At 44.7% G+C, this 71,872-nt stretch overlaps 1 protein-coding gene across 2 annotated transcripts; it reads left to right on the forward strand.

Annotated features, from left to right (window-relative positions):
* Positions 1-4,552: 4,552 nt before the first annotated feature.
* On the forward strand, positions 4,553-40,358 carry Ankrd50 (ankyrin repeat domain 50). Of its 2 annotated transcripts, XM_085835943.1 has the most exons (6): positions 4,553-4,699; positions 5,390-5,443; positions 5,811-6,687; positions 26,431-26,660; positions 32,337-35,881; positions 37,385-40,358. In XM_085835943.1, the coding sequence occupies exons 3-5, from the start codon at positions 6,173-6,175 to the stop codon at positions 35,876-35,878; spliced, it is 4,287 nt and encodes a 1,428-aa protein (XP_085692069.1). In that variant the 5' UTR covers positions 4,553-4,699; positions 5,390-5,443; positions 5,811-6,172; the 3' UTR covers positions 35,879-35,881; positions 37,385-40,358. The 2 variants fall into 2 exon arrangements, with proteins under 2 accessions (XP_085692069.1, XP_021014136.1); XM_021158477.3 differs by lacking the exon at positions 5,390-5,443.
* Positions 40,359-71,872: the final 31,514 nt, after the last annotated feature.

A 71,872-nucleotide genomic window follows, 5' to 3' on the forward strand; every position in this document is an offset into this window, starting at 1 on the left:
TCTTCCATCAAAGCCACTGCTGACAGGACAGTTTTACAGCCTTGTTGGTCAGGCTCTGCTCTTTAACAAACTCCTTGCTCACTTGGAATTTCAATTTTTGCCAGAAGGATTCTTCACAGCAGGATAAGCTTAGGCGACATTCAATGAAAGTGAAAGGAAATTTTAACATCCACCTAATCAAAAATATAGGCTCCTACCTATGTTGACTTAAGAAAATTATGAATTACATCTTGGTGGCTAGCAAACAGCCAGCCTAACTTTAAACAAACAGGAACACACCACCCAGACACTGCAGCAAGGGCAGGCCTCCTGTGGTGTTGCAGGTCTTTTGGATCATGTGCATCAGCATCATAGTGCACCTCAGTGGGGGCTGTATAGAACAGGACCTGAAGCACCCACAGGAGCCTCTGGAGACCTTAGGAAAATGTCTGCTTTCTTAAGTCTTTTTTTTAAATCATTATTATGTAATAGCATGCATGTGTGTGTGTGTGTGTATGTACATGTAGGTATATGCATGTTACTGAAGGTGTCCCCAGAAGGTAGGATCCTCTTGGAACTGTAGGTTATGAGCCAACCATTGTGGGTGCTGGGAACTGAACCCCAGTTCTCTGCACTCAGCTCTTAACTTCAGAGCCCTCTCTCCAGCCCTGGAGGAGAATGTCCTACCAGATTTGTGACTCTCACAGATGCTAGCTTCAGTTTATTTACCCGGGTGCTTTCTAGCAAGTCATGTTGGTCTTCCTTGTAAAGGCAAGCTACCATCTGAAGTTATCAATGTGGCTCAGCAGATAGCAGTGGTTTTGGAACAAGGAAAAGTGAGGTGTGCTGCTGGGATCACAGACGCCTGAGGACAAGTGATTAAACCGTGTCTTTCATTTCCCTGGGAACGTTCATGTTAACAAATTATATGCAAGCTAATGAAGTGATTAATTTAGCCAGTTTCCTTGCTGTCTCACTGGAGGATGTGGAGCAGACATAATAAAGTTACACAAGTTTACCTTAACAGATGGCACTTAACATTAGTTTCAAATTGGTATAATTCTGTGTGATTATTGCTATGTTTCGCTATGACCATATGGCACGGGCCACATAGGACTCGTGAAGGTCACTTGTTACTAAGCTGCTTTCCAAGGTTCTCAGATATCTAAAATGTGGCTCAGAGGATGCTTGTGATCAGACGAGACTCTTCTGTGAAAGGAAGAGGGTGATTGGAGGTTGAAGTCAGATCATTAAAGCTGCGTGCAAGATCAATGCTTGAAATATTGTTAGAGGACCCTAACTTGAAGTTTAAAAATCCCTTTCTGCCTCTTAGAGGTGGACAAGGGTGAGCTCTAAATTCTCACTACGAAGCCTACTGTGGGTGCAACACTAGGGTCTCCTGACAGTTTATACCCTGTCTAGCTTTACAATCATCTGCTTAACTGTACTTAGAAGGTCTTTACCCCACTGGCCTACCATTCTACAAAACACAACTTCTCTGGGATCTCTCCTGTCCTTTGAGGGAAAACACATGAACCTCTTAGGTCTTACAAGCAAAAGCTACCTTCAGTGTGTTTTCTAGAAGAGGGCAGGCAACAAAGCACCTTCAATATATAAAGTTTATATAGGCACTCCTCTAGAAGGTACTCGGGAAGACAGCAACAACAGGATGTCCCATTATTAAGCTCAGGTCCTTTGAGGCAGTGTTTTAACTAAACTGCCCAGACTGGCCTAGAACTCTTAGTAATCCCCTTGTCTCAAGCTCTGGAGTACTGGAATTCTAGACATGAGTTACCATATCCTTCCGTGGTAAAAATCTTTCCTAAGGGCTCCATTTCTGTTAAGTTCGCTCGCATAACCTATATGTTCCATGCATGTGCAAATAATACCTGTACTAACAGCAACATTGAAAATCATGTGAGATGGGTGTGACACCTTCTTTACTTGACTTCTAGCCTCTGCCCTGTTGAGTGGTGTGTGGCATAATCTATGTAGAATTCTTTAAATCTGTGGGGAAACAGGGAATGCCACTTGGAGTAATTTCTTCCCTAGCCCATTCCACAAGAAAATCACTTTTCTTTCTAGAATGGTGAGCTATCTAAAACAAAATATAACTTCACAGGAATGGCTTGTGCTCTCTTCTCTCTCTCTTCTCTCTCTCTCTCTCTCTCTCTCTCTCTCTCTCTCTCTCTCTCACACACACACACAGGCAGTGTGGCTATATACTTGTGAACTTGTTCTATGCTGTGGTCAGCCACTGTCTCCCACACTTGGGACCTGTGCAATGTGTGCCTTCCTGAGATTCAGTGGGAATCAAATGTAAGCTCTCTGGAATATATGCAGTAAAGACCATGTCATCTGGCAAGGAAGCACACATGAGGCAGGGTTCTTCAAATCTGTGGCATAAGCAGAAAATGCCCAACTCCTTAAAGCTTGACTTTGTGAATAAGCCCCAGATCTACGCCAGAGCACAGACAGAAGTCCTCTACATTTTCAAAACAGTGTACTTAAACTCTCTAAAATCTCAGCTTTGATGTTTGTGGCCTCTACCTGCTGAAATGACTGAAATTGGGGCTTAGATAAAAATGGATATTTTTCTCTGCCACAGAAAAGAACAAACATTCTTTATTGTAAGAGTATAAATACAAAAGGATCAATTTGAAATTTTATTGTCCTTTCTAATACCTTAGTTGGTAGGTGAATTTTGGGTGGGAGGTGCTGATCCTAACTTGATGAAACTTTGTTTTATATATAAATTATTAAAATGGAAGCAATATAACTTTGCAGCATATAAATCTGCTTAAAACAATAATATAAACATAAAATTTTAAAGTATGAGCTTGTTTTTCAGCCATAGTTATTGAAGGATATAACTGTGAATATGGATAAGAAACAATCTATGAAAATATTCGGAATGAAACATTGTAGTTTTCAAATAAAGAAATTTGAAATGTAGACTACTTTATTTACCCAGTTTGCTTTGAGCTAAATAGGGACCTCACCTCTAATAGGGGAACAAAAAAAATTCAATAAAACATAAATTAAAAGAACAAATTAGTGTACAAGTGTCAAATATGTTTGAAGGTGTGAACAATTTATGCAACTCTGAAGATTTAAGAACATTTTATTAACAAAGTAATAATAAGGAAAACTATTTTTAAAATGTCTTTTCTAAGAAAGATGCCAGTTTCTTCTGTTAGAGAAAATATGGCTAAGAAATTAAACACTGTGTGTGAACCAGCAGGCTTGGTGGCACTCAACTTTAATCTCAGCACTCAGTTGGTGAAGGTAAACAGATCTCTATGAATCTGAGGCCATCTTGGTCTACATAGAAAGTTCAGGCCCTCCAGGGCTGCCTCAAAGCAAACCTAATGTATATATCAAAAGTATCTACTAATATTAATTCTAGTAGTTAGGTGATTAATAAATATGAACTTGATAAAATTGTATGTAAGCTATTGTTAGTTTTTCTATTAGGAGAAACAGAATGACAGGTGAATTGTGAGCTATATATAAATGAAAAATTAATATTCAAATGGGCCTGAAGATTAATGACAGTTATAGCTTATGATAGTCTTTCAGCAGGCACGATCCATGCCTTGTAATCCTAGCACTTGAGAGGTAGAGGCAGGAGGATAGCCAAGGTCAAGGCTAGCCTATGCTACATACAAACACTGCCTGTTAAGATCTGTTTCATGTCAACGGGGATGGCCTACTAAACCAGGTTTCTCTACCTTCTGGTCCAGGTCAAAATTATTCCGTCAATTAACTTAGCAAGTAGATTAATGGAAACTATATATACAGAATAAATTATAGCATATATTAAAATCTCTCCACTTACCGACTTGTCCTATGCTATTAGAGACACAGGCTAAGTAATGACTAACGCAGTTTAAGCAGAAATCAACCCAAATTTAGCTTTATAAAAATCAGCTTCATGAAGCTCTGGAGAATACTCTTCTTCAGGTTCACTTGCAACCTGGACAAGGTGCCAGGTACTACAGGTGTAGGGAGTTAAGCAGACACGAACTAACGCCCCGCCCCTCTGAGTCGCCTTCCTAGAGAAGCACGGAGCCCGATGCAGTTTAGCTTTCTCGGAAAAGCCCAGGAACCACCCGCACAAAGCGGCCACGAACCCGAGATTGGGGGGCGGGGAGGGGAAGGGGATAGGACGCCAACCCGCACTGAGTCACCCACCTCACAGCGACCAGGCTCTATTCGGGTGCGGAGGACAGGGGCGGAGCAGGGCGGGGCCGTGGCGCGTGGGGCCTGAGAGGACTGGCTGGGTAGATGAGGCGGGGCTATGGGCTGGGCGGGGCCTGGAGAACAAAGAACGATTGGGTAGGACCTGCGAGAGGCAAGCCAATAGAGTGGGGCTTAACTAGGAGGGGCGGGGTCTACGCGGGACGTGACCTATAGGAGGGGCGTGGTCCTTGAGAGGCGTGGCCTGAAGGCAGCGGGGCGGTATTGGGCGTGGCCTGTGTGGGGAGGGCCCTGTGTGGGTGGGGTTTGCGCGGAGGGCGGGGCTGTGGCTCCGGCTGAGACAGTCTTTGCGCCGGCGGCGGTGGCGGCTGTGGGGGCTGGGCGGAGCGCCGCTGTGCGGGGCGGCCGGGCTGGCGGCGGCCGGGAGCCGCAGGCGGGTGCGAGGAGGAGCGCACCGGGGGCCGGGACGGCGGAACGGTTGCGGGGATCCCGGGAGCGTGGAGCTGGAAGGACTGAGGTAACCGCGGGCAGCAGGCCGGGAGGAGCGGCCTCTGTAGCGGAGCTCGGGCCGGGCGGGTCAGACCCTCTTTGGATTCCCGGGGCTGGAGGCGGCGCCCGTGGCGGGACCTGGGCCGCGCCCTGCTCGCGCCGCACCGGGCAGCACCTCGTTCCGAGCCTTTGTCTGTCAGCTGAGCGGGGGCTGGAGCGGCGGCAGAGAGCTCTCGGGGAAGCAGGCGTCCTCCTGGGCCTGAGTGGGAACTGCCTGCCCGGGCTCAGCCGACCTTCTGCGGGAGCAGGTCCGGTGCAACCGCAGCCCCTTGCTTCCCTTAGGGTCTGTAAACTATCAACAAAGAAGCCCCGCCGGACGGGGTGCCTGAGCTGCCTCAGTGGCGCTCTTGCACAGCTAGCTACACTGTGAGGGCTTTCAGGCTGAAATCCAGGGTGTTGCTGTAGGTGGCATAAAGTACCATTTTGTTTCCGTTTCGACAGTGAGGCTTTCAAAATCTGGGTTAATTCTGTTTAAAAAAAAAAAGTGTCTTAGAAGCATACTCATGGAGGAAGAAAAAGGTATAAAGAGGAAAATGGGTTTATTTAGGGGGTAAGCATGTATGTAACTTTTTGAAAGTGCTTTCTGGGGGTGAGTTGTAACGAATAGGTTTTAACGTGGTGTTTTGGACTAAAGACATTTTTATCTGCTTCATTTTAGTTTGGGGAATTTTTGACTACCTGGGCACAGGAACACGGAGGAACCTGAAAACAGGTCTATTAAGAATCTGTCATCTCGAAAAATGTATTTTATGAATGTTTTCCATTAAGAAGGTGTCAACAGAGGTTTGCGATTTTTGCCACATAAGAGACTCTAATTTGAAACAGTTCCCTGGCTGCGGTCAGATGTCTCAAACTGGCAAGAACTAGGCTCTGGGCTCGCAATGCTCATCCTTCAGCGAGAGAGACACAGCGCTACCTACATCCTGTCTAAATGCAATCTCTCTGGTGCCACTTAACGTAATGGATGGCTTTTCTGCATCTCGTTCTCAGATAGAGCACTGAGGCTTGCTTGCAGTGAGTGCTGTGGGGGCGTTTTCTACAGATCCATCAAGCACTGGCTATTCTCTTCTGTTTTCCAGATGTGTTTTCTCATTTGTGTACTTGAAGCATCTACCATCACATGAACTCCAGATTGAGCCATAGAGTTCTGTGACCCCAAAAGATACAGGAATGGTGTTGCCCAGCTTCCGGACAAGCCATTTTTACATCCTGCTGGACAATTAAGCAAATACATCCTTTGCTAATTAAGGCTATGGAACCAAATAAAGACGTGCACATTCCTCTGCCAAATGAACTCCGAGACTGTTGAATTTCACGACAACTGGTCATTCCCAGTTAACTCACAGATAAGTTATGCCCAAATGGATGTGAAACCTGTGGTAATGTATCCAAATCCTAGCCCACACTGAAGATTTAAACAATACGAAACCAAACAAAACCTATGATGACTAATCCTTGGGAAGAGAAAGTCTGCAAAATGGCCCAAACGAGTCTGCTGCAAGGGAAGCAGTTTTACTGTCGGGAATGGGTTTTCCACAAACTTCAGCACTGCCTCCAGGAGAAATGGAGCTGCTGTTCGGGTACAGCCAATGCACAGTCCCTCGTTGGCAACGCTGGGAATAATGCTAGTGCCATCTCTGGAAAGGGGGCCTCCTGGGGCGTGTTGCTGGTAGGAGGGCCTGGCAGTGGGAAGACGGCCCTGTGCACTGAGCTCCTGTGGCCAAGTTCGCCCGCCAGCCTGCAGAGAGGTCTGCATCGCCAGGCTTTGGCTTTCCACTTCTGCAAAGCCCAGGACTCAGACACTTTGTGTGTTGGAGGGTTTATCAGAGGTCTGGTAGCCCAGATCTGCCAAAGTGGACTCCTCCAAGGTTATGAGGACAAGCTAAGAGATCCAGCCGTCCAAAGTCTCCTAGAGCCTGGAGAGTGTGAGAGGAACCCAGCGGAAGCATTTAAAAGGTAACAGTGGGAAGGTAGCCATGCTTGCATTTGTATCCATCCAAGTCTGAGATCCCTTGACTACACTATACTACTCAGTCGTTGGACTTAGATCACGGTTTGTCAGTACACATCGTTAGTTATACAAAAGAGAACCAAGCTTAAGCTTGTATCATTGCATAGTGTGTAGCTTAAAAGTGAGCCTTAATTTTGCTGACTTAATAACAGAATGCTGCTTTCTTCTACAGTGCCTGTAGATGGTATGGGGTATTTGTAATAAGATGCAGCAGTTAGCTGCTGGGACTCTGGGGTGGGATTTCAGCAAGGCTAGCTTTTGTCATAGTAGTATTGATAGTTTCTTTAAATAAGAAGTGTACTTTGTCTAAAACAGAGTCCTTAGGAAATTTGCTCATGTTGTGGGATTTATTATCTTATTAACTAATAGAAAAGTTGAGTGACCTATGGTGATATTTATAAAATAGCGAACATTTCAACTATCTTAAGTGTTTTGAGTGATGAAGATAACCCATTTAAGAATCTCTATGAAATTGGTGGGTGGAAGTGAGTGTGTTGCTTTTGAAAATGGTTTCAGATGTAAAACTGCATTCCAGGAAATGCCAGTCCTTGGAGATACATTTAGTTTGTCAGTCTCTTCTCATTTAGAAGTTGGCATATTGTCCTCTCTGCCTTACTTCTGCTTGAGTCTCTCATCTCCCTATGTACCTGTTTCTCCACACTGCCTAGTTCCTCCAGAGCCAGGTGTGTGTTCGGTTCTCTGCGCTCTGGTGCCGGAGAGGTTTGTGTGTCTGGAGGAGGGATTTGCAAAGTCTCTCCCGAACCAATGTTTGTTTTTATGTCCTGAAATCTAAAACTTGTACAGGTGATACTGAAAGTATTTGATAATGATAGTAAACATTGTGGTGGTTGCTGTGATGTGTGTTACAAATGTTAAGGCATGTAATTTTCTTAAGGATTCTGTGATGTGGGAACCTTTATTCCATTTTCTTGACAAGGAAACAGAGAGACAGCAGAAGGAAATTATCTAAGGTTATATAGGTTGCAAAGTTACATAATGATATTTTATATCTACACACACATATATATATGATATTTACATATACTTATATGATATATATGTATACATATACATACATATATGTGTGTATCTATCTCAGATACACACAGATAGATAGGTAGATAGATAGATAGATAATTGTAACTAGAGTTTGAAGAATTTGATGAGTAACAGTTGTGAGTGGAGAAGTGGAGAGCCTGGAGGTGTGTGTTTAGTACCATATTCAGATGGCCCATAGAGTAACAGGAAGAGTGGAGTTTGAATAGAAGATGCCCCCATAGACTCATGAGTTTAAAAGCTTGATCCGCAGCTGGGCACAGCCCCGAGGTGGGGCCCAAGTAGAGGAAGTGGGTGACTGAGGGAAGGTCTTGAATTTTGTAGCTCCACCCCATTTCCTCTCTACTCTCTGCTTTCTGACTGTGGACATAATGTGACCATCTGCCTCCAGTTACTGCTGCCATGCCCTTCTCCCCTTAAGTTGCTTCTTGTTGGGTATTTGATCACAGTAATAGAAAGTCATCAGTACAGGGAATGTGACCAGGAGGGTAGTGACTGAGAGGTGTGCTGTTATTCTAGACCTTTAAATGAGTATAAACGCAGTCCAGGAAGACACTGGACAAGTCTTCTGTTAGCCATCAGATTCAGGGCAACTACTGCCTGGAAGCTGCTGAGGAAATCAGGACAAGCCTGTGACACAGACTCAGCCAGGTTGTAGGTTTGGTAGAGGGCACCCTATGTGAATGCTTTGCATGATCAATGCTGTCACCTGAAGCACTGCATAGGGGCTGTACATAAACACCCCTCTCCCCTTACTGCCTTTTCTGAAGGGAACTATTAATGGTTAAGGAGCCAGGTGTAATTTGTTTTAAATGATTCCATAAGCTATCTGAGTGATGTCATAAACAATCACTTCTAGAATATAGAGCCTGCTACTTGGGAGTTCAAACTCTTGTTGGGTGACTGTATGTATTCTCATCCCAAACAACTTTTTCTTCATAATAACATTAATTTTCCTGAAAACATTCAGGGCATTTTCTCTCATTTAGACATCGGTCTGTAACTATTTTTTCTGCCTGTTTGGAAGTTTTTAACTAATTGAAGGGATGGAAGCCAAGTTAGGGCCTTGGATGAAAACCATACCCACACTGCCCTTCTGATGGACAGGGGTGCCAGTCCCTTGGTGGTGCCACCTATACTTCCTGTGTGTCTGCTTGCTTGACTTTCTCCCCAGTCATCTAACAAGAAGTAACCCCTGAGCTCCTCCATCTTGGGTCTCCCACCCTTTAGATCTGTAAGCCGAGTAGGCCATGGTTTATACACTTCCCACTCTGGTATTTTGCTACATCCGTACAAAGTGGACTTAAGAGAACCCACTTTAAGTGAACTCTTTAGAAAAATGTATTGGAATGTGTGTTAGATTTGGACATGAATAGACACCATTCAACAGGTCACCCAGGAGAGGACTGTTGTTTCTAAGCAGTTACTTTATTTGGGGAGAGTTAAAAGTAGATAATTAAGGGGTATGCCCTATTTACTAGTTAGGATTTCTGTGATGAAACATCATGACCAAAGGCAACTTGAGGAGGAAAGCATTTATTTTCTTATGCTTTCATATCACTATTTATCAAAGGAAGTCAGGATAGGAACTCAAACAGGGCAGGAGCCTGAGGCAGGGGCTGCTGCAGAGACTACGGAGGAGTGCTGCTTACTGGCTTGCTCCTCACTCATGGCTTGCTCATCTGCTTTCTTATACAGCCCAGGACCACCAGCCCAGGGATGGCGCCACCTGCAATGGCCTGGGCCCTCCCCATCCATCATTAATTAAGAAAATGTACTATACGCTTGCCTACAGCCATCTTATGGAAGGATTTTTTTCGACTGAGGTTCCCTCCTCTCAAATGACTAGCTTGTGTCAGGTTGACATAAGACTAGCCAGCACGGTGTAGAAGTAGGTAATTGATAAAGAGTTAAATGAAACAGAAATGTAAGCCTAGAGAAGTAGAATTATCCTTTTTCTTTTTGATAAAATCAAAGCCAGCTTTTGTAACCTTGCTTAACGTATAAATCTTGGTAATATCAGTGTCTTCGTGAATTCACAGGAAGCAGGGCAGCAATCTACACTTGATGAAGAAAAAAAGGCTTAGCTGGAGAACTGGCTGAGGAGAGACTCAGTCGTGAGCTTTTTCATCTACTTGACTTTTGCCCCTCGGTTTTACTTTTTATCTTTTTCCTTGTATTCTACTCTCAGCCCTTGGCTAAACTGTGCAGTACTGCTGCTTAAATCTTACACGAGATGATGTATGGCTAATTTTATTGCAGTGACTTTTGATCACATGACAATGCCTTTCCCCTCAGACATGGCATGCTGTGTCTCAGATGTAGTGGTCTAAAGTACCCTTCTCATTCATTCGTTCACTCATTCATTCATTCATTCATTCAGAAGCAGACAGTGAGAGCTGTGCTGAGTTCTGGGTTGAGTTGAGTTAGAGAGAAAGCAGTGTGTGGTGCAGTTGCAGTCCTGCCTTCAAAGAGACTAATCCCCATTATGGTTGGAAAACTGTGACAGTGCTCATATGGCACACTGTGGCTCATAGAATTATTTCACTTATTGAAGAGACAGAGAAACACATGATTGCTTGTTTCTTTTCATTTTACTTAGTTTGCAGTTAATTGTATATATTTACATTTTTTCTTTAAGTCTATTTTTGTGTTACTCAAAGGAAACTAAGATTATTACTGCTTTCATTTGTATTTGTGCTGAGAACTGATGACTGATTTCTTTCATTCTGTTCTCCTCTGACCCTAGGTTTTCAGTACAAAGCTGTGTCCTTGCCTTCAACATGGCTCCTTCTCTAGTGTTTAAACAAGTAAATCAGTGCTTCCTGTCAGTTCTGTAATCATGAGCACATTTCAGTCATTTCTGACCAAATGGTAACTATCTCTGTAGGAAGTAAGGCCTGGGGGTGGGAGGTGGACAGTGCTTCAGGTCTCCTGTGTGCTTTAGAAGCAGGTCAGAAGCTGTCCTTTCACTAGGCTACAAACTCCCAGCTAGGCCTTCAGGGTCTCTTAGATTTAGGTGGACACAGAGCTCAGAAGCCCTCATCTCTATCCCTGCCTTTATTTCTGAATGACACTCTGCAGGTGTCCCTTTCTTTCCCTCTGGTATCTCAGATTAAGTGTAAATGGATTAGAATTGTGAAGAAATATTGAAGATAGATGAATGGCTGTAGGTACTTAGAATTTACATGAAGGGCTATGGACTTGCAAACGAAGATCTCAAGCTGAGAGATCAGTTCCTACCCCCCAGCCAACAGAGCAGGAGTCCTAGTGGGTCTGCATCTTCCTGGTGCTTTCATCTGTCACCTCCAGCTTCTTACCTGGGCTCTCCTAACTCATTCAGGCATCCTTTGTTCCCCTCTCTCTTCCCCATCTCCATGACATCATTCATGCCTGAGGAACTTTTCCTGCCTACTGTAGTGCTTAGTTAGCACTTTGCATGATGTCAACAGATGCTAAGTAATTATCATTTAATGAATGCAGAATGCTGCTTGCCTATCTAAAATATTCCCTAACATAACTGAAAGGCTGAAGCCTTTGAATGAGTAAGAAAAATGAAATGTTTTATTGTTAAGACTGATTCTAAATGCAGAACAGACTAGTGTGGTGATTTTTAATTTATTAACCTGCTGTGCGAATTGGCATTAATCCAGATAATTTGGTGGCAAGATACCCACCTCCCATCTCTTCAACAGAGGGCTCAGAGCAGAAGGCCCACTCTCTTGTTCTCTTGTGTGAGCTCATGGCAAAATATTCTTTTTCCACCACTTGTCTTTTATAACTTATACTGTGTAGGATAATTGTCATTTTCAACCTCTTTTAAAAGTATTTTGAAAATTTAAAATATGTGCATGTTTATATATATATATATATATATATATATATATATATGCATCAGAACAAGTCGTGAGGTCTCTGGGAGCTATAGCAGTAGGCAGTTATGAGCCAATAGATGTGAGTGTTGGGAATCGAACTCGGATCCTCTGCATGAATAGTCCTTTTTCTTAACAGCTGGCTACACCACCTTTCTATCCTCTTCATATTCCATTCTCAAGTATTTTTAAACTGAAGGAAGATCCCTGTTAAGATGTCTTTTTGTTCACTGTTTAAACACAGCAAAACCATAATTTCATTTACAAAACTTTGCAAGTGTCATTCAGGCAAAGACCATCTTCACCTTTTACGCTATCATTTAAACTATTTGTGTATGTATGTTGTGTTTATTTACTTATAAAAGCATTCGAGTTATATATAGCATATGTTTGTTAGTGGCTGTGTGCACATGAGGTGTCCACAGAGGTCAGAAGAGGGAATTGGATCCTCTAGACCTGGAACAACAACTGAATGTGAGCTGCTGTGTGAGTGCTGGGAACTGAACTCAGTCGGAAGATCAGTGAGCATCCTTATTCCTGAGCCATTTCCACAGCCACCTGATCATCTTCCTCTAGGACAGCTCTCCATTCTTTGGAGCCTTCCACTTCCTTTCAGGTTTATCGTCTTGCTCCAAGCTGGACCCTGAGTGCTGAGTGCCTGCAGTGCTCTCTGTATGCATTACATGCTCTGCTTACTTCTCTTCCAAGGTTTCTTTCTTTTTTTCTTCTTTTTAACACTGTGTGTGTGTTTGTGTGTGAGAGAGAGAGAGACAGAGACAAAGACAGAGACAGAAAGAGAGAGAGAGAGATGCTTTACATATATACACACATTTAATAAATAAATGCAAAACCCCAACAAATAATAAATGCAAAAAACAAAACAAACAAACAAACAAACAAAAACCTACAACAACAAGTGTTGCAGATACCATCCAGAGATATCTAAGTTGATACATGCCAAGGAATGAAGTAGGAAAGCAGGTGAAGACTTTGTTTTCCAAAATTAAGCTGCCATGTTTCTATAAGAGCAGAAGGCTTTGTCTGTGGAGGTGAAGTAAGGTGATTTATAATGCAAGCCATTAATCCAAGCTGAAGTGTTTCAGGCCTTGGACTTAACTGTGCAAAGTGTAGAGTCTCCATGTCCCATGTTCAAAGCCAAGGCTTCCTTGAAGCCCTGTGACATAACACAGGCATGCTGCCAAACATACCCTGGATCTAGTCTAAATTTTATGGTGGGCTAATTTGGGGTTTATTGTATATTCAGAAATCAAAGTTATGTTCTAAAAGTTATGGAACCCCATATGGAGTTGCAATCCACAACTGAAGCAACTGAGTTCTAGAGCCATGTCTGTCTTCCGTTTTCTCAGGATTGAGGCCTGTGCCATGGTGGCAGATGTGGCCTGAACAGGGCTTCAGTTCGGCTTTTTCTCTGGTGTTTCTTGCCATCACCATGGTAACGGAACTGTGGTGCGAGTGTGCTCTGGTTGCCCTGCTGGCCCAGAGATGATGGCAGTTAAGGAGAGACAGGATCCCAACTGTAACCTGACCCCATGCCTGGAGTAGATAAAATATACACATAGACACAGGAGAGAGTGTACATAATTGTTATGGGAAGGTATAGACCATAATTATGAAAATAACTGCAAGGCTAAGAAGAAAGGAGTATTTCAAATGGAAGTCATTGTTTGCATTAGAGATCTGGGAGTCTCAGAGTAGTCAGTGTCACTCATCCATTCACCCAGTCTGTCAGCAACTTGTTCTACCTCCAAGATGAAGCCAACACCTCCTGTGTCCACTTCCCACCATAGCTAAATCCTATGTTGCCAGAATTACAGCAGCCTCCCTGGACCGTCCGAGATGGAGTCATGTCATAGTACTTCCTCACTTAGACATGCCAGCCCCAGCCGCTCCTAACACCAGTAGAGGAAAACCGAGCACTCCTGGGTCTCCTGCTGGCCATGGCCTCTGACCTTGCCCTGTAATACTTTGACCCTCTTCCTTGCTTTTGAGTCACAGTGTCTTTATCCCATTAGATTATGTTACAGCCAACACATTTTTCATGGCTGTTCCTCCTGGAATCACTTCTTTGTAACTTTACCTCCTCAGAACCTTCCGAAGCCTTCCTCCTCAGACCTTGTCCTGTTTTCCTGCAGTGCCAGTGCTCATGCTTAGGGTGTAGCACCAGGTAGCCCCCTCCCACCCATGCCCACCGAGATAGATATGCCTCCTCCCTCAGCTGGCCCCACACCCCACCATCCCACTCTGCTCTTTAGTCCTCAGTGATCATGTGAGATCGGGGGTTATTCTGTCTAATTTTAACTTTGACTTTCTCACTACTTTTTTGAGGGAGTACAGTATGTGGTTGCTAAGGTTAGAATATAATAAGAGCCAACCACTATTAAACTAGTAGCCAACTACTTGTTTTAATATAAGACATTCTAATTTTGGCCACGTCGATATAATTTTTATTGTTTAAACCACATTCAATTCTGAAATACTTCGTTTTTGTGTGAGAAACAGTTTACACCTATAACTATAGGTATTATAGAGTTGTTGATGATCAAATCTCTTTTATACCATCCCCCTGCTATAGCCAGAATATTCCTATATTCTGGGGGGATGAAAGTGAGAACAGCTAAGGACTCACTGTTACTCTCTGAGAGGTACAAGGCCTGAGATGTCTGGGATCTTATAGAGGGACAATATGGACTGTGGTGTACAACCAGAATCATTAAGCAATATCTTAGTGTGTGTGAGTGTGTGTGTTTCTAAAGATTTATTTTACTTTTCATGCATATGTGTATGTGTCCGTGTGAGCATATGCCATATGAGTGTAGACATTGAAAGAGACTAGAAGAGGGAGTAAGATCAGTTGGCGCTGGAATGGCACTGTGAGCCAGTTGATGTGGGTGCTGGGAACTAATATATACAGCCTTAGCTATTGCAGTGTTGCTGAGGCAGCTGTTGTACTTTGGTTCATTCATTTCTTTGAATTCATATTGGGTGGGAGGAACACACCAGGTCCTGTCCTAGGGCATGCAGTTAACAGATGAGGCAAATATTCTCTTTATTGGCTTATTTTTGCTAGCTAGCAGAGGTGATTAGTGAAGAAATTAAGACTATAGGTAACAGTGTTTAATAGAAAACCAACGCAGGGCAGGAGCTAGGGCTGGGAGAGTGGAGGGTTGCTCTATCACATATGGCTACTTAGGATGTTTAGAAGGAAATTTGACCGGAGCTTCAGACCCAAGAGATACCAAGTACAAGGTCATAGCCTCAGTAGGAGTCGGTTTAATGTCTAGGAACACAGAGACTGCAGAATTGAGAATAAAGGACTATTTCTTCTGCAAGCGTCACAGGGGCAGACAGTGGGAGACAGAAACAGCTAGAACCCTGAGAGGCCTTTAGATAGTTGCAAGGACATTAGGTTGGTTTGTATGGTTTTGTTTTGTTTTGTTTGGTTTTGTTTTTGTTTTGTTTTTTGAGAAGATTGGAAGTCATGGAAGCTCTTTAGACAAAAATAATCTGACTTAAGGTTTTATAAGGTCACACTGACTGGTGTCCTGAGAAGAGGGTAGCTGAGCTAAGACAAGGAAGGCAGTAAGTGGCCAGTGTGGCCATCCGTGTGCAGGTGCTGGTGGTTAGACTTGGGAGAATGGAGAGCCCAGCAGACATGTATTCTGAGTTTGGTTTCAGATTGACCTGAGAGCTTGTTGGATGTGAGTAATGACAGAAATAAAGCAAGATCTGCCTCTTGGGATCTTGGATTGGAAGCTGGCAGGCTGGAATTTTGAGTTACTGCAAAATAGAGGCTGAAGGGAGGAGCCCAGTGAGGGCTGGAAGCTGGAGGGTGCAGTTCTGAAAAAGCTGAACTCCAGCATCTAAGCACAGAAGGCGAGCAAGCAGTTCAGATTCAGCCAAAGCTTGCCTGGGATGTTGCTGGCTTCTAAGGCTACTAATGAGCAGGCAGAGTAATAACATGGGGCTCAGAACTTGACGGGGTTTCTGATTAGGGGTTGTTAAAGCATGAAGAAGGAATTACTGCAACAGGGCATAGGGCCATGCACAAAGTGTCAGTGGTGAAGTATTCCTGTGAGTTGAGGATCATGTGTGGGAGTGAGTGGCAGGTAGATCATCTCCATAGCATGAGAAAGCTCCAGCCACTGGCATTGTGAATGAATGCTAGGGCTTAGTACCTGGGAGACGGAGGCATTTCTGCAATGCAGGGCTGACATCTAGCAGAATGCTGGAGAAGCTTTGGGCTCGTGGACTGCTTGCAGATGGCAGAGAAGAAGGGTGAAAGGAGTACTAAAGAGGAGATGTGCTGCCTGATTTGTGGGAGATTGGTGGAATGTTGGCAATTGTTGTTGAGTAGGTGCGGTTGGTAGAATCTGAAGAACAGACAGACGAGCAGAGGGAACATTTCCAGCTAGGGTGTGAATCTGCCCCGCATGGCCGTGGTTAGAGGAAAACTGTGGAGCTGTGAGGCAGAGTAGGCTAGTTTGGAGCTCTCTAGTGAAGTTGTTGTGTGACACATGCCTGTGCTTCTATGGTACTGTGTCAGATGGTATGGAATGGGTCCAGAAGCTAGAATGCTGAAAGTACCTGGGTTATCTATCAGGTCTGTCTATCTATTGTGTCTTGTGCCAGTAGGTTACTACTCCACATTCCTATGTTTTAAACATGTTTTTATTTGTATGTGTATGTATATCTGAAGTCAGGTCTTTAGATCTGGCAGCAAATGCATTTACCCATGAAGCCATCTCACCAGGTCCATAGTAACTACTTTGAAGATTTTATTGAGCTAAAGAGGTGACTCAGCAGTTGAGAGCACTATCTGCTCTTCTACAGGACCCTGGTTCATTCCTAGCATCCACCTGGCAGCTCACAACCATATGTAATGCTACTTGTAGGGGATCTGACACTTTCCTGGTCTTTTAGGCCCATACATGGTGTATATACATGTACTCACAAAACATTCATGTACATAAAATGGGGGAAAGAGGTTTGTTCTTACTTTTTGATTATGTGTCTGTGTGTCTGAAGTGGACTTTTGCATTTGAAATCAGGAGATGGTTTTGGATTCCCTGAGCGAGAGTTACAGACACCAACATGGTGATGTGACCTATCCTCTGCAAGAATAGCAAGCACTTTCCAACACTGAGCCATTCCTCTTACCTCTTAACCTCATAATAAATTATTTAAGTGTGTGTCAGTGTATTGACATGTCACATGCCATTGACATGTCACTGACATGTAAATCATGTGTCAGTTGGATGAGTATAGCAGTATCCTGATAGTGCCTCTCATCAGTGAAGGCCTTTCCATCCTTGGGCCAGCAATGCTTTGGGACTCAGCTGCTCTGGGTTTCTTTGTGATCTTTGCCAAACCCCTCATGCACTTGTCTTCTTTAGTATAGTTTGTCTCACTTTTGAACTGGTCCTGGAGGAATCTCAGCTCCTTGAGGCTCAGAGGTTCTGCTCTTCCTCAGTGATGCTTCGATTAGCTCTTGTAACCTCCTGCCCTTTCCAGCCTCAGATTCCTCCAGCTCTCTTGAGTGTTGCTTGTGTTGAAAGTAAGCAGAGTTCTCTTTCCAGCATGTGGACTGAGCCTTCCAACTGGCCTGCAGACACACTTGGCCTACTTTCTTCAGCCCTTTAAACACCATCCAGAACTTAGCAAACACACCTTGGGGAAAACTAATCTTGTGTGCTGAACTCTTCAGATTTGCACTTTGCTCTTTAAACCAGACTGGACTGACCTTCACCAGCCCTGTGGGTTTGATTCCTAGCAGAGTTTCTTGGTGAGCCAAGCAGGTTTTTAGCCTGTGTCTGAAAACAACAATATAATTTTTCTAAGTCATTGGGTGGTGTTGTAAATGACTTCTCTTTAGACATCAGTACTAGGTCTGGTCTCAAATGGCCACTCTCTGGCCATCCTGCATAACCTTTATACCCATCTTCTGTTTGGATCCCCAGACTCTCCATTCTGTTTGCTGGCTCCCCAGGCCTTACCATCTTAATCCTCAGTGTTCCAATGAGAGTAGCAATTTGAAAGTTAAAGTCACTACCCCAAGTTGGTGTCATGTTTTCTCTGTTCAGCATTGAAACAGAGGTGTTTACAGTCAGCTCCTGGCTTCGTGAAACTAGCTTTGCTCTCTGTAGGTCCAGCGAGTCTCTGGCTGTCACTGCATACCTGGAGAGGTTGGGCTCTATTCACTCAGAGCTGAGCTTCTGATGCTTGTGTGTCTTTTTGCCTGCTGTATGTTCTTTATGCTTTCATATTCCATATTTACCTTGGTTAAGATTTCAGAAACCGGTCTGACCTTGTTTTAGTTATCAGCTGGTTGTTGTTACTGTTGGTTCAGTGAATGAATAGATAGTATTTAATCCTCAACTGATTTGAAATAGCAGCTACCACTATCATCTTCTTTCCCCTCTTACAAATGCCTTAATTTATTGGATGGGTGATTTTCTTTCTAAGAAAAGAAAACACAATCAAAGTTTGTTGTCCCAAGAAAAGACAAGATGAAAATTATTGGTAATTTTATTTTCTGTAAATAAATAAATAAAACCTCTCAGAAAACAATATTTTTATTAAAGTCTGGATTTTTTTTTAAAGAATTGAATAATTTATTAGCAAAATGACTGGCAGATATGTCAGTATGTAGTCCAAGATCATTTAGAACATGCTAGATCTAGCATTTCTTGCTACATAAATGACCTTCCCACATGTTAGGCTGGGGAGCTCCACCATTGAGCTAGCCCCTTAGCTCTTATATGGATAATCCTCGGACACTGACTTTTGAAGGGAGGAGATAGACTTGAGACTCTAGGATTGGAAGTGTGTAGTCTCACACTCTGTAAGTGGCAACATCACAGTGACAAACCCATGACAAAACCAGTTCAAAAACAAAGGCTGGTTAGGCTCACAGGCTTTGAAGTTCTAGTCACTGAGTGAGGGAGCCCATTATGCTTAGGTCTCTGTTCTGAGTGGTGCTATCCAGCAGTGGTGGAGCATGTTCAAAGCACAGGCGCTGTCCTTATGACTGAGTATTGAAAGAGAAGACAAGGCCAGCGTCCCAGTGACTTCTTTAAGGGCATGCCCTGGTGACCTGAAAACCTTTAGCCCTGGAATTTAGTGTCTTGTGTGGATTTTGAGTGTTAAATACTTGAGGATCTTGGTTCTTTATGCTCCCCTGGAATCATAACAGCTTAGTTTTAGTACCTGTCATGCAAGTCACTCACCATGACACATGTATGGAAGCTAGTGGACTCTCATCGCCTGTCCTCATTTTCCCATTTGCCACTGTGCACTCCAAGACTTCAAACTTCTGAGGATTCTCCTAACTCCAAGTCCAGGTTTTCTTTAGAAGTTTTGTGTTTCGAGGTACACACTTCACATGGGCAACAAGTACTGTACCCACTGAGCCATCCCCTTCAGCCCTATAATTCAGAGTTTTCGATCACACATTTTTAAGCAGAAATGTGACAACCTGCCTGTAAAACCTCAGTCATGGGCCACTCATCACTGAAGCAGTACTTTGCTGAAGCCCAGAGAAAGAAAGGCTCAGGTGTGAGTGTTTAGAGAGGTGTACATATCCACAGGGTGAGGCCATCAGGAGCAGATGCATTCATGTTCTGTATCCCTAGGAACTCTCTGGCTCCTCGTCCTCATCCCTCCTCCTGCTCATTTTTGCTTGTCACAGTCTTGAGCCTGAAGAGAGTTCTGTATTTACGGAGTAGAATCCAGTAATACTATTATGGAGGAAGCAGAGTTAATACTGAGACAGTGTGATTTAGATGCGTGGGCTCCAAAGTATTGTGCCTGCCCCACTTTCCACTCTCTCATAGACAGAGGTCAGTGACTTTAATGTCTGCACACCCCAGTTTAGTAGAGGATGGTTCTGGTATTCTATTGTATATAAAAATACCAGGAATTGTTTAACAGCACAAGTGCTGAGGGGATGGAGGTTGTCCTAGTGAGGATTGCTGTTGCCACGATATAACACCGTGACCAAAGCCGCTTGGGAAGAAAGGGTTTATTTCATCTCACACTTCTAGGTAAGTCTATCACTGAGGAAGGGCAGGGCAGGGCAGGAACCTGGAGGCAGGAGCTGATGCAGAGGCCGTGGAGTGGGTGCTGCTTACTCGATTGCTCATCATGGGTTGCTCAGCCTGTTTTCTTATAGAACTAAGGGCCAGCAGCTCTGGGGTGGCCCCACCCACAGTGGACTAAGTCCATCCCTCTTCTAACAGTAATTTAAAAATGCCCTGCAGATTTGCCTACAGCCATCTTAAGGAGGCAGTTTTTCCGTTCAGGTTACTTCCTTTCAGATGACGTTAGATGGTGTCAAGTTGACATAAAATTTGCCAGCACAGGGAGCCTCACTATAGTCTGTAACCTTTTAAAATATATTTGCAAAGTTAATGCAACCTACGTGAAATAGTTGTAGTCATTTGACTTAGGCTTTGTTGTTGTTGTTGTTGTTTTTTGGCTTGTTCCATTTTTAGCTACTGTTTTTTAGCTGCTGTCCCCCACCCCAATATCTGAGTATGTGTTTTTGTAAATGCCATTTAAACTAAGTGTTCACACACACACACGCACACACACACACAAATTTCTTTTTCAGAATTTGGATTTTCCTCCTCAGCATTAGGGTAGCAACACCGCTCAAGGTCCTGCCAGCTGTGGTTTGTACCTCAGCCATGTCCTAACACTGGATATAAATGTTTGTCAGAAGTGGAGGAATCGGATCACTCTGCTTCGGCTTTATTGAAACTGGACTCCCGGAGTTGGCATGGGTACTTCTTAGAACATTCCTTGTGTCTGAGAAGGTCAGGTCTCCACTGTGACATGGACTGTCACAGTGTCACGTGACAACCCTGCCGAGTCCGTGGATCACAGATGCCCAGCAGCTGGGTTACCTGTTTGGAATACATGACGGTGCTTATCTTTGTAGGCTCAGGGTGTTCTCTGGAAACATTTTCATTTGTGTTTCCCTAGAACCTAACCCTAAAAGAAATCACAAAATGAGCTGTTTTCCATCGCTGTGGAGAGGGGTGATCTCACAGCACCCTGTAGAGAGGGACAGCTGGTAGAAACAGGTTGTGTAGGTCCAGGCATGGAATCCGATTCAAAGTAGGTAAGAGAGTAACATGTAAGTGGCTGCAGAGTAAGCCCTGTGTTGGGATGTCCATAGAAAGTGTAGTAAATGGATAAATTATAAGGAATTCACTTCCATGGTGATGGATGCGGAGAAACTGCAAGGTGTGCAGCTAAGAGGCTGGAGACCTAGGAGAGCTGACCTGAGTCAGGGCAGTGGGTGGTGCAAGTTCTCATTGCAAAGCTCATTTCCTAAAGACCCAAACAGATGAGTTTTTGAACCTGAAGAGAGAAGTAAAATGATACTTCTACTCAGGCAGTCACACAGTTAGCCATCAGCTGACTGAGGGAAAGCCAACCTTTGGGACCTTAACCTCAGAAGCATCCAGAACAGAAGACCATGTGTGGGCATCCTGCGGCCCAGGCAAGCTGACACATAAAGCCAACCACCACAAGCCCACAGGAGCTGAGTGGAAGCCAGAAGTGAGTCGTCTGTGCTCACATCTGGGAATGAAGACACTGTTCTGGAGTTGTGGGTATCTTATTCTTGAGTGTTGTGAGGATTTTATACATTTTGGATAGAAATCTTTATAAATAAATTCTTCAAAAATATATTAGGCCACTCAGTCATTCACCCAGCAAACATTCATAGGTGATCCTTCCGAAGGGTGAGCTATTGGGAGGGCAAAGGTCAGTTCACCTAAGCATCCTTTCTCTTCCCTAGGGATCAGGAAGGTAGATGCCACACTACCAGTTCCTTGGTGACCTGATTAGTCCCAGTTGTTGAGGGCTTTTGAGCAGTGTGTGTTTGCAGCACCCTCCCTGTGCCAGGTTGCAGAGTAAGCAGTTCTATCCCAAGCCCTCTGTGTGTGTATTTGAGCTGAGCTCTGGGGATAGAGAAGAAAGTGAGCATGGTAGCAGGCATATGAGGAGGATTCTGGCACGAGAGAGAGGGTCTGTTCAAAGGCCCACAAGCAGGCCCGCAGAGTTGGAGGGAATGGGCAAGCAATAATTATTGGTCAGGGCCTGGAAACAGAAACCTGTGGTTGGACTCAGCATGCTGCCAGGGCAGTGTGGACCTTGTAGCTTGAGGGGTAATGATGGGATTGAAGGCCCTGGCCAGGCCAGCCCATGAACAAAGGGCTTTCTGTTTAATGACTTGCTCAGCATTAGTGTGTGAAGAGCAGAGTCAGCTGCAACTGAGAACTCAGACGCCCACACCAAGGGACACGTTACCAGGAGAGATTTATTATATTTTTCTTGCATATTTTATTGTATATCATGTTAATTTTTTTGGTTTGCATGCAGTAACAGTGACTCTTGTACAGTTGTATGGTTTTGATGACTATCAAGTCAGTGGTATAAAGCAATCCTGTCACTTCCAGAATTCCCTGTGCACTCTTTGGACTCTTTCCCACATCCAAGTTCTAGACCACATCCCTACAATCTTTTTTGGGAACCCATTTTGATATACTAAGACACAAAGCCTTTTGCATCTTGGTCCATTTTCTTGGAAGGCAGGTGATCTGAATTCATTAGCCTGCTGTTTCTGTTTCCTTTTTGGTTGGAGTGGCACCTTCTTGTGTGATGTGTGCAGTGTGTTCTTTTCCCAGGTTGCATAGGTCCGTGGGTTTATACTGCAGGGTGGGTTATCAGTGGAGCTGAGGAAGCACTGAGGTTCATTCAGATGCCCACGGGACTGTGGGTGGTAGATACTGAGAACAGAGATCTTTGGTGCATCTGATAGATGTGTGCTTGAGGGGCTGCTGAACTAACCTGCTCTACTGTTTCTTTGTTGTTGTTTTTTAACCAACCTTTGCGTTCACAGCAGACAAAGTACTAGATAGGGCAAGGTGCAGTGGTCAGTGTACAGTAGGTAGGGTAAGGTGCAGCAGTCAGTGTACAGTAGGTAGGGTAAGGTGCAGCGGTCAGTGTACAGTGGGTAGGGTAAGGTGCAGCGGTCAGTGCACAGTAGGTAGGGCAAGGTGCAGCGGTCAGTGTACAGTAGGTAGGGCAAGGTGCAGCAGTCAGTGTACAGTAGGTAGGGTAAGGTGCAGCGGTCAGTGTACAGTAGGTAGGGTAAGGTGCAGCGGTCAGTGAACAGTAGGTAGGGTAAGGTGCAGCGGTCAGTGTACAGTAGGTAGGGTAAGGTGCAGCAGTCAGTGTACAGTAGGTAGGGTAAGGTGCAGCGGTCAGTGTACACTGGGTAGGGTAAGGTGCAGCGGTCAGTGCACAGTGGGTAGGGCAAGGTGCAGCGGTCAGTGCACAGTAGGTAGGGTAAGGTGCAGCGGTCAGTGTACAGTAGGTAGGGTAAGGTGCAGTGGTCAGTGTACAGTAGGTAGGGTAAGATACAGCAGTCAGTGTACAGTAGGTAGGGCAAGGTGCAGCAGTCAGTGTACAGTAGGTAGGGCAAGGTGCAGCAGTCAGTGTACAGTAGGTAGGGTAAGGTGCAGCGGTCAGTGCACAGTAGGTAGGGTAAGGTGCAGTGGTCAGTGCACAGTAGGTAGGGTACGGTGAAGTACTTGATGTATAGTAGGCTTGTTAGATGTCATTATTTTGTTTTCTCTTTAGACTGTAAGCATCCAGAGAACAGGCCTTTGTTCCTTAAGGTCCCCCTGAGCCTCGAAGGTGATCTTAGCAGATCTAAATAAGTACAGTGTAGTCTGAAAAATAGATGGCTTCATTGTAGTGTTCACTGCTGCAAGGAAAGGTGATGAAATTACTACTTTACAGTCTTTCAGACTGAGTATGGGTTAGACCTTCTCCACGCGTGGATCTCCTGTGAGAAATGTTCATGGAATACTTTTTATTAGCTGCTCTTCTGCTGCTGTGCTAAAACGCCATGAGCAAAGGGATCCTGAAAAGGGAGGGTTCTTTCAGCTTACAGTTGTAGTCCATCATGAAGAAGTCAGGGCAGGGTCTGAAGCAGAAGCCATGGAGTAGTGCTGAGTGCTGGCTTGTTTCCCAGACTTTCTCCCAGGATTGTCTGCCCAGGGCACACTCTCACTTCAATCACAAATCAAGGAAATGCCCCCACAGAATTGCCTACAGGCCAGTCTGATGAAGGCCCTTTTTCACTTAAGGTTTCTTCTTCTTGAATTAAGCTTAGCTTGTGTTAAGATGATAAGAAAATAACCAATAAATACTATTAGCCCTTGTCAACTTGACACACAAACATATAACTATTAAACCATTACCTTTTCATTTCCGTTTGTCCCCATGATGTCATTTTACTATTTGCAACGTGAACCAATGTAACTAAATATCCTATAGTCTTTTTTCTTTTTTCTTTTTTTTTTTTTAAAGTCTAGCACTTTGAAAAGTTCAGTTTTTAGGTTGGGTTTTAGGTTGGGTTTCTGTTGCTGTGATGAAACACTATAACCAAACAACTTGGGGACAAAATGGCTTATTTGACTTAGATTTCCATATCATGGTCCATCACTGAAGGAAGTCAGGGCAGGAGTGCCAACAGGTCAGAAACCTGGAGGAGGTGGGAGCTGATGCAGAGGCTATTGAAGAGTGTTGTTTGCTGGCTTGCGATCACGGCTTGCCAGGACTACCAGTCTAGGGGTGGCCCTGCCCACAGTGGGCCCTGTCCTCATCAGTCACTAATTAAGAAAATGCCCTACAGTTGGATCTTATGGAGGCATTTTCTCAATTGAGGTTCTCACCTTTTAGATAGCTCTAGCTGTGTCAACTTGACATAAAACTAGCAAGCCCAGAAACTTTGGATTTTTAAGGAGACTTGGATATTTTAAAGAGACTGAATGTGCTAGTCAGTTTTATGCCATCTTGGCACAAGTGAGAATCATCAGAGAGGAGGGAGCCTCAATTGAGAATGTGCCTCCATAAAATTGGGCTATAGTCAAGCCTATAGGTCATTTTCTTAATTCATGTGGTAAGGTGTAGTCCACTGTGGGTGAGGCCATTTTTGGGCTGGTGGTCCTAGGTTCTATAAGAAAGCAAGCTGAGCAAGCCTGGGAAAATCAAGCCGGTAAGCAACACTCCTCCATCACCTTTGCATTAGCTCCTGCTCCCAGGTTCCTGCCCTGCTTGAGTTCCTCCACTGCTTTTGATGATGTATGGAACTGTGAGTGAAATAAACCCTTTCCTCCTCAAATGGCTTTTGGTCATGGTGTTTCATCCCAGCAATGGTAACCCTAACTAAGTCAGTCTCATAAGTGAGTACCTGTAAAAACTACGAAAACAATAAACAAACAAAACCCTCCAAGAATTAGGGCACAGGCACAGATCAACACAAAACCAAACTCCAGCAATGTAGATAGCTTAAAGTTCATCTGAGACTCACAATTTTCTGGGCTCCAAAGAGTCGAGGCATCTCTACTACTCCAGCTCTGTCAATGCACAGCATACTCAGCTTGTCTTAGTCTCAGGCTTGTTCCCTTCCACAGCTGCTGCTGTCCTTGGTGGTCATCTCATGATACTGACATCTCAAAAATGCTGAGGTCTCCATTGCAACCTTTACCATAGTCTCTCTGAGATGTTTTCAGGGATGATGACCCTGCCACATGGTGCCAGGATTCATCTCTACATGGCCCCTTTAATCCTGGGGCTTTTTAAGGCAACTGAGGTTGTACCTTTATCAATGGCCTCTTCTGGCCTCTCACAGTGCCAAGCCTCAGCTGTTTTCTATGACCCTTTATGCCTTCAAAACCAGTACCATGTACACATTGCCAAGTTCAATTGCTAGCACCCAGGTACAGACTTAGCCTACTCTCCACCACAGCTTATGTGTGCTGACCCTGAGGGAACGCTTCCCAGAGACTTCACTGAGCTCAGTGATGCTGGTCTCTCCTTTATCACAGCTGATTCTTCAGCTAGCCAGTATCTGTTGTCAAACTGATTAGCAAAGGGAAGGTTTCATGTTAGTAGTTCTGGTCTCTTGGTATCAATGTCTGTGTTATTTAGGTTAATATCACTGTGATAAAGACCATACCCAAAAGCAACTTGAAGAAAGGATGTATTTCATCTTACACTTCCCTGAAGCATCATTGAGCAGAATCAGGACTAGAACTCAAGGCAGAAACTGACTCACAGATCATGGAGGGGTGCTGCTTACTCACTTGCTCATCGTGGCTTTCTCAGCCTGCTTTCCTATACTTCCCAGGAGCACCCACCCGGGGGGCACCATCCACAGTCCTCCACTTCACTGATTATCAAGAAAATGCAATACAGTCTTGCCCACATACCAATTTAATGGAGGCATTTTCTCAGTTGAGGCTGCTGCTTCCCAGATGACCCTAGCTTGTGATAAGTTAACCAAAAACCAAACAAGGGCAATAGGTTTCTTTCTCCTATGGTGTCTGCAAAGCTTAACTGCCTTTCTGTATTTAGCACATTCAGAATCATCTAATCATTTTATTACTGACTCAGAACACCAGGAAGGGTGTTGAAATCCAGCTTGATCCAGTTCCTAACATCCTTAATTATGCTGAGTCACAGCACACACACAGGCGAGTGCGTAATACAGTGCACACTGTACTATGGAAGCTGATGCTTCTAGGACATGAATTACATAGAAGATACATTTTTATCTGAAATCTCTTTACTTTTATAACATTATAACTAATCATTTGAACTATGAATTCCATTGCCCTCTCTGTGACATTGACCTGTTTTGTGACTGTCTTACAGGTGTGTGCTGCTCCCACTCCTGGGGATGAAGCCACCCCCGCAGAGCCTCTACCTGTTGGTTGACTCCGTGGACGAAGGCTGCAATGTGGTAGAAGGGGAGCAGACATCACCCAGCCTCTCGGGGACTGTGGCAGAGCTCTTGGCTGGTCACCACGAGTTCTTTCCCCCATGGCTCCTGCTTCTCTGCTCTGCCCGAAAGCAGAGCAGAGCTGTCACTAAAATGTTCAGTGGTGAGTGTTGTGTCCTGGACACAGAACTGAACCAGGAGGGGTTCTTGTTGGTAAACAAGTCCTTGGACAGAGATCTGAGTGCTACAGAAGCCTTCTCAGCCTCTCGCCATCCCCGCACCTTAAGATCATATTTAAAATAAGGTGTGGTGTGCTTTAAAACCGCTTACATTGGCTTTTCCAAAAACTCTTTCCCTGAGCTGAGGGGATAATTCAGTGAGTAAAGTGCTTGCTGTGCAACCTGAGAACCCCCATACATAAACAACAACAAACTCAGCGAGGTATGAGCACACAAACCTTTAATCCAGTGCTGGGGAGACAGAGACAGCCAGACCTCTAGGGCTCACTGTCCCACCAGCCTAGCCAATCAGGAGTGACCCCTAAGGTTGTTCCTTGGTCTCTATAGGCACATACACATGCCTGAATGTATATGTATACCAAAACGGTCTTTGCCTACTTCCTGTAGTAAGACCTAACTTAGTGATTAATTAGCTGTGCCGTTTATCAGTAGTTCTATGCACTTAACAGCTCATTAGTCAGTAAACCAGTATCTCTACAGTGGCTCCTGAAGTCCTGTGGCAGGTTTTCATATGTGAGCCTTTCTTCATGACAGGGCTGAGTAGAGCTCTTCGTATAATCTAAGGGCAGCTGCAGCAGTATTTGTGTGAAAGCTTTGGGTGAGCATGATGGTCGCCAGTGCATATGGCAGCTCCTTTGATGGGGGAGGGTAAAGGTGGTCTCCTTCTCTAAGTCATCTGGTAGCATCAGCTCATTTTATGTTCTATACACATTATGAACTTTTTGAATTCATTTTTAAGTATGTGTGGGGGCATGTGCACTTGAGTTCCTCATCTTGTCTAACTGGAGTTACAGGCAGCTGTGAGTGGCCCAGTGAAGATGCTGGGAATCAAACTTGGGTCCCCTTCAAAAGCAGCACATCTCTAAGCCCAAGCTATGTCACATGTTTGCACAAATGAGTCACTATAGCATGTGCACATTAGTGCTTAGACTGTCTGAGTGACCTTGGGTTGCTTGCCTAAGCTCCTGCTTCCTGTCAGTAACGTGGGGTCCTGTGAGGCGAGCTATGCCCAAGGCATGGTAAGGGCTCTAATTCTAGTCATCTCATTCTCATTTGTTAATAAAAATCAGTTTTGACCTGAATTTTTAGTATTGCTTATAAGCCTGGGTCTTTGACTTTATCTGCCAGGTGTTTATTGTGAACACATTTTGACTAGAGATGGCACCTCAGTTGAGGAAAAGATTGGCCTATGGGACATTGATCGAATGATGTGTGAGGGCCCAGCCCTCTGTGGGCAGTACCACCTCTGGACCAGTACTCCTGGGCTGTACAAAGAAAGCAGGCTGAGAAAGCTTGGGGGTGGGGCCTATGGGGCGGGGCAAACCAGTAAGCAGTGTTGCTCCATGGTCCTTTGAGTCAGCTCCTGCCTTGAGTTCCCTACATGATGGAGTACAAGGTATAAGATGAAAGAGCCCATTCCTTCTCAGGTTGCTTTTGGTCATGGTATTTCATCAGAGCAGTAGAAACCCCGAGGACGAGGACAAACCTCCTCGTTGTGCTTTCCCTCCTCTGTCCTTTGGCAGCAGGTTGGTGTGTTCTCACTGCAGGATGATCATCTTCAACCTAAAACCTCGAGTCTAAAATGCAGGAGCTGCTTGAGTGCATCCAAGGAGAACTCCAGGGCAAGATTCTGTTTTGTGTGTTATTTAAAATATTACCCAAGCTTTCAAGCTGTGTGGATAAATGTGCATGTGAGACAGATGGGTTTTGTACTTAGAGATGGTTTCCGTTCTTCTTATGTATATTCAGATATTTCAAAATCTGAAACATTCCAAACTGCTTCCGGCCCCAGGCACTTTGGATGAGATACTCACTCAGTTGCCAGAGTGGCATGGTCAATGACCCTTTGTGCTTCAGGCTACTTGTAGTCACTGGGTGAGGCTGTGTGTCCTTTGGACATGGGTCACTTGTGTTTGTTACAGTCTTTCATACACACACAGTGATGTCCATGCCTGCCTCTGCCTGAGGACTCCCTCTGGTTTTCTTCATCCATGTTGCCTTGTCTGCGGTATAGGTTTGCACACAGTACTGGAATGTCCATCCCTCCAGCTTCTCACCGTCTTCCCACTTCGGTCACAGCTCAAATAAGACACGCACACACAGACTATGTTTTCCATTCTTGTTTATTTGTGCCTTCCTTCTACATAGTCACATACCCACTCTGGTTTTATTTTCTTCATGGAGCTAATACCACTAACATTTGTTGGGATTTCATGTGTATATTTAACTAATTATCCTCTCATCTAGGATACAGTCTCCATGAAAAAGGGTCCTGACTGTGTGGGCCTAGACTTTGGTCCTGTAAGGATTCTGACTGTGAGAGCACCTGTTTGTAAGCATGGGGTCAGGCCCCTGTCAGGGCACCGACTGTGTGTGCACTCATTTGAAAGCAGAGACTCAAACCCATTTGTTTGGCCAGCATCAAGGAGTGTCATGCCCACTGAAATATTTTACCAAAAATAGAAAAGAGGTTTAGTGGGGCCTGGGAAGATGGTTCATTTGTCAAAGCACCTGCTCCAGAGCCCACATAAAAGAGCTGGGTGTGATAGCCTCCCTGGCCAGGCGGCCCCGCCTCCATGGTGAGTTCCTCAGAAGGCTCCTGTGGGCCCTTCCCTGGCATGAGTGTGGTGCTCAGTTCCATCCCCGGGACCCAATAAATAAATAGGGTCATTTTCAGAGGTCAGGGTAGTTACCTTGCTGGTCAGTGGACGGTCTTGGTTCCATGTGTTAGTTCAGTTTCTCCCTCAGGAGCAGCAGCTTAATCAGAGCTTTACCCGTGCTGGCCCAACTGACACTACTGAGCTACACTATAAACTAAACCTTCTGCTCTCATTTCTGCTTTGTTTCTGCCACTAAGTCTTGCCTTGGCTGGAATGGGCCTCAATCTGTAGATCTTGAGCCTGTGACAGTCTGCCTGCTTCTGCTTCTATGGAACTAGGATTGTTGGCACAAGCTGCCCACCCCATATTAAACATATAATTTTTACTGGTGTTAAATATAAATTCTTAGTAAATCAACATCACTCTTTAGCTTTGGGAAAGATTTGCTTTCGAGTTGTAAATATTTTGTACCCTTCTGCACAGCATCAGTTCCACACTCTTGGACTTCCTCCTCCCATCTCTGTCAGCATCATGCAAAGCTCCGACTCTGACCCCATTAGTCACTAGTCATGATGAATGACTCAAGCAGCTTTCGTGCTTGCACTTAACTCACTTATAAGGTAGGAAAACCTCCATCACAGTGCACAAGCAAGGGGTGTGTGTGTGTGTGTGTGTGTGGGTGTGTGTGTGTGACAATTTACATCCCAGGGGTAGCCCTTGCCCAACATTCAGAAGCCCTGGGTTCAGTCCCTGGTACTGTACACACACAAGGAGAGCTGTCTCAATGGCATTTTCTTTTGCCCTCTTCAGAGGCATCAGGCCTGGCACTGTGGAGGCCTATCCCAATTCTGGTTTTGTTATCTCAAGTTTTCATCAGATGACTTTAGTTAATTAGCTTAAATTATAGATATTTCTGCATAATGGGTTGTAATCTTTCACATAGATCAGTCTGTGTGCACATCACTTTGGAAACTTTAAAACACTATTATATACCACTTTATTAATCTTTATTAGCGATAGGCCTAGAACTTGGTGTGTAGCCCAGGCTGACCTCAAACTCACAATCCTCCTGCCTCAGCTTCCCAGGGATTACTGGCATGCACCACCTCACCAGGTAAATTCCTTTGTACCTTAAACTGTTTCAGTGACTTTGTAAAGCAACAAAAAAGAGAATATATAGGAAGAGGCTTGGAGGCCAGTCATCTCTTCAGGCCGGGATGTGGGAGGGGGCCAAACATTCCTGGGGATGTGCTCAGCCTTTCTTTAGGTTGGAAGGGTTTGTTTTCTGTTATCAAATTAAAATACTTAAATCTCCAATTGTCAGTAAAGAGCCTGGACCAAGGAGATGCCACTGGCCTAATTATACTTACAAAACTCTAACACTGTTTAAGTACAGCTGCTAAAGGAAAGCAAAGTGTTCTTTAAGGGGAAACAGCATGAAGCGCACACATGGGTTTATTAGGTAGCTGGGTATTCACCTGGGGAAGAAAAGTCCCACTGAGCAAAAGCAGACAAGGCAGGACATGGCCAAGGCTGTGCTGTGGAGTGCATTCTGCCATGGCCAAGGACAGGGGAGAGAGTAGACTGAGGGCACACTCAGTTCCATACCCACCCTCCCTGGAGGTCAGAGCCCTTTCCAGAGTTTATCTTCTCGAGTGGAGAATTTAGGCATTGTGGGTGCCTGTGTGCATGTGCTGTGGTTATAGATCCCACAGTAGAATGGTAGCTTTGCACATGTGTTATTTTATTTTGCTTTTGTTGGCAGAACGTGCTTTTCAAAAATTTCCTTCAAGTATTTGAAGCTTGGGTTCAGATGTTTGTTTTTCAGTTATATTCTTTTCTGTTCTGTTGGTCAAGGAAGGTGTTGGTCACCTTTGACTTACCCACGCTCACCGAGCCCTGTGTGGCCCACCTTTTGCTCCTAATCCCCAGCAAGCATGGGATTTTGTACCCGCTGTTGTCACAGCCTCCATGGTCCCTTCTGGAGTGTGTCTTTTCTCTAAAAGCTTTGCCTGCAGCCATGCTTTGCTCTGCCTGTGACTGATTCTGGAACGTATTCTGAAGCCTTGACGAGTTTATTTGTAGCTGCTTCTTCCATGAGGCAAACGGTTACCTAACAAATCCAGCTCTGTATACTAATGTTCCTCTGGAAGATGCTGCATAGTCCTCTTTGAAAAACTTAAGAGTAGCCACCACTGGTGCATTCTTTAGCTTTGGTTGAACCTTTTTAGTAAGTGGCTTTATTTTTACAGATCTAGAGTTTTACAAACATAATTTGGCAATTTGCATCTTAATTGGTTCCAGTTATTTCCTAACAGTCTGAAATTTAATTATTTTAATTTGATATCATAAAGCACTTTGTTTTTTTTTTTTTAAAGATTTATTTATTTATTATATGTAAGTACACTGTAGCTGTCTTCAGACATTCCAGAAGAGGGCACCAGATCTCGTTGCGGATGGTTGTGAGCCACCATGTGGTTGCTGGGATTTGAACTCTGGACCTTCGGAAGAGCAGTCGGGTGCTCTTACCCACTGAGCCATCTCACCAGCCCCAGCACTTTGTTATAATGTGACTGGTATTCTGTTTGGATATAAACCACTCACATTAAACCTAATGTATGGTCAAGGGGATGGGTGCAAAGAGCTGTAGTTGTGGGAAAAACAGTCCTACTTGTCTCTCACAGACTTGCTCAGGTATATCTGCACAGGGTACTTCTACAGCTGGGTATGTCTGTCTGATTCCACTTAGGGCTTCTTGTAAAGGACTTGAAATGGGCACCACACTGCAAGAACAGATATTAGCCACACTTGTTGGTAGGAAAATGAAATCATTGCTTTGCCATTTATATGTTTTTATATGCAAACTGCTTTGCATACTAGCAGGTGTAGGTAGATTCTCTTATTAGTACTAATCCATGAGTCAGGTATTTGTATTGGTTCACCTTCTTCACACATATGCCCCCCTCTACTCTACTCACTCAACCGGGTCGTCTTCCGCAGGGTTCCGGAAGATCAGTTTGGATGACCTGCGGAAGGCGTATATCGTCAAGGATGTTCAGCAGTACATCCTCCACCGCCTGGATCAAGAGGAGGCACTGCGGCAGCACCTCACCAAGGAGACGGCCGAGACGCTGAACCAGCTGCACATCAAGAGCAGTGGGTGCTTCTTGTATCTGGAGCGCGTGCTGGATGGAGTCGTCGAGAACTTCATCATGCTTCGGGAGATCCGTGACATCCCGGGAACTCTGAATGGTCTCTACCTCTGGCTCTGCCAGAGACTTTTTGTCCGAAAACAGTTTGCCAAAGTTCAGCCCATTCTGAACGTGATCCTTGCAGCCTGCCGGCCCCTGACCATGACAGAATTATACCATGCTGTGTGGACCAAAAATATGTCTCTAACCTTGGAAGACTTTCAGCGCAAGCTAGATGTCCTCTCAAAGCTCTTGGTGGACGGCTTGGGCAGCACCAAGATCCTGTTTCACCACAGCTTTGCCGAGTGGCTCCTGGATGTGAAGCACTGCACCCAGAAATACCTGTGTAATGCTGCAGAAGGACACAGGATGCTGGCCATGAGCTACACCTGCCAGGCCCGGAACCTGACCCCGCTGGAAGCACAAGAATTTGCCTTGCACTTGATTAATTCCAACTTGCAGCTGGAGCCAGCCGAACTGGCTCTGTGGATGATATGGAATGGTACCCCAGTCAAAGACTCCCTGTCCACCTTGATACCCAAGGAGCAAGAGGTGCTGCAGCTGCTGATCCGAGCTGGTGCTCATGTCAACAGCGAGGATGATCGCACCTCCTGCATTGTCCGGCAAGCCCTGGAGAGAGAGGACTCCATTCGGACTTTACTGGATAACGGAGCCTCTGTCAATCAGTGTGATTCCAATGGGAGAACTCTGCTGGCCAATGCCGCATACAGTGGCAGTCTGGATGTTGTGAATTTGCTTGTCTCCAGGGGAGCCGACTTAGAGATCGAAGACGCCCATGGGCACACGCCACTCACTCTAGCTGCTAGACAAGGGCACACAAAGGTGGTTAACTGTCTAATTGGGTGTGGAGCCAACATCAATCATACAGATCAGGACGGTTGGACAGCCCTGAGGTCTGCTGCTTGGGGCGGCCACACCGAAGTGGTGTCGGCCCTGCTTTACGCTGGCGTAAAGGTAGACTGTGCAGATGCAGACAGCCGAACTGCTCTGCGTGCAGCAGCCTGGGGTGGCCACGAGGACATTGTCCTGAACCTGCTACAACATGGTGCCGAGGTCAACAAAGCGGACAACGAAGGGAGGACTGCACTCATAGCTGCAGCATACATGGGCCACAGAGAGATCGTAGAGCACCTGCTGGACCACGGCGCAGAGGTCAACCACGAGGACGTGGACGGCAGGACAGCCCTCTCCGTGGCTGCGCTCTGTGTGCCTGCAAGCAAAGGGCACGCGTCAGTCGTGAGCCTCCTGATTGATCGAGGGGCTGAGGTAGATCACTGTGACAAGGATGGCATGACCCCCCTGCTGGTGGCCGCCTACGAAGGTCATGTGGATGTAGTGGACCTGCTGCTAGAAGGAGGAGCAGATGTCGATCACACCGATAACAACGGGCGGACGCCCCTTCTGGCTGCAGCTTCCATGGGGCATGCTTCCGTGGTCAACACGCTTCTGTTCTGGGGCGCAGCCGTGGACAGCATCGACAGTGAAGGCAGAACAGTTCTCAGCATAGCTTCGGCACAGGGGAATGTGGAGGTGGTGCGCACTCTCTTGGACAGAGGCTTGGACGAGAGCCACCGAGACGATGCTGGCTGGACACCTTTACACATGGCAGCTTTTGAGGGTCACAGGTTAATATGTGAAGCTCTCATTGAACAAGGTGCTAGAACAAATGAGATTGACAATGATGGGCGCATCCCCTTCATTTTGGCCTCCCAAGAGGGCCATTATGACTGTGTCCAGATCCTGCTGGAGAACAAATCCAACATCGATCAGCGAGGCTATGATGGGAGAAATGCATTACGTGTTGCTGCCCTGGAAGGACACCGGGACATCGTGGAGTTACTCTTTAGCCATGGGGCTGATGTGAACTACAAAGATGCTGACGGGCGGCCCACGCTTTACATATTGGCCTTAGAAAACCAGCTGACAATGGCGGAGTATTTTTTGGAAAATGGTGCAAATGTGGAGGCCAGTGATGCGGAGGGAAGGACAGCGCTGCACGTCTCCTGCTGGCAGGGTCACGTGGAGATGGTGCGGGTACTTATTGCCTGCCATGCAGATGTCAATGCAGCAGACAATGAGAAGCGCTCAGCCTTGCAGTCTGCGGCCTGGCAGGGCCATGTCAAAGTGGTGCAGCTTCTGATAGAGCATGGCGCTGTGGTGGACCACACATGCAACCAAGGAGCCACCGCCCTCTGCATCGCAGCCCAGGAGGGACATGTGGATGTAGTGCAGGTTTTGCTGGAACACGGTGCTGATCCCAATCATGCCGACCAATTTGGACGCACTGCCATGAGGGTGGCAGCCAAAAACGGGCATTCTCAGATCATTAAGTTGTTAGAAAAATACGGTGCTTCCAGTCTGAATGGCTGCTCCCCTTCCCCTGTCCACACGATGGAGCAGAAGCCTCCACAGTCGGCACCGTCCAAGATGCAGTCTCTGACTATCAGGTCCAACAGCTCTGGTGGTACTGGCGGAGGAGATCTGCAGCCTTCCCTCCGGGGCTTGCCCAATGGGCCCGCTCATGCCTTCAGCTCTCCGTCAGAGTCTCCAGACTCGACCGTGGATCGGCAAAAGTCATCCCTGTCCAACAATTCTCTGAAAAGCTCAAAAAATTCATCTCTGAGAACAACGTCCTCCACAGCCACGGCTCAGACGGTGCCCATTGACAGTTTCCATAGCCTGTCGTTCACGGAGCAGATCCAGCAGCACTCACTGCCTCGCAGCAGGAGCAGGCAGTCCGTCGTGTCCCCCTCGTCCACAACCCAGTCCTTAGGACACAGCCATAATTCTCCCAGTAGTGAGTTTGAATGGAGCCAGGTGAAACCGAGTCTGAAGTCAACAAAGTCAAATAAAGGAGGCAAGTCAGACAACTCCAGCAAGTCTGGGTCAGCTGGGAAGAAGGCTAAACAGAATAACTCCTCACAGCCAAAGGTTCTAGAGTATGAAATGACTCAGTTTGACAAAAGGGGACCTGTTGCCAAGTCTGGGAGTAGCCCACCTAAACAGACGCCAGCTGAATCTCAGTGTAAAATCGTGGTCCCTTCATCTCAGGACAGCAGCCGTGCCCAGCCGCAGTTTCTCATCCACCAGCAGAGCGGTGAGCAGAAGAGGAGGAATGGGATAATGACGAACCCCAATTACCATCTGCAGAGCAACCAGGTGTTCCTGGGCAGGGTCTCCGTCCCTCGAACCGTGCAGGAGCGAGGGCATCAGGAGGTGCTGGAGGGCTTCCCCCCCTCGGAGACAGAGCTGAACCTCAAACAAGCCCTGAAGCTCCAGATTGAGGGCTCTGACCCCAGCTTCAACTACAAGAAGGAAACACCCTTGTGAAAGGTAAGATGCAGGGCAAAGCATAAAGGAACCAAACTGTCACTCCTCTTCCTTAAAATGGCCCCTGCTTGGTGCTCTCAAGGCCCTTCAGGCTCCTCTCCCTGTGTATTCAAGGAGCTCATCCCAGTGGTCTGTTCAGTGTGAGTCCTCCAAACTCCAGCACCTATCCAAAGCACTTGCATAACACAGGATCGATAGATCCATATACAGACGCTCAGATCAATGATAGGATCGCTAATAGGTAGTAGAAAGTAGATAACTGATAGCTATGCCGATATGTAGATAACTAATAGACATAGATGACAGATTGGTAATAGATGTGTAGATACACGGATGATAAGAAGATGATAGGTAATAGAGACAGTGGGTGACAGATGATGTACAATAGATGATACATATATACATAGATGTGTAATCTATTCTTTATCTCCTCTCCCTTTTCCCCCTCAAAGTGTTACACTGAGTGGGATATGTTTGTATTTGATGCTGTGTTTGTGTGCTTTGTACATGGTCTAAACCTGTGGCACTCTTTCAGTAAAAATGTATTGGATAAGTAGATGAATAGATCAATATATCATTTATTAATCCTAAATTAAGAGTTTTATCCTGTATTATCATTCCCGTCTATCAGGAGATTTCTGATGGAAAACAGGGTTGTTTTCTACATATTCCTTGTTTGGTTTTGAAGCACTGAGCTGTACCTAGTGGTTAGTTGCTACATGTTAATTCCACATTTCACCCAGAAACAGATCATGGATTTAAATTAGTAATCAAGTCTTATTATAATAAATAAAAAGTCTTGAAAAAGTCTAGTAGTGTTGGCATGTAATATACACAGGTGCTGGACCATGGTGAAGGGTGTGGATTTATTAAATTTACCTATTTACATATTTAGGGGCAAATATAGATAGCATATATTATGTTCAGGTCACTAATATTCCATATTAACTAAAACCATTGTTATCCTCCCCTCAGCAGAGGCTTCACTGCATAGGTAGAAGTGGGTGGAGAAGTAGCAGGTGCTCACGTCTGCACTGGGGGCTCCCTGAGAGGCAGGCACTTAAACACCTTGTCTGAAGTACAGTGACTTTATAGAGACCTGACTTCTGGTAACAGTAACACACACAGGCAAGCTAGCATCTACATCTCTTTTTCCTCTTGTCTTTGGTGGTACAGTTTAAATATCATTATCTTTTATAAATATATCTTCTAAAATGTAAGGACGAATGGATGGTCAATCAAGATTACTTCTCCAGACTCTTGGTTCTGGCGGTGTAACCCCTCAGCTCCTAAGATCTCTTGTAAAGGGGAAAGACTGCATCTACATCAGATACATAGGATATAAGGTCAAAGTTGGGAGAAAAATGAATACTGTGTATGTATTGAAATTGTTCTTTACATACTAAAATGCATAAATAGTAAGTGGATAATAGTATATTATTTTATAAGGTCTTAAAACTGTCATAAGAAAAGTGTAGAAATTATTTTATTTTTTATTTTTTCCAGGTTCCAGTTGTATGAAACAGAAGGCATTGTGGTTGGAACAGTCGCTCAGCTGCCAGACGGAAGCCAGACGCCTGAGGGCGTGCTGCTGAGACTGTGACTCCCTCCCGCAGTACTGTGTCCTGACTTACTGTCATGTGCCTACCCAGTAAGGCTGCCCTTCTCAGCAGAGCCCCCATGCTGAAGCAGTCTCCACCACCCCGAATAAATGCAGATGTAAACTGCAGTTCCTCCATACAACCAAACCCGGTTTTGAGTATTTTCCCATTTGGTAAACGTGCATGTGCCACGGTCAGGTGTCTCCGCAAAGGCAGTGTTCCGTATTTATTGTTTTCTGCGTTGTGGTGTGTACTCAGTCCCATCGCATTGTCTGGTATGCCTGGTTCTTGTGTATTTAATAGATGTTACTCAATAAAGCAATTCTTGCAACTGTTTTCTGTCCACTAACCTTCAGCATTGGATAAAAACAAGTGTCTGTGTTGATGCCACACGGAGGTGAAAAATGACTTTGTGATGAATTTTCCACGGGGATCAATTCTGGTGGTGTAGAGTCACTCGGATAGTTTAAATCTCCCATTTTCCCAATCAAGGACCGTGTGTGTCAGGCTTAATGTGACAGAGCAGGCACATGCCAGCCACTCCAAATGCAGCCACTATGTGCATTCACAGAGGCTCTGAGCCATCTTCTACCTGCCTGTCATCCCACCTGCAAATAGATGGACCATCATTCCGGAAGCTTGGACATTCTCAGGGACAGAGCAGTCAGTGCCTGGGGGCACGTGTCAGGCAGAGACTCCAGGTCCAACTAAGGATGATGCTCTGATCCCTGAATCATTCACTGGCTGCCTTCGACTCCTCCAGCTAAATGAAATGTAATCTATCATTGTAATTGAATGCTCACTGCTCTGAGCTGTTTCCACTTGCCAGTTACTGCATGATCAAATTAGCCCCAGTCAGAAGCAATTGGGTCCATGTGAATGGCTTGGTGGAATGGATGTTCTTTGAATGTACAGTGTGCTGTCTATCACAAATGATACCAGGAACCATCAGTCACAGCACTCATTTTGTTATTTGATAGAAGTGATGGGCCTGCACTTTTCTAGCCACAAACTCTTTCCTGTTTTCTTCTTTGCACAATTGCACACAGGATGTCTGGATGCCATGGTTAAGGGAGGAATGTGGAGCAGCTTAGATGGATCGTGCAAGCATTTGGCAGGATGATTCGGAAGCCAAGGATGGTTTGATTCTTGAGTCCTGTTCATCTCCCCAGCCTTGGGGACTCGGTGCTCTCCACGTGCTGTTGCTAAGGGGAAATGGGGAAAGAGAATTTGGAAATTGAGCACAAAACCATTGCTACTACTGAAAACTTTGGAATGTTTTGGTGAGAGGCCAGTGATGGTCACTGCATGTGGAGGGCACAAGGAGTGTTGTTTGTGGAAGCTCAGATGCGTAATTGCTTGCAATGCGTGTTTCTCATGGAGAGAAACACTTTGAGTGTTTGTGGAAGCTTTCCCTTGCCTTGTGTTTTTCAGTGTCAGCCAAACTCATTTCCTGTGTGTCATCTGTCAGTCATAACCAGGGTGAGGGACAGTTGATGAACTCACTCAAAGTTAAGGTGACGAGCCGGTTGATGCTGACAAGTCAAATGTGAATGTTTCAAGGATTGAATTCTTGTCCCTATGGGACATTGATTAATGACACTTAACAGGACTCTTGGAAGGCAGCCTTAAAAGTGTTTCTGAATCTGTTGATAAGTGTGCTCACACCCTGTTACTGGAAACAGTGTGACTCCTTACACACTTAGACACATTTACCGTAGAAGAGGAGCCTCCAACTTCTTATTAGGTGTATTTTTTTTTAAGAAAGATAACCCAAAAGCTGCCAGTTTTTCTATTCACTTTGAATTATTAAGATCATATTTATTTAATTTTATTATTTTGAAAGTTGCACCTTGTGACCAAAGGGCAAAGACAAGGCATTAGGGAGTTGTGTTTCCAAGTGTCTTTGTGTCCATCTTTATAAGTGTGGAACAGATGTTAGGGGAAAACCTGTTGGAAAAGAGGTTCTCATAAGTATTCCTTGGGGTTTTTTCCCTTTTGTTTTGTTTTTATTATTAACTGAGTTAAAGTAGAACAAAAACAGTTTCTGGCGAGGACCAGGCTGACCAGGGTGCTGCCGCCAGCCTGCTTGCTGTACTTGGTCATTTTGGAGTGAGGGAGGGGATAGGACCACAACTGGGAAAAACAGTGACTTCTGCTCTATTACAAAGATAAGAAACGGTCCCACAAATAAAAATAATAATAATAAATGGCTATTTTTGAAATTCAAATATTTAAATTTTGTAAATCAACTGTTTAGGACGTCATGTGTTTGTAACATTTTTTTTTGTAGTGACCCATTACACCCCTTCCCGAAGGTCAGTGACCCTGGTATGACATGTGGTGAAACATCAAAGAAGTAAGCGTCTGAAGGGGTCCAGGAAAGTTTGGGGGATAAGAGGACCGGGAAACCGGTGCTCTGTGGTATACAATCCATCCTCTCCCACCCCTACCAGATTCCTCAACCAAAACCAGTCCAGTACTTCAGAGACAGGAACAAGTCCTCCCGCTGTTTGGCTATGCAACTGTTCGTTTTGCTTACTCTGCCCTCCGTCAACACTTTCCACAAATGTAGTTGCAGACAAATGCTTTCTTTCTGTTGTTCGCTCTGTGTGGGGTGTGTAAATAACCTAAAATGTACATTGAATTTCACAGTGTAAAGTTTTATTTTATTCCTTGTATTATATAGTATGCGAAAACATCCCGATGTACATGAAGTGCAGAATAAATCTATTTGCTTTACAGAAGATGCCTTGGTTTAATTTCGTCTTTTAAATAGTAGCATGTGCTTGATATACTTACAGTAAGATGTTTTTTAAGTTTATAATTTTAAAAACCATTGAAGGAGAGGGAGATTAAAACAACAACAACAACAAAAACACTGTCCAAAGGAGGCTAAGAGGCAAGATTTAGCCTTTATCTCCTGTGAAGCTTAAATAGTATTTGCCTTTCTGTTCTCCCTCTCCTCTGACAGAATTCCTACTGTATCTCACTGTCAGCTTCTTACTGTGACCCTGTGACCTGTGTACACACGTATGTGCCCCTTGGTTTTACTACAGTCTTAACCCTGAATATTTTTTTAATTTTCTGGAAAAAAATGAATTGTTTTCTAAATAAAAGTGTGCTCCTCCTTTGGTAAGCCTGAGTCCCTTCTCTGGATATTTGTTTTCCCCAGAAGAACCCAGTACTGACCATGCATGTGTGTATAGATACCATTCATTTCATTCATATGTACATATATCAAGTGTGTGTGTGTGTGTGTGTGTGTGTGTGTGTGTGTGTATTCTGTTCCGCCCAGGGGAGGTTTCTAAGAAGGCCAGCAGTTATTTTTCCTTCATGACTTTATAATTTAATGGAATTCCCTAGGGCTCATAATTTTCTGCAGTCATTCACTTACTCATATTTTTGTACACTTAATAGGTTAATTAAAAACAAACTTATTCTAAGCAATTTTAATGTAGGAGGTGTTTGAGCAGCAGTAAGATATACTTAGGGATTTTAAGAACATTTGGTCAAGTAGAGTTCAGCCAGTAGGCAGAAGAGACAGGGACTCTTCAGAGGCTTGGGCAGCATTTTGATCGATGCCAGCTTACAGTGAGATACGTGCATGAATCACATTGCTGCATTTAAGGGAAATTTTATTATGTAGTATATGTACTAAAGTTACCGTGAAGATCTGACTGCCAGTCACTCCATCACAATATAAATAAAAGCCAATATGAAAATAATTCGGGGGAGAGGGAGCAAACACAGAGATCCACAGCCAAACATAGGGGAAGTTCAGAGTACCCCACAGAAGAGGGAGATGAAGGACTGTAGAAGCCAGAGGGGTCAAGTACACCAGGAGAACTCAGCCCACAAAGATCAACTAAGCATGATTCTTAGTTCTTACAGATTGAAGTGGCAGTCACAGCCTGCATGGGTCTGTCTAGGTCCTCTGCATGTATGTTATGGTTGTGAGCTTGGGTTTTTGTGGGAGTCCTAACAGTGGGAGTCAGGGATCTCTGACTCCTTTGCCTGCTCCTGGAACCCTTTCCCTCCTACTGGGTTGCCTCCTTCAGCCTTGCTGTGAAGGACTGTGCCTAGTCTTAGTGCATCTTATGCCAAGTTCAGTTGATATCCCTGGGAGGCCTGCTCTTTTCTGAAAGGAAACTGGGGAAGAAGGGATCTGGGGGAGAGGGGCAGGGGGAGTGGAGGGCTGGGAGGACTGGGGGACTGGGAGGAGAGGCTGCAGTTGTGACCTATTATTATAATGAGAGAAGACTAAAAAGGAAAAATAAAAGAAAATTTAAAAAAGGTAATTTGAAATGGGCCATGTTTAGCTTTCCAATTTCTTTCAAGTTTTTTTTTTTTTTAATGTGTGAGGGTTTATATATATTTGCCTATGTCTGTGCAGCTGTGTTTGCATGTGTGCATTTTTGTATGATCTTGTATGTCTGTGGAGGGCCATGGTTAGTGTCAGGAGTTTTCATTGCTCTTTATTTTATTCTGAGGCAGGGTCTCCTGAACTGAACTCAGAGATCCCCAATACTAGCCAGCTTACCCCAGGGGATCCTATCTATGCCTTCTGACTGCTTCTAGGGATTTGAATGGGCCCTCGCACTTCAGTCGCAGGTGCTTTATCTACTGAGCCATGTCCTTAGCCATTTGTCATTTTGTAAATGTTAAAGAAGTAGCCCATTGTTGATTAAATGTACAGCACTTTAAAATCCACTTTCCATTGGCTACCCATTTCTGTTTGGAGCCTAGGTTTTTGCATCATGAGTGGATGGATTTCTTTTTCATAAGATGGACATACTGGGTCTTAGGGCATATGCCCACTAGCAGTTTTACTAACAAGTGCCAGTCTTCTGAGGCGGTTTTATCCATTTCTACCCCACACCAACGCTGTACAGGAATCTGTCATTCTATGTCTTAGCCAACAGTTGCCTTGCTTGACTTTCTCCCCCCACACTACCCCCACCTTTGTTTGATTGTATATTATTATGCATTGATATTTGAATTTTTCTCTGTCAGGGATGGTATTAAGCATTACATAAAATTATATTAGGATATTATAACTTGGAGAACACTCAGCCATGGTCCCCCCTCCCCCAAGGCTCCTTTCAATATGTCCTTTGGGTGATATAAGCAAATGTGACAAGTATCTTCTTGGACTCTGCCCTCTTGCTCTAAGTGGCATACGTTAACAAAAAGAGACTCATTTTTTTTTCCCATGTGAAGGGTCTGATGCCATTGTCCTGTCTTCCTCTAATATTTTGGTTGCACTGAATCAGTGATGTAACCAGCATTGTTGAGTAGAGTGATCATTTTCCAGGATGTTGTTTTAATCTGCAGCTTTTCACCAGCATCCTTTGTTGGGCGTTACCACAATCTGTAGCTCCATGAGTTCTCATAGGATATTGAGAGTCCTTGCATCTTCTTCTTGAAGCCTGCCTTAATTTCCATTGGTGTAGTGTGTTTCCATAAGAACCTTAGAGAGGCTTAAGCTTTGATTGCCAACGTTTCCTTTTATTTTTCCTTTTTAGTCTTCTCTCATATAATAATAGGTCACAATTGCAGCCTCTCCTCCCAGCCCTCCACTCCCCCTGCCCCTCTCCCCCAGATCCCTTCTTCCCCAGTTTCCTTTCAGAAAAGAGCAGGCCTCCCAGGGATATCAACTGAACTTGGCATAAGATGCACTAAGACTAGGCACAGTCCTTCACAGCAAGGCTGAAGGAGGCAACCCAGTAGGAGGGAAAGGGTTCCAGGAGCAGGCAAAGGAGTCAGAGATCCCTGACTCCCACTGTTAGGACTCCCACAAAAACCCAAGCTCACAACCATAACATACATGCAGAGGACCTAGACAGACCCATGCAGGCTGTGACTGCCACTTCAATCTGTAAGAACTAAGAACTATGCTTAGTTGATCTTTGTGGGCTGAGTTCTCCTGGTGTACTTGACCCCTCTGGCTTCTACAGTCCTTCATCTCCCTCTTCTGTGGGGCACTCTGAACTTCCCCTAATGTTTGGCTGTGGGGCTACCTTTAAATTCATTTTAGAACAGAGAATGACCTTGATCCTCCTGCCTCAGCGTCCCAGGCGCTGGGATTCTAGATATATGCCACCATGCCCAGCAAGTTCAGGGTGCTTTGACAAATCTGATATACTCACTAGCATAATTGCATTGAATATTTTCTGAGCCTCCCAAGGCTCATTGCCCCTACAATGTAAGCAGCAGAGTTGTGGGCCATTATCAGCATGGTACCTGCTTAGGCTTCTCTGCAGACCAGGATTAATGCAGTACTGTCTTTTCTAATGTTGTCCTTCTTGTGTCTAAGGAAAGTAATATACTTGTGAGAAAAGAGACCATGTAAATTAACCATGTGCTTTTTCACATTTGATGGTGCTTTAATAATTTGGCTACCATATGTCTCAGGGAGGCAGAGTGGAGCAGATCCCTGGGGCTCACAAGACAGCCGAGCTTCATTCAGGAGCACTGAGACAGTGGGAGACCCTGTCCAAAACACAGCAAGAGCACCAAAGGAATGCCACCCAAGATTGTTCTCTGTTTTCCACTCACTGTTACATAGCTGTACACATCCACCCACACATACATGCACCAGCACACACATGAACACATACAAGCACACCCTATTTCAGTAATGTAAGCCCTCACACACAGGCACACACATGAACTTAAACCAAATGTTTGCCATTGTCATTATCTGTCATAAAGTTGCAAGCTTCTGATGTGTGCAGGTCCAAGGACACTGTAAAGACTGTGTATCCAAACCTGAGACTGCCAGCTTCCATGCAGCCAACCAATGGTCACACTGGTGCCTGTGAACAAGCACAGTTGTTCATTCTACTGAATCAGTATGAAAGATCCCCTTTGGGTGAGGCTCATGCCCAGAAGAGAAAAGAAAACTATTGCCCGCGCTTTTGTTCCCCCTGGTAAGAACACGCTCAGGGCAACCGGAATCTTCTGCAGTACAAACTTTATTGCTTACCCCATCAGGAGCCAGTGGAGAAAGGAGCCAGAGAGAGAGCCAGAGAGAGCCAGAGAGAGAGCTCCAGAGAGAGAGAGAGAGATGGCGGAGCCCCCTCCCTTTTATGGAGGACTGTCCTCCGCCTCGGACGTGTCACTCCCTGATTGGCTGCAGCCCATCAGCCAGAGTTGTCGTCACGGGAAAGGCAGAGCACATGGCGTGGAAAGCTACCCCGGCACATGCGCAGCTTGCTTGTTTACTACTTAGAACACGGGTGTCAGTGCCATCAGCGCCATCTTGTAATGGCAAATGTGAAGGCGGCTCCTTACATCTCCCCCTTTTCTTTTATATAAGAGCAATAGGCCACCCATATTAATGAGAGTGGAGATAGAGGTCAAATCCCCAGTGTGTAAAATAGGGGCTTTACACAAAACCTCCTCCCAGGCTCATCACCCAAAGGGGTCTTGGTCCACTCCCGTGTCGTTTTTCCTGGGGGAAGGACACTTGGACACTCAACCTTCTTGAAAGATGACATGTCTCCCTAGAATAGGCTCATATATGCCACAGAGCCCTTCTACTGCAGTGCTTAGCCGTGCAACTCTCTCGGGCTGCTGAAGCACACTCACTCTATCCCGTGCAATGAGACTAGCCTCGTGGGGTGCAAGAGCTGAGTGGCCAGCGACCTATTGCTTAAGCATAGATAACCATATATCAGGGGAAGCACCATGTTCTAGTGCTGCAAGCGCCTGGGAAATAACCACCATGTTTGTCTCTCCTAGTTTGGGCCTTAAGCTTACAGACCAATCAAAGAAGCAACACTAATCCACAGCAAAGAACAGCTCCAAATAATTCCACCCCCACCCATTCTTTAAAGAAGGAAAATGTTGAAAAGATAGTCCTTAGGTCAGGGACAGGTCCAAGTGCATGGGGCAAGTCTCAATTTTTAAAGGGTCTGTTCAAATTTAGCCGTCCAATTCTGTATCTCCCAATGCTGCTCTCCCTTTGTTGTTATCGCACTGGACATCACCAAGACGAGGGACATCAGTATTCCCTTGGTCAGTCTGGATTTTTCGGGTGAGTCTTTCTGGTATCCAAAATGGGTTGTCTTCATTCTGTGGAAAAACACAAACAGCTCCCCTGGATCTTATCAAAATAGGATCCGGGCCTTTCCATTTGTTATTTAAAACATCTTTCCATTTAACCATCTCTTTGGGCCTATCTGGCTCTGAACAATGTCGTTCAGCCACGGTATGGCCATGAGAATCAAGATTTAAAAAATTGAGTGTAAAAAGTGCTGTAGACACAGACACTCTTGGTACTCGGGGTAGAGCCTCCTCGACTCCCCCTTTCTATTTTATTAGATGGAAGTCCAGTCAGGTGGGTCACGTCCATCTGACGGCAGAACTGTTGGAATTTTTGAGATGTATAAGCTGGTCCATTATCAGTCTTAAGGAGTTTGGGTTTTCCCCAAGCACTCCATGCCTCAAGACAATGTTGAATCACATGTGAGGCCTTTTCTCCAGTTAAAGGAGAGGCAAACATGATGCCAGAGCATGTGTCAATGGACACATGGAGATATTGAAGTTTTCCAAAGGAAGAAACATGTGTAACATCCATTTGCCAGACCTGTAGAGGTCGAATACCGCGTGGGTTAATTCCCACCTGAGGAACTGGCAAGAACTCACAGCAGCTTTGACATTGAGTAACAATGTCACGGGCTTCTTTTCTCGTCAAGGAGAAACGGCGGCATAATGTTTCAGCCGTCACATGAAAATTGTTATGAAAATTTCTTGCAGCCTCTATCGGGGATGTTAGGGCAGCAGCCACCACTTTAGTGGCTTTATCTGCCAAATCATTCCCCAGAGCCATGGGGCCAGGTAGGCCTGAATGGGCTCTAACATGAGTAATATAAACAGGAAATCTTCTAGATAACAAAACTAATTGTATCTGCTGAAAAATATTGGCAACTTTACTGGAAGGCTTAATCACTCCAGCCATTTCTAAAAAATTAAGGGGTTCTAAAAAGGTTTTTAAAACTTCTAAAACCACTAAACATTTTACCACTTGAGGTGAATTTTCATTATATTGTTTGGATACTACTTTACCATTAGCCACATAGGCACTTATGCCAGTTTTTGATCCATCAGTATATACCACAATCCCATTTTTAAGTGGGTTTCTTACTGTTATTTGTGGAAACACAACAGATTGATTTTGGGCAAACTGTAAAATTGGATGTTTTGGATAATGGTTATCTATTTGTCCTGAAAAGGAGGTAACTAAAACTGCCCAATCATTGGATGTGGCTGCCAAGGTTTGAACCTGTCAAAAGTCCAATCTCTCTGCTCTGGAGTCAAAGCAGCAGCGTTTGCTCGGGCCTGCATTTGTGCAGCCTCTTGCCATAGAGCTCTCCATTCCATATATTTGCCCGCATTGGGGAGAGCGGCTTTTGCAATCATTTGCCAGTCGGCAGGAGTTAGTGCCATGCCGGCAAGCCTGTCTAACTGCACCAAAGTAAAATTAGCATTGGCTCCATATTTACGGACCGATTCAGCAAGCTCTTTAACCTGTGTATAATCTACCGGAGCGTGAACACGCCCACCCTCGGCTCCTTCAAAGACCGGAAATGCCTGTTGCATCTTCCTTTGTTCCTCTCTTGAAATGAACGAGTCCGCGCACTGCTGCTCTGCACACAGCCTACGCACTATGCAGGGCGGGGGCTCCGCATAGGGCGGAGGTGCACTATGACCCTGAAGCCAACTGCCCTGAGGCCAAGCAGCAAGCTGGCCTTTGCCAGCCGCTTTTGGCTTTTTTCTTGACTTAAAAGCTCGAATTTCTCTCTCATAACGAGCTGCTCCCTCCTCCAAGTCTGTTTCCTCAGAAGGGCTAATTTCTTTATCTGATTCACAGCTACTAAGAACTGGCTCTTTAAACTCATCTCTTTTCTCCTCTTTCCTTCTAATCTCTCCCCAGGTATTTTTCCCTGACATTAACTTTTCTTTTTTCCTTTGTTTTTTCTCCTCTTTCCTTCTAATCTCTCCCCAGGTATTCTTCCCTGACATTAACTTTTCCTCGGGTTCAAGACCCGTGGAAAGGCCTGTATACTTATTTCGCGCGCCATGCTTTCTCTTTTTTCCTGCTCTCTCTCCCCGCTTTACTTCTGATAGACTGTCTTGAATTTTGTCCAGAATTCTCCACCCTGTCTTAACTGCTTGTTGACATATGAAAAGAAATAAAAGGGCTTTTAACACTAGAGAAAGTTCAAGACCAGACATACCTTGTAAAGCTGTAACGAACAAGCATCCGTTCCCCAGCTGAAGAGTTCTGAATCTACGTCGGATCCTTCTCAACAGTCTGTTTCCGGGAACACTTCATTAACCACAGTTCCCCAGCTGAAGAGTTCTGAACCTACACCGGGTCCTTCTCAACAGTCTGTTTCCGGGAACACTTCATTAACCACAGTTCCCCAGCTGATGAGTTCTGAATCCACACTGGATCCTTCTCAACAGTCTGTTTCCGGGAACACTTCATTAACCGCTCCTTCTCCGTGATGCAGTAGCTCGCGGGTTCCGGCACCATTTATTGCCCGCGCTTTTGTTCCCCCTGGTAAGAACACGCTCAGGGCAACCGGAATCTTCTGCAGTACAAACTTTATTGCTTACCCCATCAGGAGCCAGTGGAGAAAGGAGCCAGAGAGAGAGCCAGAGAGAGCCAGAGAGAGAGCTTCAGAGAGAGAGAGAGATGGCGGAGCCCCCTCCCTTTTATGGAGGACTGTCCTCCGCCTCGGACGTGTCATTCCCTGATTGGCTGCAGCCCATCAGCCAGAGTTGTTGTCACGGGAAAGGCAGAGCACATGGCGTGGAAAGCTACCCCGGCACATGCGCAGCTTGCTTGTTTACTACTTAGAACACGGGTGTCAGTGCCATCAGCGCCATCTTGTAATGGCAAATGTGAAGGCGGCTCCTTACAGAAAACCCCCAAAGTTTTCTGTTATATTTTACTCAGAAAATCAAATAACCCTTCTGGCTGGGTCGACAAGAGTTTCCACTGAGCAGTTTGTCCTTCCAGATGCTTAAGCTTTACTCTAACTTCACTGGACTTTGTCTCCACACTAGTTAGTAGGTCTAAAGCAGATATTATTGTTACTCTTTGACTCCTATTGCTGCACGTTTGTCTGCTCTTTTGAAGGATCGTACCGATGCATGCTGACGTAGTGACTGTCTACTAAGGTCATTTCAGAGAAAGATTAGGTCTTTAACTTAATGAAGGGGCTGTAGGAGCTCTCATTTCTAAGGCAGTGACAAAGCTAAGACACATAGGGCCCCTCTCAGACTTATCTGCCTTTCCAGTTACTTCTTCCAACACATTCCCTCTCACCAGCCACCGCAAGGTTCAGCAAGCCCCTCCCCTTTCTAAAGTAATTCTCTCCTCTTTCTCAGCTGTATCCACCTCCAATGACCTTAGTCCCCCTCTCCCAGCGAGAGGCCCTTTCTTTATAACACCACTGCAGTGTATTCTGCCTTTACTCATTCCTTTTCTGCGTTATCTGGAGCAGACTGACCTTGCTGATGCTGGACATCAGATAGAAATCAAGCCTTCCTTATCCCTGTGTGCTCGGATCATCTTCTCGGAGTAAGTGTTCGATTACTTTCAGTAGTGTTCTCTTTTCATTCAGAAACATCTGGGTGCTGGGAGACACATTTAAATCCTGCTATTTTAGGCCACCTGACAGAACATATTCTTAGCTTAGCCATGCTCAAACAGGAACCCAACTCGTAGCACGAATGAGTATCTATCATCTATCCCTGCCTTCCCATCTGTTCGGTTCAGTTGTGTTGAGTGCAGCAACGGAGCATGCCAGTTCTTCATCACTTATGCAAACATGCCTGCTGCTCGATCGCTTTTAGCAGATACCAGGTCTCAAACTCTTTGAACTGGCTGGCAACCACGGAGTTGACTTCAGTTGACTTCTTAAAGAAGAATTTAGAGCCATCGATGATGTGTGGATGTGATCCATTTGCTCTTTATCTGGAAAGCACAGAGGGAAAACTCTTTCACAGACACAGTAGGAGTGAGTGTAGGCATCTACCCTCTCCCCGTCAGAGGCAAAAACTTCCTGGTGAGCCAACTCTTTCTGTATTATGGGTCTACCAGAAGTTCTATTTGTCAATAATCTATGTGTCTCCAAGACCAGGTGATAACCTCTTTGACAGACAGACATCTAAATAGAAACTGAAATGGAAACAGTTGGGCCTAATCACATATTAGTAGTGAAATGAATAGAAGAAACTATGGACCAGGATGGAAAAATAAAAGAAAGTATAACTTTAAGAAAAGAAATAATAATAGTAATAAAAAGCCTTAAGAGATAAGATGAGATGGGCCCTATACCATTTGCTCTGTACAAGAACACTCTTTACATTTCTTCATGCATTTCTTGGATTTCTTATTATTGTTTTTGCATTTCTGACACTTAGGACTTCTTCTGTTTATCTGTCATCATATTCACCATCTAGTAAAATTCTTAATTCACACAGTGATTTTTGTGACCTGTGGACCATTGAGAATTTGACAAAGAAGTAACCATGAAAGCTGGTAGCTTAGCCTCATGTACTTCTGAGAGGTCCTCACTTTCTCCCTTCCTGAAATCTGATGCTCTAATCTTAATTCTGGACACACAGTTTATGGCCAAGAATTACAGCATCAGCATCTTTCCCTGGAAGGCCCATTTATTCCCTGGAAGGTTCATTTATTCAGTCCAGAAATACTCACTGAACACTTAAAGCTACTAGATAGCATTCTAGAAAGTGACAAACCAGACTCTGTGATGTCTTGACTGATAAGATGGCTCAGTTGGTAAAGGGACTTACTGCCAAGTCTTACAACATGGTTCAGTCCCCTGGAGCCACATAGTAGTCTCCTTATAACTGATTCCTTGTAAGTTGTCTTCTGACTTGCACATGTGCACCTTGGTTCATGCAAATCCCCACATAAGGTAAATACATCAATCTAATGAATAACAGCATAATTCTAGCTGCAGCAGAATTTTATTCTGTATCCTGCCTTGTTCTTAGGCATGCCGAATAGAACCATCAGGATTATACACATATAATTTTATTCTCTGTCATCTTTTTCGTAGTTCTTAGCATTAGGAAGTGCTCATTAAATATTTGTTTGAATGCTCTCACAAGGGTTTCTAACCAGAAAGGAGACCCACAAGGTCTACAAAGGACAGGTATTTTACTGTCTTGTCTATACATTCAGTAGTGTCTTGTTTCTAACCCCTAAGTTGTAGGTAGGATAGCCATACTCCAGACAGAGGTTGTTCACACCACATAAAACATATATTCTGACCATGGGAAATGAGGATCAGATCCCTTAGGACACTGGCTGATTGTGTTAGAATTCTTTGGGTGAAGGCAACAGAAACCAGCTTAGCCCAAAAGGAATATATTTGGGGGCTACTAGGAACTCACATAACTCATAGAAACTGTGGAGAAACTGTCCAGACACAAGTTAAGTTCAAGTTATCTCTAGATTCATAGAACGGATGTACAGAAATAGCAGGAAGAATTTGTTTAGGGTGTCACTGCACCGTGAATGGGCACCCATTGTCTTGGCTGCTTTGTAAGTTCCATTGAGGTTAGCTGGGGTCATGCATCTGCCCCTTATCTAGCAGAGGATAGAGCACCTAATAATTAAATTCCTGAGGGAATCAGTGTGCTAAGAGGAACAACAACAAAAATGCTGGGAAGATGCAAAATAGAAAAAAGCCAGCTCTATTGTTCAATGAAGGGAGGCACCTCAAGAAAAGCAGATGATCTGAACTAAAACTCTACCTGAAGACGAGGAGACTTCACTTCCTCACAGATGCCTGCTACACATCCTCACAGATGCCAGGAGACCCAAGGAAGCCTTGGAGACGAGGAACATTACTGCTTACAGCCCCAGGCATCATGAGCTTGGACAGGTCAGTTCTATATGGAGTCGATCAGGATGCAGGCTGGAAGGATGCTGTATCCGTTATTCACAGTGGCTATGGATCATGCCCCCAGGACCTGGAGGCCTCAGTCTTGTAAAGCAGCTCCTAGTGAACTTACCCTAACTGGGCCCTAGAGAAAGAGAGCTGTTGTAGAAGTAGCTGCTTTATCTCCAACATGTTATTTCCCACACAGTCTCTTTCAAAGGAAGGTACAGAATAAATGATGATATAAGATGGGCAGAAACATGAGGGAAGAGTTAATTCCCAAGCAAGGTGAGGCTGAAGGAACAGTGGTCCAGGACGATCTGATTTAAATAAAAGATGAAAGAGAAAGCCAACATTGAAAATATAACTAGCAAAGGTCAAGGGATCAAGGTAAGATCATGTAGGATGGTGTAAGACCAGAGACACACAGCTAAGAGATCTGGGGTGAGTAGACACACGAGGAAGCAGGTGCTGATGCTGCGACTAGCATTGGGCTTATACTCAATTGCCAATTGCCAGGCTGGCTTAGCCTAGCAAAAAAAAGAGCAGGCATTTTCTCTCCCATCTGTTTGGCAGAGCATGAAGCAGCACATGGCCTATCTCTGTGGGGTAAGTACAGGTGGGGGAATCACAAGGAGACTAGTGGGGCTTTACTGGGACTGCTACCATAGGTCAGGTTCACTCTGTTGCCTAGTGACTGAAACATTCACTTCGGGTGTTGCTAAGTGAGGGAGCCCTGACCTCTGAGTCTATTTTCAGTGAGTTGCCCCAAGGCATTCACCCCAAGCCCAATGTCAGGGAGTTTCACAGGATTCAGAGGAAAGAAGAAAATGTCACTGTCATGCTTTGAAGTATTTTCTGCATCAAGTCTTACTGTGTATGGGAATTGTCTTCCCTCAAGTTCCCAGATAGCTACTTCCTGGGAGAACAGAGGCTACAGTCTACCTTTGCAGATCCCAGCCCTTCCCCCAGGCCAGTAAGGATCTTACAAATGCCTCTTGTGAACCCGACAGGGACACCTCAGAGCCCTAATGGGAGAAGAAGGGCAAGTGTGGGCAAGGCCCCTGGCTCTCCTGCCTGCAGCCATTTCTCAAGAAACCTGGTTCTCAGGGAGACTTCAAGAACCAGTTCCTGGTCTTTGCTTGAAAAGGAAACCAGTCATTCAAGGGTAAGTCATAAGTACTAAATGAAAAGCTCTGTGACTGTACGCTAAAGACTTCATCACAAGGTAATGTGGGCTGGGGGGCGGGAGCGGGGAGGTGCAACCATGGGCCCCTGTGTGGGTGGCTGGATCTACTGAGACAAGTTTTAGATATTTTTAACTGAAGATGAAACTTCAAAATCTTGGTGAAAATTCAGCCACACAGAGCCGGTGGGAATGTAAAATGAAGCTCATATCAACTAAGATAGATATTCTGATCTATATAAGGACACACTGCAACCTACATCTGAAATGTCTCCTCTTTCCTATGCATACCCCTGTTCAAATCTTGAATGACAAGTGACTACAGCATCTTCTAATATCTGAAAGGAAACTTTGACCTTGTTACCCATGAAGCTGTGGTATGGAGTGTAGCTAAGTCAAATGCCCTCTAAAAAGAAGCTTAGGAATGAAGCCTTGGAATTGATTCAGATTTTTCAGGATGAAAAGCAATTGCCAGGTTAAGAGGTTGGAGAGGGCAGGTGTGGGTGCAGAGTTTACATTCCAACATTTTCATCCTGTCAATCACTTGGGTACTAAGTTGAGTATAGGACCCATCACTGCAACACAGGTAGCTTTCCTCCTGCTCAACACAGACGTTTGTCCATGAGAACTCAGTCTCAGATCAGTGAATCCCAAGGTTTGGGTGATCAGAACCTCCTCAGGGGACAGGGTGACTCAGAATGATGAGTCTTACCACAGGACAGGTCTTAATCCATCCTGAGTGATTTTTCAATCCCCATCTCAGCCCTTGAAATTCTATGTCCCTGCTTTTCTTGTGATTTTTCTCACAGCTTGCCTTCCAAGTTCAGGGCAGTCTCGGTGATGTCCCATTATTTTAAAGGCAGGGATCACGTTACTTTCTTTTGCCTGCCACTTGGAGCACAAAGTTGTTTCCACATCAGAGACAGGACAGAATCACACACCTCACTCAAGTCATTTGTATCCAGCCACAGAGCACAAGACACATAGCCTTAAATGTGAATGGTGAGTGTTGACATATGTCTAAGAGGTCAACTTCTTTCTCTCCTTTCTTTCTTTCTTTCTTTCTTTCTTTCTTTCTTTCTTTCTTTCTTTCTTCCTTCTTTCTTTCTCTCTTTCTTTCTTTTTCTCTATGTAACAACTCTGGTTATCCTGGAACTCACTTTGTAGATAGACTAGGCTGACCTTGAACTCACAGATCCTCCTGCCTCCCAAGTCCTGGGATTAAAGGCATGTACCACCACACCTGACTACCCAATTTCTTTTCTTTTCCTTTTTTTTTTTCTTTTAATTGGTGGTTTTATTTTCTTCTTGAGACTTGTTCTCACACTCTACCCCAAACTAGACTGGAAGTCACTGTGTAGTCCAGGCTGGCCTCAAACTTGTAGCAATTCCCCCTGCCTTAGCTTTCTGAACACTGGAAATATGCCTCACTGTGGCAAAAGTGAGACAAATGGCCTGAGAAATCAAGAATCTGCTTGGTTGCAGTCACTTTACTTGCAGAAGTGATTCTGAGACCCAACAGATTCCCAGCCCCAGATTGAACTTCCTCAATCCAAGGAACTGATAATGTAGCCTTCTATGAAAGGTTACAGACTCAATTCATATGCCTCAAATTATTATTCGTATTCTCCCAACAATTTCATATCATGCCAACAGAATCATATAGCTCCCCACTACACATATAGAAGGGTGCTCCCTCACTCCAAACTGATGGCTGACAGTGCTGGTTGGGTTCCTGTGCTCACCACATACAGAGAATCCATGAGCCATGAAGCTTCAAAACTCTAGTTTATAAGGATACATATGATGAAGGCCCAGCTGACTTTATGTTGAAAAGTTGGCATGGCTAGAATGATGCCCCACCCCTGCTTCCGCTACCCTGGATACAAGACCTAATAAATGGAACACCAAGGGAACATGGGCACAGTGCTTGGTGAGCCAGATGACAGATAACTCATAGGCTCAAACAGAAGGTTTTCAAGAGCCTCTTCGAAGGGCATTAGGTGCCACCTCAAGGGAAGTGACCAAAGAGACAACAGTAACAGCAGGAACCTGATGACAGCATTTGGACAACTTTTTCAGGTTACAGTCACTCCAGGGACAAGCCCCTGTCTCAGGAGCATACAGCTGAGAAGCTGCTTCACTCCCATGCAGAGACACTGGGGTCTTTTGAAAGACTGCTTTCTAGGAAAATGTAATTTACTCTTACCAAGCCAAGGATGGAATGGCTTCATTTTATTGCTGTGTGTGTGTGAGTGTGTGTGCTGAAGGCACTGGGGATAGAACCCAGGACTTCACATGTGCCAGGGGAGCCTTCCACCCAGAGGCTGTACCTCCAGATAAAAGGAACTTTGGAAAATCTAAACCTTTTTTTCCCACATAACAGAGCACTATAGCCTTAAAGAGTTTTGGTTTGTTTTGATTTGATTTGATTTAAGGGAAGAAAAATAAAATATGAGTGTGGACATTTTATGCTGCCTTTGCATAAGAAAGATAACAAAAGACCTGCAGCTAGACTGTCCGCTGACACCACTTGGCTGAAGGAGGAAGAGGGATGGGAGCTCAGGGGACGGAGTCTGACATCAGCTGACACCTTTTATATGTTTGCCTTCCGAATTGACTACCAGTCTAAAAAGCAATGCAAAGCAGCCGAAGGACTCTTTGGACTTGTGTCAGTGCCCCATCTGTTTAAGTATTGTTGGCTGGTCGGCACACCTCTTCATCTGACTCTGATTGTAAATTGGCCCATCTGCCTCCTGGACCATCAGCCGGAGTGGTTCTTCTGTGAGGCAGGACCCTGTACTGAGCCACAGTAGTGAGCCTCTAAGTCAGTTTAGGATGGAAAAGGCCGTCCTGTCCCAGCTGCAGGCCTTGGCAGGTGTGAACTCTTTCAATCAGACTGAACTTTAAATCTAGTTCGAGCTGATTTTGTTTCAGATGACCCCTGGCAAATGACTTAGCTTCTCTTGCTTCCTTTTTTTGCAAAATGAAGATCAGACTTGCACTAGAAAGTTCTGAACCACAGGAGTTGAATATATCAGACACCTGCTGTGGCCCTAAACACATGTTTCTGGTGTTTTCATTTATGTTACCTCATTTCCTGCATCATTTCCTACCTTAGCCAAAAGCATTTTAGTTTAATGTGCCCAAAGTATAAACAGTGTCTTAGTGTACTAGCAGTTTTATGTCAACTTGACACAATCTACAGCAGTGACTGTGGGCCATGAACCCTTTGTGGATAGAATGACCCTTTCACAGGGGTCCTATATCAGATATCCTGCATATCAGATACTTACATTATGATTTTTAACAGTAGCAACATTACAGTTATGAAGTAGCAATGGAATAATTTCATGGTTGGGAGTCACCACAATCTAAGGAAATATAGCAAAAAGTCACAGAATTAGGAAAGTTGAGAACCACTGAGCTGCAGTCATCAGGCAGGAGGGAGCCTCAGTTGAGAAAAGTCCTCCATACGATCCTGTGTTGTAGAATATTCGATGACACTGTGAACTCCAAAATTGTATTATTTACTGGGGGAAAAAAACCTGTTTCTACTTGTGGTGTGGCTCAACCCTTAGCAAACACCTTTAATCCCTCCAGCTGGAGTTCAGACAGACTCTTAGGACATACCTTTAATGCCAAACAATAAAGATAAAGTTATTTTGTAGAAGGAAGCACCCATGTTTGAAAGTGATATCTAATTGAGTGGCAGACAAAGTGACAAATCAGAGAAAGATGGGACAGAACAAGATATGCCCACTTCTCACAAGAGATGGGGGAATGACGGGCCAGCTGCTGAATTCAGAGATCAAGTTTCCAGAGCCTGGGAATAGGTCAAACATGTCTGGATTGGAGAGCTGCCCGGTCAGACTATGGACCCCGAGTTGTCCCTGCTGCTGCTGCTGTGCCCTTTCTAGAAACTATCCCAGGAACAGGTAGCAGCGGAGCTGAGCCCAGCTCATGATCGTCAGCAGGTAGCAGAAGCACCTGGACTGGGGGATGTGCCTGGTGGGCACCCTGAACCTCAGGTCCTGTGCTCTGGTGGGATCCCCCAGCACAAGGATCTCCCTGGGGAGCTGGTGGTCTGAGAGCTCTTCTCCAGTGTCCTACAGGAGATCTGTGATGAGGTGAACCTGCCACTGCACACCTTGAGCCAGGCTCTGTCATTGGGTATCGCTTGCAATGAGAGCAGCATGGGCAGAGCCAGTGCAGAGTTCTATGGCCAGTGCAGCCTGATTTCAGAGGTCAGGAGATGTTACCTGAGTGGGGGACCTGAGGCCCACCAGTCTACAGGAATCATCTTTGTGGAGACACAGAGGGTACAGAGACTGCAGGAAACAAAGATGTGGGCACCACTCTGCCCCTCAGCCAAAGGCTCCATCCTCCCAGACAGTTATAGAGACAGGTTGCAGAGAGAGAGAGAACAAGCTAGACTCGGGTGAAGACAGAAGATTAGAACACATCGCCAAAGGCAGTATTAGGTAAAGAAGAACAGTTCATTCAGAAGAAGCTGAAAGGACATAGATTGAAATCAGTCAGCTTGGAGAAGAGTGTAAGCCAGTCAACCAGAGATCAGACAGAACTAGGAAGAGGTGAGTTTATCCAGCAGTAAGTCTCAGAGACTAAACACATGCTAGGCCTAGCTACAATTGTATCTAGGCTAGAAGCTTTAAGGGCTAGGGCTAGGTTAGCAGACTGAAGCAGTAAGCCTCAGAGAGGATAATTACTTAGGAGAATAAAAGTTACATATACTGTCCTGCTATAGTTAATCCTGTAGTGCATTGTCTTAATTAGTGATTGCTGAAGGAGGGTCCAGCCAATTGCAGGTAGTGCCATCCCAGACTGAGCAAGCTATGGTGAGCAAGCCAGTAAGCAGCACCCCTCCATGTCCCTTGTATCAGCTCCTGTCCCCAGGTTCCTGCCATGCTTGAGTTTTTGCCCCCCTTCACTGCTTTTGATGATGAACGGTTGTATGGCATTGAGAGTGACATAAACCCTTTCCTCTGCAAATTGCTTTTGGTCCTGGTGTTTCATGGTAGTAGTGACCCTGCCTAAGACACCTACTCATACTTCCTGCTCCAGTTGTTCTGATTTACTCTTCAGTCACACCAGGGTTGCTGTGGTCTTTCTGATGTGATGGTTTTGCCCACAGCAGATAGCTCCATGAATCCAAATGGAGGACCCAACCTTCATAAAACACTAACTGCTGATTCACAGTTGTGGTGGTTTGAAAAAGTAATTGCCCTCATAGGGTCATATGTGCTTGTTTTATGTATGCAAGTAGTGACACCATGTGACAGGGATTAGTGTATTCGGCCTTGGGATAAATGTGTCACTGAGGCCGGCCTTTGGTGTCTCTCTCTTCCCGCTTCCTGCCAATCTGGATGTAGAAATCCTGAGTCCTTCTCCAGCACCCTGTCTGCCACCATGCTTCCTGCCATGCTGATAATGGACTAAACCTCTGAACTGTAGACTAGTTCCAATAAAATGTTTTCCTTTATAGCAGTTGCTGTGGTCATGGTGTTTCTTCATAGCAATAGAACCCTGACTAAGGCAACAGACTTCATGGATAAAAGTAATTCTATGCAAATGCTAAAGTTTTTCCTTTGCTAATCAGGATTGCATTTAGGCTGTATTATCATATGATGTGTGATTTAGAAATTAGAGGGTGAAGAGAATTCTATGCCTAAAGCCTGGCATGATGGTTAGTTATCTTATTAAGGGTTACTCTTGCCATGATGAAACACCATGACCAAAATCAAATTGGAGAGGAAAGGGTTTATTGGTCTTATATTTCCACATTGTAGTCTATCACTGAAGGACATCAGGACAGAAACTCCAACAGGGAAGGATGATGGAGGCCATGGAGGGGTGCTGCTTACTTGCTTGATCATCATGGCTTGCTCTGCCTGCTTTCTTATAGAACACAAGTCCCCTAGCTCAGGGATGGCACCACCCACAATGGATGGGCCCTCCCCCATCAATCACTAATTAAGAAAATGCCCTTCAGGCTTGCCTACAACCTGATCTTCTGGAAGCATTTTCTCAATTGGGGCTCCCTCTTTTTTGATGACTCTATCTTGCGGCAAGTTGACATAAAACTAGTCAGGACACTGGAGATGAAGACAAAGTGGGTTGAAAAAGAATGGGATAAAAGCAGATTAAAAGCCACACTAACTTTAGCTTTAAGCTTTCTCTTATTGAGTAAAGAGCTCTACTTGAGTAAAGGAAGCTACAGGTAACCCTTGGGTGGTGAGTTGGGAGGTCCCTTAAGTGGATCACCTGGGCTTAGAAAACTAAAGCATGAACTGTTAAAGAAAAAGAATGGGTGTCTGCTGTATGGGTGTCTGTCTGCTGTATGGGTGTCTGCCTACTGTATGAGTGTCTGCTGAATGGCTCAGTGGTAGAGCAATAGCCAGGAGTGTGTGAAGTCCTGGCTCTGTCCCTAGCAGCACCCTTGTTAGGAACATAAAATGTTCGTGTGATACTGTTTCAGGAAGTACTAAGGCTCATGACTCTTAAAATGGGAGGGCATTGTGTTATTCTCCGAATATGTCAACACCTGTAGGACTGGTAGCCAAGCAGTAGTGGCCTGGGGCTTTAGGATGATGAATAAGAAGAGATTAAGATGATCGAGCAAGGATAATAGAGTGAATTAATATGTCTTGCTGCAAGGCAGGCCAGTGTGACCAGGCATGAGAAGTGCGAGGAGATAGAAACTTCTAGTTTCTTTGGAAAGTTATGTCAAATGATGTTCTGCTAGGGCACACAGGTAAAAGAATGTCTTGCTAAAGCAAGCACAGGAAAGAAGGCTTTCCTGAAGCAGACCCAGGTAAAAGGATATTTTGCCAGAGCAGACACAGGAAAGACATGATATTTTGATATAGCAAACACATGAAAGGACCCAGGATAAAGAAGTATAAATATAAGCCAGGTGTGGTGGCACATGCCTTTAATCCCAGCACTTGGGAGACAGAGGCAGGCGATTTCTGAGTTCGAGGCCAGCCTGGTCTAAAAAGTGAGTTCCAGGACAGCCGGGGCTATACAGAGAAACCCTGTCTCGAAAAACAAACAAACAAACAAACAAAAAAAACCAGAAGGAGAAGAAGAAGAAGAAGAAGAAGAAGAAGAAGAAGAAGAAGAAGAAGAAGAAGAAGAAGAAGAAGAAGAAGAAGAAGTATAAATATGACCCACAGACAGTGGGAGATGAGCATTGAGCACAAGTTTGGTTTGATCTACCTCGCTATTCCTCACTAACAACACACATGTATTAGTTCTCTTTACATACTGTTGAGCTCAACTTGTGATAACCCTGACATTGAGAGGAACTCGCCGAAGAACTGCTCATGAGGTTCCTGTGGAGTCTCGTGGCTTCCATGTCTTCACTTCAGGTCAGTTGGTGTTTGTGCCTGATGTCTGCTTACTGAAAGGATTAGACTATAGCCTGGTGTCTGCCTTGCCTAGAGGACTGGTCTGCAGCTGCTGAGTCATATTTGGTGTTTGTTACGGGACTGAGCTGTTGCCAAAGAAGATCCAGCTCACCCCTAAAGAACTATTGCTGAACAGGTTCACTGCCCCCACATCCTAATTACTTTTCTCCTTCACTACCTCTGCTGGGTGGTAGGCTAGAGAAAAAGTTGAATCCTTATTAAAAGTAGGTTGCAAAAAATCTATGCTCACAATGCAGCTTATATTTGGTTAGGTGCCTTTCAATGGATCCCATGTTTAGATTTCAAGGGTAGGAGATTGTCTCTGTAGTACCTTGGATCTGAAATACTCACTACTCTACTACCCCAAGGCTCTATAGAAGAGGCTCATTCCTTTGCTTAGCACTGTGAGGAGGTTGGTGGCAGCATAAAGAGGCAGAGACTCGTGAGAGGCTTCCTGTCATTGAGGGCACACTCTTGGAGGGATTTGGGGCCCCATCCCTTTCTCCTAAACTTCCCAACTGTAATGAGGTAGCAGCTTTGGGCTGCCTGCACTCCCCATTATGACATCCTGCCTCTTCTCTAACCCAAGAGCGGACAAGCCAACGGATCTAGTAGCTTTTCTATTGCTGCAATAAAACTCCAGGACTTAAAAAAGATGCATTTAATTTGCCTTCCAGTTTTAGAGTGTTCAGAGTCCAGGTGACAGAGTGAAGAAATAGCTGTGAGCTCACATCTTGATCCACAGCCACAAGACAGTGCAACGGACAGGTTGTCTTTTAACACCTCAAAGCCTACCGCTACTGACACGCCTTCTCCAACCAGGCCACACCTCCTAATCCTTCCCAAATAGTTCTACCAACTGGGAACCAAAACATTCAAATCTGTGAGCCTATGGAGGCTATTTTCTTTCAGACACCACACCGGCCAAAAGAAACCTTCCAAAATAAGCCAGAGAGATCCTGTTCTCCATTCAAGTTCACCAGCTGGACACTTGTTAACTGTGAGGAAGCCTACTAAGGGACCACCACCAGGAACAAGATTGTCCCTAGGAATGTGAGGAAAGTGGGGTTACCTTAAGCCATGCTGAGGAAATGAGAGGAATAAGTAGTTCTTTAATGAAATATAATGCATTTCCCCCCTCCCAGAATTCCCACTTCCTAGTACAGTCCCTACAAGCCACCATGAGGTTCTTTTGCTTTTCGGGATCCTGACTCCGGTGTAACTTCCTTTTTCTTCTTTTCTTGCTGACCGGAGCTGATGGAGGGATTTTTTGCTACTTTGGTTTCCTTGCTTTCTTTAAAACTCCTGCTCCCTGCCAGGGGCTGCCAGCTACCTAACTTCCAGGGCAGCTTTACTCAGAAGTCATGGCTTTTTCCTTCTCTTCATGCTCTTCCTCTGGGCAGTGACTGAGACTTACAGCTTGTCTGCCCTGGGGGGTTTTTCTTAGAGACTCCTCCAGCTTCTGTTGAGTCTGTTATGACTTGAGTTATTTGACTAATGAAACTACAAACCCTAAGAGGGGACCCTGAATTATGTGGTATCAACTGGCAATCAGGAAGGGACTCCCCAGAATTTTTCAGTAATTCCAACAAACACTTAGAACCATATTAGCCAACAATCCCACAGCCTCATCATTGTCCTTGAAAAACAAACTCAAAGTAGAATAAAAGGGACTAGGTTCTGTTTCCTCTCTAAAGAAACAGCCTGAGCACATCGTGTAAGCATTGGGAAGCACGTGCAGTTTCTGTTAATCTTATCAAGGATAAGTCTGCTGAAGAATGTTTAAAATCAAATGGCAGAAGGGTGTGGCAGACTGAGACAGGCCTTTCTTGCCAGAGTGTGCTTTGTCAATGAAGCCTACTTTGTGTGACCTTCTGACTCTCAGGTGCACAGACATCCATCAACCTTCCTAGATATATATGCCAATTCTTTAGAACTATTTGGAAGAAATTCATAGTGTCCAGTTTTTATAGCAAGGAACTTCGATTAATCGCATCACAATACATTTTAGCATTTCTCTCCAAAGGGGAAGCATCTCTTAAGACAGAGAGGTGGTACATGGGAATGGGGAGGAGGCACCAATCTGGAGCTGGCACCCTGGGGCTGCAGGCTGGAGGGAAGTTAACCCCACAGTGCTGTGAACCACTGAGCCATCTGCTTTTCCAGCTCATTTCCCTTTGTTCTCAGTGGAAGCACCCTCTGGAAGGAGCTGCTCACTGCTTGCTGAGCAGTTTAGAATCTAAACTAATGACACCGGGATTAAATTCATTCCGCTTCCCTGTGGGTTGCCATCCACAGGGCGCCCTGGATTTGAAGAAGGGGAACTTTGGTTCAGGAATTGGGGAAATGAGAACAGCAGGCAGAAGGCAGGGGTGGGGAGGCTTTTGAGAGCTCTGTCTGCAAGGAATGGGCCTTCTTAGAATGTGACGTGAGGTGGAACCAGACCCAGGCTGTACTGCCAAGGCACCCAGAGTTCAGGTGCTGTAAACCTGCCAAGGTAACCAGAAATTCCATCCTTAGAGAATCATGAGTTCTGGTAATGTAGTAATCTTGCTACTTTTCTACCCTTTTCCCTTTTTGCAGAGGAGAAATCTCTTGTCTACACACTTGTGTCAGCCTAGGAGTCAGGGACAGAAGGTAATGTGGGAAGCGCTGTGTTCCAGGTGTCATGCTGAGGGGGGTGCTGTGTACCCCTTATGCATTTTACCCCTACAGAACGCCATCAAAGGGACTGCTAGTAATCTGTCTTGGAATCTGTCTTGAAGCACTGAAGTAGTTTGATCATTGCAGATAAAGTAGGTAAAAATCCAAGGCCAGGTTTTATCTGTATTTGTCATCTTGAAGGTTATGTTGAAGGGCAGACAGAACAAAGCCATGGCGGGGCAGGCCGATGGTCCTACCAAGGCCTGGTTTTCTTCACTGGCACTATATTAACCTAACATGGTGGCGAGCTCCCTAGTCTCAGTCACTGGAGAGGTGGAGTCAGGAGGCTCCAAGATTCAAGACATTTCCCCCCCTCCCCCCAACTACGTAGGGAATTTAAGGCCAAACTGGAATACATGAGACCCTACTTCAAGCAGCAGTCCAGTAAAATGTGAGGGGAGGAAAAAAAAGACAAAGATAATTAATATTCTGTCTGAATATACAGCTAAATTTGTCTTTAATAGTTTTGTCACAGTGAGAGATGAGTGAGATAGCTCCCTGAAAAAAGGCACTTGGCCTGATGGCCTGAGTTCAATCCCAGAGGCCCACATGGCAGAGGGTCCCCTGACCTACACATACATACACGCACACACAAAGTTGTACCTCCCCCGTAAGTGACAAGGGCTCAGTGACCATGGCCTGTTACTAGCCCTTGCTGTCTGCTGGTACTACTTTACAGGTAGGCATCTAGCAGTCAGAAAAGCCTATGGAGGGTTCTTGGCAGTCCCAGAGATTGAGAGAGTAGCCTGACTTTGTTGCTCCAGAAAATAAATCCCACCTTGGTAGAAATAAGAACTTGTTCTGAGCCAAACACAAGTGGCCACAGCCAGGAACACAGATTCACATCATCTTAATGTCATACTCCAAGGTGAGGAGAGGTCCTGAATCTTAGGGTCATAGAACATCAGAAAAGCCATAAGTCACAACTTTTACCCAAAGCATAAAACTCCACTGTGTCTCAGACGCTGGCTCAGGACATTCATAGCTTTGGGGATAGTGTATGCAGGTGGGTTGCTACGTTATTGGTGATGTTCCACAGGTTTTGACAAATAGATAAGGATGCAAAGTGCCTCCAAATTGGGCAGTGAATGAATATCAAGGTGGGGTGGGGTGGGGATAAAGGCTGCCTCAGATTATTGTCTCTGGGTTTCCAACATTCCAGCTTTCCAGGATCACCAAGTTTAGAGTCCGTCTTCAGCACAGGTATGACCTCTCTGAGTGACAGCTCAGTGTCCCATGGCTTTGAATACATACAAGAGAGGCTGCCACAGACAATTATTTATCTTTGAGTATAGAAGAAAATAAGATGGTAATGTGGGGATATATTTATTTCCTTTAGAGTACAATCCAGGTACTGTTTTGAGTAGCAACTAACGCAAGTTTCTAGAACATGTATTCCCCAAGGAAAAATTACAATGATGTTTCCCAGTCATGAACAAAGGAGAGAAAGGTGGAATTTTTTTTTTTTTTGAGAGCCATGCAGCCTTGATTTTAATCCCCCCACATACTTCCTTTTATCCTCACACATGTTCCTCTAAGGTAAACACATTGAAGGACATGATGAGGGGAGGCTGTGTCCTCCAGGACTCATTAATTGATGTGACTGAAGGCTGAGCTCTGGGCACATGTGTGTCTTTAGAGATCAGAAGATCCAGCTGCTGGCAAATGAGCAGGTTTTGAGAATTCACAGGGCAGGGGGCTGGGACTGGCTGCTCCAGAAGGACTCCTTGCGGTTGCTGAGAAGTCAGAATGTGCTTTCTCACAGAGCTCTGCTGCGAAAGGGCACTCGGAGATGTAAGGTGGCCATTGGCTCATGACTAGAGCTGGTACTTGAATTTTTCTGTGACTATCATCATCCTTGGGAACAAACAACACAAAGGATCCTCTGAACACGCACAGAGGGTCTTCCTCGGAGAATACTTGAAACGTGTCCTTAAAGGCAGGCTGCAAAAAGCTTTGTGAAATGAGTCCCTGCCGTTCCCAGATAAAAGAAGAGCTACAGCCTCCACCCTCCAACTCACCCTTCATAGGACTCATCCGCAGACTGGACAGCTGCTGGCCCATCCTGCCACCCACAGGTGTGAGATCACGGTTACACTGATGAAACCACCGTGGTGCTCGTCACCATGGTGACCACATCACTCCTCCACTGGGGAAACTCCATGTGGAGTCTGTGAAGATACTTTCCCGCCTCCATCATTAAAGCTTGGTGCCCTGGGCTTCTAAGAATGGACCTTACTTTTGATGAATAATTTAATTTGGATCAATTCTGCAGGGCCTGGGAGAAGATGAAAACCCCTTTCATACTAAACCCAATAGACTTACTCTCCAGATCTTTGGAGGAAGAGGTGGTGTATCATGCGTACGCTCCTCCTTAGCAAGCTATGGGTACAGATTAGGAGTGAGAACTGATAAAGCAGATGATAAAGTGGATGGTTACACATACCTCTTTTGCATATGGGGGTCTGAACCCAGGACATTGTGCAAACTATGCAAGTGTTCTTTTCCTGAGCTGAAGCCCTGCAGAGGACTTCCGAAAAGAAAGACTATTGAGTCTTCTAATAATTTGAAGAAATTACTTAGAGGGCAATGTCCCTGCAGAAAAATGGATGGATTTGGTTCCCATGGTTTCTGTAAAATCTCATTCTATAGACTTGTTAGCTAGTCAGATAAAAGCGAAAACCTAATCAGGTCAGATCTTGGATCTCATTTTTAAAAAGTAGAAGGCTGGGGTGATGGCTCAGTGGAGAAAGCCTTTGCTGCACAAACAAGAGGCTCTGGGTTCAGATCCTCTGCAACACTGTTGAAGGCTGGGCATGGTGAGCATCATCTCCATTCGTAGGTAGAACTGGGAGGCTCTATGAAATGCCAAGTTCTGGAGAGTAACACGACACAATGTGAATCTAGTTAGGCTGCACTTATTTCAACTTAAAACTAACAGTAAACTGCTCATTGAGAAAGAAAAAAAGTTAATTATGACAGGGTTTTTAGAAAATGAAGAAAGTGTATTTTAATTAAATTTTAAACGAATCATAATTGATTATGTTTCCAGATATATCAAATCGGCTGGGCCTTCCAATTAGAGAGCTAATTAAGTTGAAAATTCAGTTTTATTCACCTGCCTCTGGCTTGTTGAGCTATTTCTGAGCTCTACCTGAGACATGCAAGGGTTTTCTTGCCTCTAGGCAGCACCTGAAGAAAATATTTGAGTACATGCAAGAACAATTGTATGTTTATGCAGGAACGCACAGAATGGTTTGCTGGGAAAGAGATGGCTATCTACTTGAAGAATTGGATCATTTTTCTTGATTTTGATATATTTCTACTATACCTAAATGATGCAGTTCTTACCAAATGTAGGGTGACAAAACATGAGATTTGAAGACTGGAAGAAGAGAGGTCAAGTCAGCCTACGAGGGTCCAGAGCAGAGAGCCAGGTTGCTACCAGGTAGCCTGCCCCACCCACAACACCAAAGGCAGCCTGTGGCCAGCTTTCTACAGCAAAGCCATGCCTGCTAGTGTGGAGGTGTATTTTAATTCTTGATGACTTAGAGAATAAGAATTTTCCTAGCTGCCTCCCTGTCTCTGGTTTTGTTGTTGTTTTGTGACAAAATAATACAGTAAACTTCCTTGAATTCCAGTGTCTTTAAGCACAGACATTTGTTACCTTTTCTTGATGTTCTTACCACAGGTACGTCATCAATCATGAAAATGAAACTCTTCTGGACATCTCATTTAGAAGACAGGATTTTTTTTTTCTTTTTTGGAAACGGTTTCTGTAACCAAGGCTAGCCTTGAACTTCCGATCTTCCTATCTCCATCTCTCCTGAATGCTGGGATTACAGGCTTGTGGGACTGGCCAGACTTGAAAGTAACAGTCTGAATGCAAGGCAAGGACGGAAGGAACTGATTCCTTCACAGTCCTCAGGAACTACGTGGTGGCTAGATTGACAGTACCAGAGAATAGCACCTTCCCACTTGGGTAAACTGACTTTTTGAGTCTTAAATCTCTGCAGGGAAGAACAACTTGCCACTAACCATCTCTAATGAAAGCATTCTTACAGTAGATACAGAAAAGTAACACCTGGGCTTAGGTCTATCTATAAACTTCTACATAAACCTGATGCCCTAGTTTCTCTGTTTTCAAACAGAAATTTATGTCTAGAAAACAGAAATTGGTAAAAAGAAGTGGATGTATTTATAGTTTTGCCAAAGTGGAGAGAGAAGCACTCCTTGTCTCACCCTGTCCCCACCCCATTCCTGTAAGGATACTACAGTTTTACAGAAAAGATGAAACCCAGGAGGTAGGTAGATTTAACCACCAGGACTTATGTGGAGTCTCTTCCTGGGAGGCAACTGGGCTCCCTTCCCCAACACAGGATAACTGGGGAATCAGAATTCTTTGGGGTCCATTGTTTTCCAGAAACAGGTTTCATTTCAACAAGGGAATGATCAATACAAAACAGAGTGACATACAAACAAGTGAATTTTTTAGCTGCTGACTGTGGACAGGGTAAGCAGTAACTGAATTTCTGTGACAAACACTCCACATTCTAGAGCATTCTAGAGCATTGTTTAGACACTGTGCCCTGGTGTCCCTTTGCATGGTCCACTGTTTGGTCCCTATAGACTTGTAGTTTGGAAACCATACTTCAGATAACCAAAGCTGTTAGGTCAAAAGGACAGTCTAGTTTTACTAATTAATTATAATTAATTAGTTCCTTTGAGAAATTAATTAATTCTTTTGGAATTGTAATTAATTTGATCAAAAGACCTGGTAATCAAAATATTTGAATTTTGTAAGATTACAAAAGTCATTGTTTGAACTTCTAATAAAACCACGTAATCTTTACGGAAAAGTTAATTAATTTATTCACATTCTCACAAATTGGTTCTGCTTTCCCAATACCAGGAACATTAGAAACAGGCTCAGGGTGTGTTAATAATTAGATTCCTTGAAATAGTAGTGCTTTAATTATTTAGGGTCTTATATTCTAGCTCTCAGCTTGAGGAGTATGTCTCCTTCCACACATATGTCAAGTGACCATTTTCTTCTCATAGATAAGAACCTTCTCTTGTCTACTTATGGTGAAGGAATATGGAAGATACCATTATGGGATCTGGAAGTCTGCTGTTGGCTGCCGTCATTCCTGCCAAGTAACAGACCAGAGTGACTACAGATTTTTACAGAATTCTTTTACCTTCCTCTTTGAATCTGCTGCACTGAACCTAGATCTGTTTTTGTCTTCTATGGGTGACTTGTCAGACCTGAAGAGCAACTGAAAGTCACAGTGGAATTCAGACTCATCATTGATAACCAGGACAAGAAACCAAGATCAAGGTGTGGCTGAGTATAGGAGAATCACCAGCATGAGAACTCATTTGAGTTTTGAAACAGATTCTCACTGCTCTGGCCCTGAATGCCTGGCTTTCAGAGATCTTCCTGCTTTGCCCTTCCAAGTAGCTAGGGTTATACATATAAGCTTGAAGGAGAAACAACATTAAGAGTCCTGCTTACTGGCTTCCTCAGCTACCCTTCTTACCCAGCTTGGGTCTACAGGCCTAAGGATGGTACTGCAAGGGGTGGGCTGGTTCTTCCTACATCAATTACCAACTGAGAAAATGCCTCACAGATGTGACAACAGGCTAATCTGATTTGGGCAGGTCTTGTTCAGTCGAGGTTATTTTCCTGGATGATTCTAGGTCATATCAAGTGGTCTTCTGATGCTAAGTAGGACGGCAGGACCAGAGGCAACCTTTACATTTGGCTCAGTCCATTCTCTGCCCCAGAAAGTGTACATTATTCTGCTTATCTACAGCTAAAACTAAACTTTGCTTGCCTGTTCCATCTATGCCCTGCTGGGAATTCCTCTCCTCTGGGTTCACAAGAAGAGAATGTGGGAATGGAATGTGGGAGGAGATATCTCTCCCCATGATCATGTGGAATGGCATGTCAGCCTCTGATCAAGCTCTCCCTGATGTCCTCCTGACTTCAGCTGAGGGGTCTTCTGGCTCTTCTCATCTGAAGTGTCCTCTCCCCTCTCCCTCCATAACTGTGCTTAGTCACCACTACCCTTGGGGAATCCCTGTCTTTCTCTAGGTCAATAATGAATGTCTTAGTCAGGGTTTCTATTCCTGCACAAACACCACCACTAATTTCTTAGCTCCAGCTAACCAGCATTAATAGTCCCAGTAATGCAAAGGTTTTGCTTTAGTAGTTTTGGTGTCTTGTTAATCACAGCTGATTCTTCAGCCCCAGCTAACCAGAACCAAAGAATAATCAAACTCCAAAATAGCAATGGCCCTGAAAAGAGTCTTTAATTTTCCCTCTGAAATTTCACAAGCCAAATCTTCTAAGCTCCTACACAACATCTGACAGAGCTCTTAACACTGAATGGATCTTCTAGTCCAAAGTTCCAAAGTCCTTCCACAGTCCTCCCCAAAACATGGTCAGGTTGTCACAGGAATACCCCACTATGCTGGTACCAATTTGTCTTAGTCAAGGTTTCTAGTCCTGCACAAACATCATGACCAAGAAGCAGTTGGGGAGGAAAGGGTTTATTCAGCTTACATTTCCACACTGCTGTTCATCACTGAAAGAAGTCAGGACTGGAACTCAAGCAGGCCAGGGAGCAGGAGCTGATACAGAGGCCATGGAGGGATGTTCTTTACTGGCTTGCTTCCCCTGGCTTGCTCAGCCTGCTCTCTTATAGAACCGAGACTACCAGCCCAGAGATGGTCCCACCCACAAGGAGCCTCTCCCCCCTTGATCACTAATTAAGAAAATGCCTTACAGTTGGATCTCATGGAGGCATTTCCTCGGCTAAAGCTCCTTTCTCTGTGATAACTCCAGCTGTGTCAAGTTGACACAAAACTAGCCAGTACAATGAATTAGCATTGCAAGATGACTGCTTTTGCTTCAGTGACTTGCTACTGCATAGGAACCAATGGATCTTAGTATATTTATGGTACTGTAAGAAACCACCAGAGCTGGTGTAGGCTATGAAGAACATCTCTGAAGCCTGAAGTCCAAATTCAAAAGTGTTCAGTATATGATGGGGGGGCTCGTTCCCTCTTGACTTCCTGTGTAGTCAGACTCACATGCAAAGAATAGAAAGGCACAAAGCTTCTCATTTTGTAGAAGAGTAATTGCTTACAGAAAGAGCTTTATAAATCAACCACTTCCTAAAGGCCTAAAATTGTTTCAACATGAATTTGGGGATGAAATGGCCAAAGTCTCCCTTACAATGCAATGACTTAAGCCAACTTTTCTTCCTTTCTTTTAAAATGGAAATACATTTTAAAGTGGATTGTCTAGTCCTTGTGCTTGTGTGGAAGAGTGTGTGCACATTAATGCAGGTGCCCTCAAAGGCAGAAGTTGGATCATCTGGAGTCATAGTTGCAATTGGTTGTACACTGCTCTACTTGCATGTTGGACACCATGCTCTCGTTCTCTGTAGAGCTGTAGCAGGGTCATAACTACTGAGCAACACTCTAGCTCCAAGAATGCTTGTTCTTGATGACTGGTGGTTCTCTAGGTTGTCTAGGCTCAATGGAGCTGTGTTCCACTATCACCATTTGAACTTCACTCCTGATATCCCCACCACCACCACCACCACCACCCAGGGCCTGCCCATGAGACCATCACAGAATTAGAGAGTCACTGCTGCAGGCAGGGAATTGCTCCTGAACTGATACAGTGTCACTCCATGATATTCTGTTAGTCAAGTGAGGAATTAAGAGACATGGGAATAGACTCGAGGCTTGGACAAGTATGTAGAAAAGACAAGAACCAGAAAGCATGTGGGAGTTATTGTTACTCTTGCAATACATGGACAAATTAAAAGGGAAAATATTAACATTGAAGTTTTAGATGATTTGGTGATGTACAAGCAGCTTTTGGGGGCGAGAAAATTTATAAATGTTAGAAAGAATCCCATGTGGTGGTTCACACTTACAGTCCCAGTGCCTCAGAGCAGGAGTAGGAAGATAGCAAGTTTGAGGATAGCCTGGGCTACCTAGAAAGTCTTGTCTCTAAATAAACAAATGAAAGGATAATATTTTTTTTTCTGGAGAATGTTTTAGAACAAACTTGTTTAGCATTTTGCCATTTACAACAATACAGAAAGTTACAATATACATCGGGGGCTCAAATTATGGTGGATTAAAATATCTTAATTAAGAACCTCTGAATCCAAGTTGGAAATAAGGGGCCTGCATGAAGGATGCTTTAGTGACAGGGTGATTATCAGAAGCCAAAGAGAATCCATTTCCTTCAGCTAGAGTAGCTAAAGAGAAGCACGCATTGATGTGTGCCAAAGACCAGACTGTAAGAGAAGGCACTTTTCCTATTCTGAGAAGCTGTGTAAAGTACAGTACTGTTGGCTGGGATTGCAACAGGTCTAGCTGAAGGCTCTTCTCATGTCTCTTGGCTTGAAATGTGTTTCAATTGTGTCCAACTTAAATTCTTACAGTGCATCTTCAAGTTTTTAGTCAGTGCTCAGATACACAAGACACAAATCTGTCTTTATTTTCCTCAGCTGTTACTTTTAAAAGGAACTTGGATCTTTGGTGGCCATCCTTCCATCCACCCACAAAACTGCACACACCTCTTTCTCTGGAGTTTTGGGGTTTTGAGGAGGTTACACCAATTGAATGACATCCACCCATGATAGCTGTCCCAGAATTCCTTGCAGGACAACGTCATTATGTAGATGTTGCAGGAGTTTCTCTCAGAAGGCTCACGGAGCCTGCTGGTTGCATGCTTGGGAATCAAGTCCCTGTTCTTGCTCATTCTAGAACAACAAAAGTTCACTTCCTTCCTGCCGCTGCCTGCCCCTTCCTGCCCCTTCCTGTTTACTCAAGGTAGAGGCGGTCCTCCAGTGCTGGGCTCAGGAACTTCAGGAAGCATCCAAGGCAAACATTCTTTCTGCACTTGTTTCCAGATTAGACCTGTGGCCACTTCTCAGCCTCCCCCAAGACTGTTGTCAGCAGAGTCCAAATGACCACAACCCGTCCCTGCAGAGTTTACTCACCCTAAGATATTCCTTCTCCTGATGTGTAGGATTGCTTTTCATCTTGAGGGGAGGGGAGAGACAGCAGCAGAAAGCATACACAGTAGAATTCCACTTGAG

This window comes from Mus caroli, unplaced genomic scaffold (assembly GCF_978045245.1).
Source record: "Mus caroli unplaced genomic scaffold, Mus_caroli_1 scaffold_3, whole genome shotgun sequence".
In the NCBI taxonomy this organism is placed as follows: Eukaryota; Metazoa; Chordata; class Mammalia; order Rodentia; family Muridae; genus Mus; species Mus caroli.

What these genes read in the sequence shown, in the direction of transcription:
- Ankrd50 (XM_085835943.1), top strand. Translation starts at nt 6,173, where the DNA reads ATGATGACTAATCCTTGGGAAGAGAAAGTCTGCAAAATGGCCCAAACG. An exon ending in CCAGCGGAAGCATTTAAAAG is followed by an intron (nt 6,688 to 26,430) that starts GTAACAGTGGGA and finishes ACTGTCTTACAG; the next exon opens with GTGTGTGCTGCTCCCACTCC. An exon ending in TGTCACTAAAATGTTCAGTG is followed by an intron (nt 26,661 to 32,336) that starts GTGAGTGTTGTG and finishes CGTCTTCCGCAG; the next exon opens with GGTTCCGGAAGATCAGTTTG.